Raw genomic sequence first — 72,089 nt, 5'->3', positions numbered from 1 at the left:
GAATAGTCTAAGTTTCAGAGCATCATCAGTAAAGTTCTGAATTTTGACAGTGGTGCAGATCTCAAGGAACTCATCTAAATATTTGTATGGGTCTTCATTGTTAAGTCCATAAAAAAAAGGAAAGCATTTGGATGACACTAGACTTAATCTCAAACTGTACAGCAGCAGTGGTATCAGGTAGTCGAATACAAGATGGAGAGGTATAAATGGAAGGAGTGAAGTACTCCTTTAACAGCTTGGGTTGTTCTTCAGCCATCTCGACAGGTGGAGCAGATCCTATGGTTCTATAGGTACGGATTTCGGCTCGAGGAGCCCTAATAGAACGCTTTATTTTAGAATCAAAAGGTATTAATTCAGGAGATCTGGAACGACACCCTAGCATATACTAAAACTTTTCTAATCAGTCAAGTGCAGTCAAGCCTGCATTAAAAGAAAAACACATCAATTCCTTATGTTTGCCCTAAGATCACTAGACAGCTCCTAACTGGTTTGAAGAGTGCACCTAAGCCTCCAATCCGGTCTAATGAACTGAGTTGACTAGGTAAGCTCCCAGGTAAGTGGGGGGGTCACGATGCGTTGCAAAGGTCCCACTTAAAAACCACTTGCCTCAAACAGATGAACTGTCTTCCTTGGGACAAAGCTTGCCCAGACATCAACTAAGCCACAGAGCAAAATTGGTGCAACTTTCGGTGATCTTCATCCTATTGAGCTCGAATGTCCCTAGGGGCCAACGTCTAATTGATTTTAATTAAAATAATAGCTATGTAAGAATTGATTCACCTAATTTGGGCAAGAATCTGGTGATGAAATCCAGTTCTTATCTTGTTGGGGTGATTGCCCTTACTATGTGCGGACTAATTGGTGTATGTGTATCAATCATGCATTCACACTTTTGTTGAAATCAAAATCAAACAATCACCACAAAATTTTAGGCTAATTGAAAAATCAATTTAAATAAGAAAGGTTTAGATGTTACCAAAAAAAATTTTCCTAGCAATTTTTTTTATTTTTATGTAAGCCTCTACAGCATTCCTTTTTCAGCAGTTCCCTTTTTGATCATCCCAGACTTCTTCTTCGATTCCTGATCAAATAATACTAAAAGAAAAACCAAAAATTAGTAAGAGAGAAAAAGAAGATAAGTAAAGTAACAAAAATAGAAAATATTTTTATTTTATTTTAGATATATATATTTTTTTGAAATTTTTTTTAATAAAAAGAAAAACAACTATGCTAGCAATCTCCGGCAACGGCGCCAAAAATTGATAGTCAACTTTAAAGACCACGCAATAGCACGTATCTGGTAGGATAGTGATTACGAGTATCGATCCACAGGAATTGGAGTACAGTTGCTTTTCTTTTCATAAAAGTATTTGAAAAAGGAAATTTATGAAGACTATTAAACTAAGCAATTTAATAAGAAATGCAATTAAAATGATATTAGTTTGGGGGAACCTAGGGCAAGGAATTCACCACTAACATCGGAACAAGGGTTATTTGTATTTTAATTCGTTCTTGGATTAACATGCAAATTGGCTACAAGCCCTATAAGCAATCAAATAAAATTTCACAAAAGTAATTTAGGCATAATCCATCTTTAGTTTGCATGAAATGTCTACCCTAATCTAAGGTGGCAGCACATCGCATCTTCCTTAAGCATGAACTATGTTATTTTTACTTCAATGATCATGAAGAGCAGTTGTATAAACTTCATATTTAAAATCACAGAAATTAAACATGAAATAAAAGAAGATATTCATTAAAAACAATAAGTTCATACAACTTCAAGAATAAAAAAAATATAAAATCCGTGTCCCTTTGTTAGGATTGCATCCAGCCCTGGAGAGGAAATCAGCCTTGCATGAAGAATCGAAGAGTGGCACTGCAGGGGGACTTCATGATGATTGGCTTTCCCTCCTTCCTCCCGTCAGCTCACTCTCCCTCCTCAAGTAGCATTTTATTTTTTTTATTTTTTTTTCTTCCCGTGGAAGTTCTTCCCACTATACCCAAAAAAAACTCTCTTTCCTTTTACTTCTGTGGGAACTCCCCTGAGAAGAGATGCCTCAGACTTCTTCGGATCAGAAAAGAGCTGACTCCTCCAGGAGAATAACTCTTCCTTTTTATAGCCTCCTGACTTCTGTTATCCTCGCCCGAATATAATGACAAGATAAATGCAGAGGAATCGCTTCTGTTCCGTGGACGTGATCGAAATGGGGAGAAGATCCGATCCGGACGTGAAAGTCGGAGTCCACCGATGCCAGAGATGAGACTCTCGGCTTTGTTCTGTTCTTGGGAAGCATGGCTCGAAGGCATGTGGAAGATTCATCCCGATCGCATCCCGGAATGGTTGCAGCTGGTTCAGATTCGTGGGTTGAAAGGGATGAAATTGCTTGATCTTTTGGATGCAGGTGATGGCGAGGACGTGGATGTTGAGAAGATCTTGGAGGAGGAGGATTACGGAGAAGATGGGAGGAAGTTGGATACGGTGGATTTATCAGGCTCTGTTCCGAAACAGGAAGAAAGGATGAATCGAATGGATCCTAAACGGGATGAAGGGGAGATGAGCCAGACGTGTGGGAAGATAAGTTGGGCGATGATCCTTGGATCGCGGATGCTGGGAAGAACTGGGAGTTGATCCCTTGAACCGCGGATGATTCGGGAGGATATGGCGCATGAAACAGGGGAGCTGGAACGTATGGATGAAGGAAGTTTGGAAGAGATGAAGCTGGGACGGCTGGCAGCTGGGAAGAAATCTGGGAAATTCAGAAGCAGGGGAGAAAGTTTGATCCGAAGATCATGGGATCTAGCTTCGGAATGAACACCTAAACCTTATCCTAGGGATGATAGGATCAATCCGGAATGAGAAGAAGCTCGGGAATGGCTGGGTTCGGCTGGTAACAGCGGATTTAGAGCTGTGAGCGGCTTGAATGCTCATCCTTGGAGCTCAGGGATGTTTCCGTTGGCTGGACGGGATCCGTGGATGTGGAGATCGTGGGATCCATGGATGCCTAGGCTTTATCCCGTGGGTGATGGAGGGTTATCACAAACGGACGTGAATATGGCTTACGGGATGAAGATGAATTGGAGGAGATGGGATGCTGTTTTGAGAAGATGAGAGGATAACTCCATTCTGCCCGTGGATGATGGAGTTAATCCGGAGTAGAGAATCATGGGAGGCAATCGAGAATGGAGGAGCGATGCAAGATGCTGCGTTTGAGAGGATCTCGGAGTTGGATCACGGAAGAAGGGGGGTCTGGATGCGGAAGGAGCTAGGAAAGATATAGATGGGCTTGTTTGGTAGAAAGACGTGGGAAGGATGATGTGGATGCGAGATGAAGCTGTTTAGGATGTGATTAGAGAAGATAAACTTGGGAAAGAATGGGAATAGGAACAGGGGAAGACTAGCATGGAAGGCTTGTTTTTCGGATGGGAGGTCGGTCACGGTTGGTTGGGTTAATCCAAGAGGTTATGATGTGTGGGACGAATTACGTGGAATGTGACGCAGGGAAGTTTTGTGGAGGGAGTTGGGATGAATCTGAGAGGGTCTTGATGTGCGGGGTGCGTGCGATTTGGGTTCAGAAATTATCCCAAATGAGTTCGACTTGACCTGCAAACATTAGACTTAATCAGTAAATAAATAAGTAAGACATGAATTACCTTTAATAATTTATTAAAATGCAATGATGAAGGTAACACAATTTTTTAGTTAAATTTACAAAATATGTGAATTAAAATAATGATAAGTGCTATGATTAAGATATTAATTTATGCATTATTTAGCACTTATCAATGGCGGCCAAGTTAAGGAAATGACGAATAATTGGACTAGGGCTAGAGTTAGGCCGCAGTGATGATGGATGCAAGAAAGATGTAAGGAAGATAGCTCGGTTTTGATTGAAAGAGTCTCACCTTCGCTCAAGAACTCGGAGTTGGCATGAAAAAGGAGGAGTCTCATCTTTTCAGCTTCTACCGATGAAGAACCTCGGCATCTCACCAAGAGTTTCCAAGACATCTCACCTAAGAAGATGGAACCTTTGGAGTCTCACCAATGGAGGAAGAAGAAGCCTCACGCCTCCCAATCTCAAAAGCAGTTGAAAACCAAATAAATTCTCTTAGTCTTCAACATCCACCCTTTAAATAGATAGAGCATTGGAACAAAATAGGAAACTCATTACAAAACTCAAACTCAGATTTAAGCTCATGACTAAGTTCAATTACTAGGGACTTAATAGGACTCCTAACCAAAGTAGGATTTGACCAAGTCAAAAGACTCCACATGCTAAGAAAAATCTTTGAGATTCTTCACCCTTAAAGAAGTAATCTCCAAGGGCTTCATGCCAAGAAAACATGCCTTCTAAGACTCCTAACCTTTGGATGATCTTCATGCGTTGGATGATTCATGTCTTCAAAGGATTTCACGACGTCAAGGCTTCATGCTAAATTTCCTTCACGTGATGAGACTCCTTCTTCAAGTAGAACTCCTCAAAAGGGTGCCAAATCATGGAGATGAGGATTCCTAAAATTTAGCAAGATGAGGATCCCTAAAAATCAGCAAGGGTTGATCATCACACATGTATATTTCCTAGTGAATGGAGGAGTTCTTCTTGCGCCAAGGCTTCTCTTCAAAATTTTTTCATGCTATCTAATTTTCTTCCTTCACGTGGAGAAGTCCTCTTCATGGACTCTTCACACCTCCTAATCTCTAGCCAATGATTGCCACATGGCACACAATTACAGGGACTCAATCTTAAACACATGGACTCAATCCTCTCATACAAGGACTTAATCACACAACTCCTAAATTAAATCAAGACCCTTCAACTGTTGGGAACCCGCCCATGCCGCTGATATTTCAAATTTTTCAGATGGCAGCGGAATCGGCATGCACGAGTTCGACGTTCATCTCATGAACGTTGTTTCGAGACCTTTCGTAATTAGGTAAGAATTAAATCCTTTTAAAACTAATAGAAAGATCAAATCTTCACCTTGCGCGGGTAGATGATCACCGCGAATCTGAATTCGTGGTTTTAGGAAGAGGGTTCGCTTGAAGCCGTTCAAACGTCCGGCCTCTACGGGTATCCACACGAAGCAGAGGACCGATCAAAGCTTTCTCGTCTCCCCGGGGTGCTAGCTCCCTTGCAGAGACTTCCTTTGATGGCTGATCTCCTCTCTTTCTTTCAACTCTTGAAAGTGCTTGAGAGGAGGAAGAAGAAGAAGGGACTCAAGGAAGAAGAACACAGCTTCTGCAGCCTTCTTTCTTTTCCCTGCGTTGGAAGAAGGATTGGAGAAAGAGGATGACGCCAACGCTTGGACTTTGCTCTCCCTTTGCTTGCGGCTGAACCAAGAGAGGAGGGGGCTGGTGGCGGCAGCAAGAGGAGGAAGAGAGCTCATTGCTAGGGCGCCGGCCTCATGCCTCCTTATAAAGCCATCTAGGGCTCCTACAATCTAGGAGCCCTAGACATATTGCCTAAGAGGGAAGGGGGGCGCCGGCCCTTCTCTTCATGCCGCACTCAAGGAGAGGAGGAGGGGCGTGAACCCTCCTTCTTGTGATGCCCTAATCCTCTTCCAAAGAGGATTGGGTGCCTCTCTTATGGTTTAATCCCAATCCAATTAGGATTAGCCAAATTGGGTTCAATCTATGCTAGTCCTAATCCAATTAGGATTTGAATGAACCATGACTCAATTGAACTCTTCAATCCTAATCCAATTAGGAGTCATGTTGATTCATTAGATTAATAATTAATTTAGACTTAAGGAATCCTAATCTAATTAGGATGTATTTAATTTTAGTCCTAATCCAATTAGGACTCTATTTGAATCCGAAGTCCTAATCCAATTAGGATTTCTAGGAATCCTACTCCAAGTAGGAATCCAATTTTAATTCAAAATTCCTAATCTCATTAGGATTGTAGGAATCCTATTCCAAGTAGGAATTCCAGTCCTACTCCAACTAGGATTCCCAGCCCTAATCCAATTAGGACTCTAGGAATCCCTCCCGAAGTAGGATTTGTGTTTAAGTCTAATTAATTAATTCCCTTTGTTTCTTCTTCAACTTCTTATCAATCAAATTGATTTCTTGTGATTCCTAATCACGATTTCAACCATCGGATCGGTCAATACTTCTAGTGTGTGTGACCCCATAGGTTCTATTCTGACTGGTAGTGAGATATATTGTGATCTCTATCACTATATCATTGAAAACTCCTTTCAATGGGTTGGAACGATTCCAACTCAACTCATTAGGGTTTATCGATCATCAAGATAATCCCTATGAGTCCCACCATCCACCAGTGACACCTAGCAGCATGTAGTGGCTACCCAGCAGAATGGAATGATGAACCTCTAGGTGCAGTTAATATGTGATATAGTCCTACTATCGTGGATCCCTACAGGACGGAGGTCATGGACAACTCGTCAAACCCCATCGTCTGTCATATGTCAAGATTTATTCGTCTCGAGTTCGATAGTGAGAAACTCTTTCTCCACTGTGTATACTGCCCCGGCCGAGGTCTTACGAACTCAGTCTTATAAATCACATAGGATCTCTCCTTATCTATCAAGGTCGATAGATTCCATATAGGTGCATACCCTACTCCTACAGTGAACTTACTGCAGCCAATCTACACTGCATGGACCCATATGGCTAGGGACCATGTATGTGTGCAGTCAAACTACAATAACCCCACTGTGAGCAGCCGAAGCACCGCAGGTCAAAGGACCAGTCACACTACTGCAACATCAAGCAAGTCACTGACGAGTGGATAGACATCCAAGTGACTTCTTGTATTGGTCACGCTCAGTACCCTTGTTCTCTAACAAGCACCTGCACTATCACTTCAGTGTCCCTACACTGTGGACTCAAGTCTCGTCCATCCAGAAGGAGAGTGATCTGTGCACTGATCGGATCGATCACCGTCCTCGTGATGATCCTTTGATCAGGAGCATTTAGAAATTAATCACCAATGATACATGGCTCAAATTCTCAACTCTTGAGAATATGTATCATCATCTTATTAATTTCTTGGACGATTCATAGACACATAAACAATATGAATGAAAAGATGCCTTTTATTTATTCAATAATAAATAGTCAAGTACAAAATTATGTCCCTAGAATCAACAATGTGTCAGCCAAATTGGCTTCTAGGGCATACATCTAACAATCTCCCACTTGCACTAAAGCCAATTGGTCATATATCTTAGGCCCATCTTCTCAAGGTGGGCTTCAGTCTTTTGCTGACTCAGCTGCTTAGTGAAAGGGTCTGCCACGTTATCCGCGGAGTCTACTCTCTGCACCTCTACATATTTCTTCTCCACATAGTCGCGTATGAGGTGAAAGCGCCGCTCTATATGCTTAGACTTCTGATGAGACCTTGGCTCCTTAGCAAGGGCTATGGCGCCATTGTTATCGCAGTAGAGTGTTATGGCATCTGATGTCATCACATCCAGCTCTGCAATGAATTTCTTGAACCAGAAGCCTTCCTTAGCAGCTTCAGAGGCGGCGATGTATTCGGCTTCCATAGTCGAATCAGCAATGATCGGTTGTTTAGAACTCTTCCAATTCACCGTACCACCATTGCACAAGAACACGTATCCAGATGTTGACTTCCTGTCATCGACATCAGTCATGAAGTCTGAATCTGTGTACCCTTCTACCTTTAACTCTGATGATCCTCCAAAAACCAAGAATAAATCTTTAGTTCTTCTCAAGTACTTAAGAATATTCTTCACAGCTGTCCAGTGTTCTTCACCTGGATTCGACTGATATCTGCTTGTGACACTCACAGCAAGAGCTATATCAGGTCGTGTACATAGCATGGCATACATGAGGCTTCCTATTGCCGATGCATAAGGAATCTTGCTCATGCGTTGAATCTCCTCAGGTGTGTTGGGGCACATCTTCTTGGAGAGATGAATTCCATGCCTTAGGGGTAAGAGACCCCTCTTGGAGTTTTCCATGCTGAACCTCTTCAGCACCTCCTCTATGTACATTTTCTGTGACAGGCCAAGCATCCTTTTAGATCTATCTCTATAGACCTTTATTCCCAAGATATAGGATGCTTCCCCAAGGTCTTTCATGGAGAATTCTTTTGACAACCAGACCTTGACCGAGGTTAGCATGGGAATATCATTCCCAATCAGGAGAATGTCATCTACGTACAGTACGAGAAAAGCGACAGCACTCCCACTAACCTTTTTATAAACACATGGTTCCTCCTCGTTTTTGATGAAATCAAACGTTTTGATTGTATCATCGAAACGAGTGTTCCAACTCCGAGAGGCTTGCTTTAGTCCATAGATGGACCTTTGCAGCTTGCAGACCTTGTGATCTCTATCACTGGAAGTGAAACCCAAAGGCTGTTCCATATAGATATCTTCATCAAGATATCCATTCAGGAAAGCAGTTTTCACATCCATCTGCCAGATTTCATAATCATGAAATGCTGCAATGGCAAGCAATGTTCGGATGGATTTTAGCATGGCTACAGGTGAAAAGGTCTCCTGATAGTCAATGCCTTCGCGCTGACTATACCCTTTCGCCACAAGCCTTGCCTTATAGGTCTCTACCTCTCCATCCGAACCTATCTTCCTTTTGTAGATCCATTTGCATCCAATAGGTACAATACCTTCTGGTGGATCTACTAAGGTCCAGACTTGGTTGGAATGCATGGAGTCTATCTCTGACTTCATAGCTTCCAGCCATTTCTCGGAATCGATATCAGATATCGCCTCGTTGTAGGTTTTGGGATCCTGTATGTGATCCCTATCTCCCACTAGGAATATTTCCTCAGTATCCTCTTCAAGTATACCTAAGTATCTATCGGGAGGATGGGAGACTCTACTAGATCTACGAGGTGGTTGAGGGACATCGTGTACTGGTTCCTTATGAATGGGTTCTATAGGATCCATGACTCGTTGCTTTTCAGAGACTTTCTCTTCAAGCTCAATTTTCCTCCCACTGCCTCTATCAAGGATAAACTGATTTTCCAAGAAGATGGCATGACGGCTCACAAACACATTGTGATCCTCTGAGACGTAAAAATTGTATCCTAATGACTCTTTAGGATATCCTATAAAACGAGCACTTATGGTCCTAGCCTCTAACTTGTCCGCCTGTAGTCGCTTGACGTGGGCCGGACATCCCCAAATCTTGAGATGACCCAGACTTGGTTTCTTACCATGCCATATCTCATACGGTGTGGTAGGAACGGATTTAGAGGGAACTCTATTCAATAAATAAATCGCTGTGAGTAAGGCATCTCCCCAAAGGAACATAGGTAAATCAGTGAAGCTCATCATGGACCTGACCATATCCAATAGGGTCCGATTTCTCCTCTCTGACACCCCGTTGAGTTGAGGTGTACCCGGAGGTGTCCATTGTGAGACTATGCCGTTTTCTTTGAGATAGTCCCGGAATTCCCCACTAAGGTATTCTCCTCCCCGATCTGATCGAAGAGCCTTAAGAGGTTTTCCAGTTTGTTTTTCTACTTCATTCTTGAACAACTCAATTCAAATACAAAATGGAAATTAAAGACAAAAATATGGGGTTTCGTCACAAGTAGGCGAAAAATGAAAGGTTCATGAAGGGTTTTCGACTCGAAAGAGTCTGGTTGAAGATGAAAGACGTAGTCTCATCTTCTGCAGTGAAAGAACTCTCGGCTAATTCAATGACATAGAATCTTTTTTCCGCTAGGCACTCCTTGCATCTTCTGTTGAAGTTTCATCTTATGGGAAGGATGAGAGAGCTCTTTGAACTTTTCAAAGGATTCAGACTTGTGTCTCATAAGATACACATACCCATACCGTGAATAATCATCGGTAAAGGTAATGAAGTAAGAATAACGTCCCCTGGCTAGCACATCGAATGGGCCACATACATCTGTATGTACTAGGGTAAGTATTTCAGTGGTCCTCTCCCCATGTCCTACAAAGGGTAGTCTAGCCATCTTTCCTTGAAGACAGGACTCACAAACTGGATATGACTCGGAAGTCAATGAGCCTAAGAGCCCATCTTTATCCATTTTGTTCATTCTATCTTCTCCAATATGGCCAAGTCTGAGGTGCCACAAATATCTTTGGTTTATCTCATCTCTGGATCTTTTGGATCCTTTGGCACTCACATCTTGCTCGGTAACATTCACAGATACATCCATATGTAAATGGTAGAGACTGTCAATCATAAAACCACGTGCGACTATTTTATTTCTTAAATAAATAGAACAGCAGTCTTTGTCAAATGTAAAAACATGACCTTCCTGTGCTAGACATGAAACAGAAATCAAATTTCTGCTAGCAACAGGTACATAATAACAGTCTCTAAGTATTAAACTAAATCCAGACGATAGTCGCAGATGGTAGGTGCCCACAGCCACAGCAGCAACTTTTGCCCCGTTGCCAACCCGAAGGGTTACCGCACCTTCCGCCAGCCTTCTACTTTCCTTTAGACCCTGCTGGTAGTGCACAAATGAGCACTAGAACCAGAATCTATAACCCAACTAGAAGTAGAAGAAACCGTTAGATTAGTTTCAATAATGAGCAAGTCTATACCTTCTGTAGGTGTGTCACCTTTCTTGTTCTTTAGGCTCTCGAGGTATGAAGGACAGTTTCTCTTCCAGTGGCCTTCGACATTGCAGTGGAAACATTTTCCTTTGCCGTTAGCCTTTTTCTTTTGAACTTCCTTCTTTGGCTTCTTGTCTTTCTTCTGCTTCTTTGCAGGCTTCTTTTTCTTCCAAGTAGACTTTCTCTTGGAACCAGAAGTCAACTCAGCAGCGAGGACATTGCCCCTTGAACCTTTCAAGGCTCCCTCAGCAGTTATCAACATGTTGATTAGTTCAGTCTTAGTGCATTCAATCTTATTCATGTGGTAGTTTACTATAAACTGACCAAATGAATCAGGAAGTGACTGTAGGATCAAATCCACTTGCAATTCCTTGTGCATGTCCATACCGAGCTTCTCAAGCTCCTCTAGGTCCTTGATCATGGTCAGACCGTGATCATGGACAGACTGCCCTTCGCGCATCTTCGCTTTGAAAAGCCTCTTGGACACTTCAAAACGAGCTGTGCGACTCTGCTCACCATACAACTCTTGTAGGTGTGCCAGTATGTCCCTAGCAGTCTTTATATTTTCATGCTGGCATTGGAGTTCATTAGACATAGATGCCGTCATATAGCATTTTACTCTAATGTCATCGTCCAACCACTTTTTATGCATCTCACGCTGAACATCAGTGGGACGTGCTGGTAATGTGGGGATATCTGAATCGAGTATATAGCCTATCTTCTCACAGTCCAAAACTATTTTGAGATTTCTAAGCCAGTCCTTGTAATTGGTTCCGGTCAGTCGGTTGGTCTCAAGAATACGGGTCAAAGGGTTTGAAGCTGACATTGTATCTGCAGAGAGTAAAGATTCTAGTTAGACTCTTGTACTTGATCCTAATCTGTCCTAAGGTCTTTTAGAACAAATATGACTCCCACTATTTTCTCGAATTCCTCACACTCTCCTGGTAGGAAAACGGAAATCCCACACGACTAGGGTTTCTAGTGGGTACTGCGGTCCCACCAATTCACATGCCACCTCACCTAACAGTTATTGGTGACACATAGATGGATGAGTGTACAACTCTTGTACAATGCTTCTCAAGCATGTTGCAGTGCAACTTGGTCTCTAAGTCATGAAGACCTCACCTAACAGTTATTGGTCCCATGTCTTAGTTAAGTCAGACCCACCGAATAACCGTAGGAATAAAGTCGTCATTGGGTCCTCACCTAACAGTTATTGGTGCCCAACCCCACCTTTACCCTACAACATCTCATGTCTATAGAGAGGTCCAGCCCCCCAATGCAACTTGACCACTGTATCCAGCCGAGACAAGTCAACATCAGAAAGGCCTTAGCAGCTCTACTACAGTGGAAGACCTATTGACTTAATATTGGTTAATCAGGTCTTAGTGTTTGCAACTTGAGCCTTTCATAAGAGGTAATCGAACAATTGGCCAGGTAAGCAGGTGGGAGGCTCTCCTTACTCAGAGAGTAAGGTCCTAGTTAAGTAACCACCTTTCATGCTTTCCTAGACACCAATTAGATCAATTAATCTAATATGACTTGCTCATGTCGGTTCACTCTCGACTTGATTGAGGAGGTTTTAATTTAGGTCTCAATTGGGTTTGCTACATCACATGTAGACCTATCTACCCGACTCTCATTCACATCACATGCAAACGGCGCATTGCAGGCAGTTATAATCGCGGCATCAAATTAAAGCTAAACTTTAACTAGGTGATGATCATGGATTCTAATTAGGTCGTATTACAAGCACATGCACATCAATCGATCAAGTGGTCTTCAACTCTTGAATTGGATCCAAGCTTCCTTGATTCGATCCTTGATCAACTCTTGATCCCATCGCCATCAACCGCTTAGACCCCTGTTCATCTCATGCATCGTCTTCGACTTGATCGTTGATGTACATTACATCACAGAAATACAACCAGATGTAAAATAAAAATAAAAATAATTTACATCTCCTTTTAGGGGGCACGCAGGCCTCTCAAAACATCAAATAAGATGCATGCAAGCATCTGAAAAATTACATGACATCGCAGATCACATCGCAGGTCATTACATTTGATACCAAAAGGGGTTGAATCCTATGATCATCACCGTATGCTACAATTATAATTTTCAGATCTGAAACTTAACTGATTATATCATGACATAGGTCGCTGATCATGCTAATCATGATTCTAAACTTTGTAATCCCATTAACAATGCAATTAGAATCATCTTTTTATCACATAAAAATCAGCATGTAAAAATTCAGCACCCCTGAAAAATCTGCATGCAGAATTTTTCAGCATGCATGATCAATCAATTTTCAGATCTAATAAGCCTTTAAATATTTAATTCTTACCTTAATCTACGAAGCCTAGGCTCTGATACCACTGTTGGGAACCCGCCCATGCCGCTGATATTTCAAAATTTTTCAGATGGCAGCGGAATCGGTATGCACGAGTTCGACGTTCATCTCATGAACGTTGTTTCGAGACCTTTCGTAATTAGGTAAGAATTAAATCCTTTTAAAACTAATAGGAAGATCAAATCTTCACCTTGCGCGGGTAGATGATCACCGCGAATCTGAATTCGTGGTTTTAGGAAGAGGGTTCGCTTGAAGCCGTTCAAACGTCCGGCCTCTACGGGTATCCACACGAAGCAGAGGACCGATCAAAGCTTTCTCGTCTCCCCGGGGTGCTAGCTCCCTTGCAGAGACTTCCTTTGATGGCTGATCTCCTCTCTTTCTTTCAACTCTTGAAAGTGCTTGAGAGGAGGAAGAAGAAGAAGGGACTCAAGGAAGAAGAACACAGCTTCTGCAGCCTTCTTTCTTTTCCCTGCGTTGGAAGAAGGATTGGAGGAAGAGGATGACGCCAACGCTTGGACTTTGCTCTCCCTTTGCTTGCGGCTGAACCAAGAGAGGAGGGGGCTGGTGGCGGCAGCAAGAGGAGGAAGAGAGCTCATTGCTAGGGCGCCGGCCTCATGCCTCCTTATAAAGCCATCTAGGGCTCCTACAATCTAGGAGCCCTAGACATATTGCTTAAGAGGGAAGGGGGGCGCCGGCCCTTCTCTTCATGCCGCACTCAAGGAGAGGAGGAGGGGCGTGAACCCTCCTTCTTGTGATGCCCTAATCCTCTTCCAAAGAGGATTGGGTGCCTCTCTTATGGTTTAATCCCAATCCAATTAGGATTAGCCAAATTGGGTTCAATCTATGCTAGTCCTAATCCAATTAGGATTTGAATGAACCATGACTCAATTGAACTCTTCAATCCTAATCCAATTAGGAGTCATGTTGATTCATTAGATTAATAATTAATTTAGACTTAAGGAATCCTAATCTAATTAGGATGTATTTAATTTTAGTCCTAATCCAATTAGGACTCTATTTGAATCCGAAGTCCTAATCCAATTAGGATTTCTAGGAATCCTACTCCAAGTAGGAATCCAATTTTAATTCAAAATTCCTAATCTCATTAGGATTGTAGGAATCCTATTCCAAGTAGGAATTCCAGTCCTACTCCAACTAGGATTCCCAGCCCTAATCCAATTAGGACTCTAGGAATCCCTCCCGAAGTAGGATTTGTGTTTAAGTCTAATTAATTAATTTCCTTTGTTTCTTCTTCAACTTCTTATCAATCAAATTGATTTCTTGTGATTCCTAATCACGATTTCAACCATCGGATCGGTCAATACTTCTAGTGTGTGTGACCCCATAGGTTCTATTCTGACTGGTAGTGAGATATATTGTGATCTCTATCACTATATCATTGAAAACTCCTTTCAATGGGTTGGAACGATTCCAACTCAACTCATTAGGGTTTATCGATCATCAAGATAATCCCTATGAGTCCCACCATCCCCCAGTGACACCTAGCAGCATGTAGTGGCTACCCAGCAGAATGGAATGATGAACCTCTAGGTGCAGTTAACATGTGATATAGTCCTACTATCGTGGATCCCTACAGGACGGAGGTCATGGACAACTCGTCAAACCCCATCGTCTGTCATATGTCAAGATTTATTCGTCTCGAGTTCGATAGTGAGAAACTCTTTCTCCACTGTGTATACTGCCCCGGCCGAGGTCTTACGAACTCAGTCTTATAAATCACATAGGATCTCTCCTTATCTATCAAGGTCGATAGATTCCATATAGGTGCATACCCTACTCCTACAGTGAACTTACTGCAGCCAATCTACACTGCATGGACCCATATGGCTAGGGACCATGTATGTGTGCAGTCAAACTACAATAACCCCACTGTGAGCAGCCGAAGCACCGCAGGTCAAAGGACCAGTCACACTACTGCAACATCAAGCAAGTCACTGACGAGTGGATAGACATCCAAGTGACTTCTTGTATTGGTCACGCTCAGTACCCTTGTTCTCTAACAAGCACCTGCACTATCACTTCAGTGTCCCTACACTGTGGACTCAAGTCTCGTCCATCCAGAAGGAGAGTGATCTGTGCACTGATCGGATCGATCACCGTCCTTGTGATGATCCTTTGATCAGGAGCATTTAGAAATTAATCACCAATGATACATGGCTCAAATTCTCAACTCTTGAGAATATGTATCATCATCTTATTAATTTCTTGGACGATTCATAGACACATAAACAATATGAATGAAAAGATGCCTTTTATTTATTCAATAATAAATAGTCAAGTACAAAATTATGTCCCTAGAATCAACAATGTGTCAGCCAAATTGGCTTCTAGGGCATACATCTAACATCAACGCCTTGGACTCAATTAAATTTAGGCTTTGGGACAACTAAACGCAACGTAACTTGACCCAATCCTTACATGGACTCAATTTAGTAAATACAATTTAGCAAATTACAAGCCCAAAATAAGAACTCAAATAAATCCAAAATAAAAGGACTCAATGTGACCTAATAGACCAAAATAAAATAGACTTAATCCAATGTAATTTAGTACTGGAAATCATGAACCCAATGTGTTTCGGGCACATCCAAGCAAGGATCCAAACTCGACGTACGTCTATCATGACTTGGGCTCGTGCTCCTGCATCAATCCTCCCTGCTGAGAAAGAACTCGACTCTATCGAGTTGGGGATGAATTGATGAGTCCTAGCTCAAGTGAATTTGGTCGGCTGCACAGGCACGGGTTGCTTGGCACAGGATGCATGACATGGTTGGCCACTGGGCACTCTGATGTGGGTGCACATACTCGGCTAGTGCGCACGAGGCTGATGCATGCCAAGGTCTGGTCCGCAGTTGAAGAGGGCGCCCGCTGTGCTATTGGGACGAGACCAATTGCATACTCCTCTAAATTTTTTGGTGCAGAATCTATTTCAACAATGTTGCCTTTGCTGCAAATTATTTCAGCAGTAATTTCCTCATTGCTATCAACCTCATCAACATCAGTTTTGTTGTAGATATCAAGCATGAATGTTTGGCCGACCTCTCGCTGCTCGGGCTCGTCGCTGCTGCCCTCTAAAATTTTATCTTCCACGTTGGCTTCCTCCTTGTCCTCAGTCTCACCGAGTCTAGGGGGAACTTCAGAGGAAGAAGAAGAGATCTCAGCTGTAGGGACATCATCAGACGACGCTTCTAAATTTTCAGGACAAGCGCCAAAATCTTCTTTGAAATTATACTAATCTTTGGTGGGACAAATGTTAGCGAGGTGCCCTCGGCCACCACACTTGGAGCAATCGAGTTTGCCTCTACTTTATGGCTTGGGACTCATTATTTTTTCACTGAATTTTGTTATTCCTCGCTCCAGATATGTACCCCTATTTCTAGAAATTTTAGATCTTATGGATGGAGAAATACCTCAAGGAGAAAAGGTGCCTTTGTTGCTGCGTTTTGAAGGTCGTCTCCCAACTTATGGTTTGACATGGTTACGACATCGTAGTTCTGCCTCCACAACATCCATCTTCCATACTAGGGCAGCCATTTGATTTTGAACTTCATCCATCAGATCATCTTGCTACAGTTCGATATTGTAGGGATAGTATTGATCATCATAGTAGGGATCATCGTAGTAGGGATCATCATAGTAGAGATCACTATAGTAGGGATCATCATAGTAGGGATCATAATAGTAGGGACGGCTTCTTCTTGTACTCATGTGGATCGATTTGCTCTAATACTAATTGACACGGACGGGGATGGGCGCTGCTGAATTTTATGGATGATGGCAGAAACTTTCTCCTTTTTGTTTTTCTCAAGGGGCAGTTAGGGTTTTGATTGATGGAAGGATGAAGAAAGAAGAAGATGATAATGATGAAGAGATTGGCTTCTATGGATGGCAGCCAAGTTAAGAAAATAGCAAATAATTGGACTAGGGCTAGAGTTAGGGCATGGTGATGATGGATGTAAGAAAGATGTAAGAAAGATAACTAGGTCTTAATTGAAAGAGTCTCACCTTCACTCAAGAACCCGGGGTTGGCATGAAGAAGGAGAAGAAGGAGAAGGAGTCTCACCTTTCCAGCTTCTGCCGATGAAGAAACTCAGCGTCTCACCAAGGGTTTCTAAAGCATCTCACCTAGGAAGATGGAACCTTTGGAGTCTCACCAAAGGAGGAAGAAAAAGCCTTACACCTTTGAATCTTAAGAGCAATTGAAAACTAAATAAATTCTCTCTTATTCTTCAACGTCCACCCTTTAAATAGATAGAGCATTGGAACAAAATAGGGAACTCATTACGTGACTCAAACTCAGATTTAGGCTCATAATTAAATTCAAATACTAGGAACTCAATAGGACTCCTAACCAAAGTAGGATTTGACCAAGTCAAAAGACTCCACAGGCCAAGAAAAATCTTCAAAGAATCTTCACCCCTAAAGAAGTAATCTCCAAGGGCTTCATGCCAAGGAAACATGCCCTCTAAGACTCCCAATGCAACCGTTGGATGATCTTCATGCATTGGATGATTCATATCTTCAAGAAATTTCACGTCAAGGCTTCATGCTGAATTTTCTTCACGTGATGAGAGTCCTTCAAGTAGAACTCCTCAAAGGGGTGCCAAATCATAGAGATGAGGATCCCTAAAAATCAGCAAGATGAGAATCTCTAAAAATCAACAAGGGTTGATCATCATACATGCATATTTCCTAGTGAAAGGAGGAGTCCTTCTTCATGCCATCTGATTTCCTTCCTTCACGTGGAGAAGTCCTTCTCTTCATGGACTCTTGACACCTCCTAATCTCTAACCAATTCAATTATAAGGACTCAATCTTAAACACATAGACTCAATACTCTCACATAAGGACTTAATCACATAATTTCTAAATTAAATCAAGATCCTTCAATGCCTTGGATTCAATTAAATTTAGGCGTTGGGATAACTAAACACAATGTAACTTGACCTAATCCTTTCATGGACTCAATTCAGCAAATTACAAGCCCAAAACAAGAACTCAAATAAATCCAAAATAAAAAGACTCAATGTAACTTAATAGACCAAAATAAAATAGACTCAATCCAATGTCATTTAGTGCTGGAAATCATAAACACAATGTGTTTTGGATACACCCAAGCAAGGATCCAAACTTAACGTATGTCCATCATAACTTAGGCTCATTCTCCTGCATCAAAAAAGGTTCTTGCTACCGCGACATAATTTTTATATCTATTCAGGGATAAATAAGATATATAATGCTTCTTTTTTTTTTTGCTAAAGCAAATGAATCATACACGATGGGTACGGATACACTCAAGAAAGTTAACACATCCCATAGTGCTTCGGGTAAGTCCTCCTCCCCCAACCAAAGGGTCTCCCAAGAATGGTTAGCCATATAAGAGGCTATCCAATCTGCTACCCCGTTGGCCTTACGATGCACATGCTTAGCCTGGATGGCCATCCCCCCATGCACCATGGTCCGAATGTTCCTGAGCAACGGTGGCTATCGCCCACAGCCCCCACGCTCCTCTAGATCCAACCGATGACTATCGTCAAATTGCCCTCTAGTACTACAGCACATGTAAGCAAAGAGCATCGGATATAACTCAAGCCAGACCAGGCTGCCTTCAACTCCTCCTTCGAAACCGAGATGTTGAAGATCTGGTAGCCCCCAGCCGCAGTCACTCTAGAGTTCTACCCTAATGCTTCTTTTGGCATTTGAGATATTTCATAAAATAGATCTTTATCGATCCACATTGATAATTTATGACTAGTTAGGGATATAATAAATCCAACATTGATTCCATAGGACATGTCAAATTGGAGTAATACAGTCATAGTGGCAAGGATGGATACCTTCTATGTATGTAAAAATAAGCAATGCTCGCTGTTGAATGATTCATTTCAATGGATTACCTGAATCCAAAACTTAATAGGTACATTCTAGAAAAATAGTTCATGAATGCTTGTTAATGAAGTTGAATGTACCAAATATTTTGGCTAGTCGATATCAATGTAGGCTTGATTGGTAGTTAATAGACCTATGAAAGACCCAAATTATATAGATTAGCTATCATAGGTGCAATGAAGACAAATGTTTTTATGCATTGTTTTTTAAATTCTCCTCCTTTATTGCAACAAATTAATGTATGATCAAATGTTGTAGTTCATGATTTTTTTTTTTGTGTTGACTTTTTTACTTTATGTTTGAATACTTAATTTAAATAGATATGTAGCATGAACTAGTATATGATATTTTCTTGTCCCTAAAAATGTAAAAGATGACCCATTCTTCGTAAGTATTTTGAATAACCAATAATCCTTTTCTAATATGCTAGTCTTCTGGTGCATATAATTTTTTCATTTTAAAAAGTAAAAGGCAGAAATGACAAGAAAATTGTACATGTTCAGAGGGGAAAATAATAATTCAGAAAACAAGATAGGGTTTGTGTGCAATGTCATATACACAAGAACTCTCAAAAGGGAAGCATGCAACTTGATGGCATGCTTATTTTGGGTAAAAATGTGATAGGCTTGGATTTGGTCATCTCTAATCTCTTATGGGTAGATTGAAATTGGATATTATCTTTCATTTTTGCTAGCTATATGGATGTAAGATATGCTGGGGAATAAAAAGCCTTTCTTAATAGTACATTCATAACTCTTGTAATTTAGTTCTGTAGAATTAATGCATGTCTCCAAACTGTGATGTCATAGGTTTTAGATACTAAAAAGTGTGATTCCATTCATGTTATGTCAAACAAAATATAATAAAATATATAAACAAAGATGATTCAAACTTGAATTTTGACCTCTTGCAATGAGATCGATCTAAAAAAAGAGATATGTAACTCAATCAATGGCTCAACTAATCAATATGTTTCTATTGAACAAATGTAGTAACAAATAATCTACCATAGTAATTGGAATCAGATCTAAGATGATTCCAAATATATAGAAAACTTCGATCATTTTATTTTTTGAGGGGATAACAAGAAGGTAATATCTATCTATATATACTTAACAATTTGAATTATCCATGAATTTCAATGACCAAGAATTGGCAATTGATGTGGATAGAAACCATGAAGTACCTAGATTCTCAGAGAATAGTATTTATTTTTTTGTTTTTCACTCAATTCATTTTAAATAAGCCGTATATTATTCAAACGAATCAAATAGCACTTGGTTTCTAGTTAAAGCAGTCAGCAAAAAATTGAAATAACTAGTTATAGAAAATATGAATGAGCCAGATTACATATCATAAGAGACCAGTTTGATAAGCTATTCCATTGTGCCTAAACTAGTCATGTGCTTAAGCCTAGAAATTCCCACCACTAGTGAAGTTTGTGGACTCTAATGGTATTGATGTCATGAATTTTTATAACAACCTGGAAGGATGGTAACCATGAGAAGCGGACCTTCGAGGGAAGGATTCTAAGGAGCTGCAAGATTGAAAGTCATGGGACTAAGATTCGAATTGAAATAACAAACTATAATTTAAAAAATATTTTTTGGAAGTCCTATCAATGTTAGAGATGCGATCATGATCTATGTATGGGAAGAGCACACCCTGCTTGAAATTTCTCACGTCAACAGTTTGTTATAATTTAGGATATAAGAAATGGAAAGTCCATCAAAGATAAATTGAAGTCTGATACATAATGTTTCGATTTGAAAAAATCTTTTAACTAATCCTAATCTAAATTCCACTCTTGAATGCTCAAAGGAGAGTAGAATCCTTCTCCCAGTAGATGTTCTAATTGAATTAGAATAGTCTCGATAATTCTTGGGCTCATGACCCACTAAAGGAGAAAACAAAGAAGAAAGAAATAAATGCTACTTCATCTTCTATAAACAAAGAGTGAAGGAGCTATTGGTATCTCTCTTCAGGACTCCTCTCCTGTTGATATTGAAGCACTACTAGAACTCTCCAAGGGTGCGCATAGCCTTGTTCTCTTCCTTGCTCGCTTCTCCTTTCTCCTCACCTCTTTGTTCACCGTTAAATTAATGCCATCTTTCATGTATAGTTTGTGTAGGTCTTTATGGCTATGAACCATCTATCTAGGTAATTGATGTGATTATTTTCTACTTAATTTGTTCAAACATCAGATCATAAGACCCATGATCTCTTGAGATAATCTATTGCATGTAGTTGAAACATAGATTGAGCTTATGCTCTACATTCGACATGTGGATGCTGAAATAAATGATGAAATATTAATATGCTCGACTATCGTTAAATTTTATTATTTCATATTTAATTGATATTAATGACGTCGCTATTAAAGTGCTCACCTATCATTAAAGTTCATTGCTTAATTTACAATAAAAATTTAAATATTGAATCCATCTATTTATTATAATTTCTTATATTATAATATTGCATAAAAATAGGATTGTAAACAACTGGACTCATCACATGCCAATTGCATCATCTTACAAAATGCTATCCAAATGGCCATCGTGGATGGTGGACAAAAATTCTTGGAGAAGGATAAGAGTGTGATTTTGGTTGATAGTAATCATTTTCTAGAGGCAGAGATGAATGTAGCTTTGTCATAATTGAGATCCCTAGTATTGTGAAAAGAAGTTCAGTAGACCGATACATATAGGTACTGATCAAGCATCGCATGGTCCCAAACTTGATTGGAGACGGGAGTTTGATGAACTAAAGGATGAAGACTTTATATCTAGAAGCCCAATACTTATATTGCGAGACCATGAGATGGAGGGCACTTCAGTCTAGGGAGCTACTTTTTCTTTTGAAACAAGTATAATAGGTTGGAGGTGTTGAATGCTTGGAAAGCAGGACCTTCTAATGTGGAGGATATGGGAAATAGACTTATTAAACCGCAGAGAGTTGCATAGAAAGGAAAAACTTCAGTTGAGTAGCAAATGGTGAAAGAGACTTTCAACTAATCAAGAAAGATCGGACTTAGGATCTTAGTATCGAGAGAAGGCACCTCATCTGAGTTTGGCAATTACTTAGAGGGCAGGAGAAGATCATTGACTTATGACTTGGCAATCTAGAAGAATGCTAAAGCATCGGACACATCAAAAGAAAATACCACAGCCCAACAGTTGCAGCCTTCCTAGGGTGGAATGGAGGCAAAGAACCGTTAAGACATTAGGCAATCATCCGGGCTGATGGTGTAAGATTCACTAAAAGCACTACTTTCCCTCCCACTACTACAACGCTTAATTATGATGAAGATATAGAAAAGGTGTGGCGGAAAAGATTGAGAATGATGGAGAAAAGTAAATGGAAGGGAAAGTACAGATGACTAGGGAGGAAGCTTAACACCCTTAAGGTTTTAGCAGTTCAGCCACCAAGGCTGATGTACTTGAAAGTTCAAGAACAAAGGATAGTGGCTATGAGATCTTGTTTGGCTCAATGCTGAATAAGGTAGAGGTGAACATGCTACTCACTCTACCAGATATTTTTAAAGCAAAGGTCGGCTAACCGATGAGCATGCAAAGTGATGTCAAGGAACTGAGAGAGTACTTAGTACTCTTGGAGAACGTAGAAAGTCGAGATGGAGAGGCTTCCACTCAACATGTTAGAAGGATGTTACCAATGACCATCAATGTAAGGACACTAACTGTATTCCGAAGATCGACAAGGGAGATGGAAAAGCACATCAAACCCTTATACATCAACGTTCATATGTTTAGTAGGCCAGTACAGTTAGTGTTGCTGGATAATGGAGTTGCTATCAACATCAAGCTAGCTTCTATAAAGAGAGAGCTCGGTAAAGGAAAATAAGATTTGCTGTAAACAGATGTACTAGTGACGAACTTAATGGGCGACTCATGCAAGCCCAAGGGGTTATTGCTAGTTCACCTACAGTTGGGGACACGTTTCTTTGACTACTTTCTCCATAGTTGAGATTGTCTCTATAGACATTGTATTAATAGAGATAGACTAGATTCATGCGAACTACTATATGTTGTTGTCCTTGCATTAGCTGTTAGTCTTTTGGAATTTGGATGCAAAGGAGGGCAAGGATGAAGTAGAGGTGATAACAGCCAAAAATATGTCCTTGCTAGTAAATACTAATGTAGCTAACATATGGCTCTATGATCTTGACCTTAGCCCGATCAGATTCTTGGTCGAGGACAAGTTTGGGAGACTATCTTACATCCACAAATTTGGTGAAGACCATCTCTTCAAGTTGTCTTGTATTTTAAAGACATCACAGTCGATAAGCATAGCAACACCATCTATTGAAGAAAGAACCAATGGATGAAGCATCATAAGAGGTTAAGGCTGTGTAACAAACCTTTGTGAGAACAGTGGCCTAAATAGAGTTAGAATGTGTTTGAACTTTGGCGTGTATGGCTGAATACATTCATAAGGAAGACTAAGATAAAAAACAAATTGAGGAACATGGCCATGCTCTATTGAAATTAGAAGATACGAAGGCCTAGGTGCAAGATCCCTTAGTAGAAATTAATCTGGGTGCAGACTGTTATTCACGACCAACATTTGTCAATAGGCTATCAAATCTAGACGATAAGAAGAAAGTGGTAGATCTACTTAAGAGGTACTAGGACTATTTTGCATGGGATTATATGAAGATTCCAGGTTTGACCTGAAAGATAGTGGAGCATATGCTACCGATTAAGGAAGGGTTCAATCCTTTCAAAAAACCCAAAAAGAGGATGTTGAATGAAGTGACTTTAAAAGTCAAGGAAAAGGTTAAGAGATTATTTAAGTCTAGTTTCATAAGAACAACCTGATATATTGAGTAGTTGGCAAATATTGTACTAGTCATTAAGAGAAATAGAAAGTTGCAGGTGTGCATTGATTTTTGAGATTTGAATAAGATCATTTTGAAGGATGAGTATGTGATGTCGATTTCAGATATATTGATTAGTGCAGATAGTCGGTAGAAAGTCTTATTATGGATGACCACTCAGTTAAAATCAGATATTCATGATCGAGGAAGATGTGACTACATTTCAGTTCCCAAGATCAATTAGGATCTTTGAGTGGGTAGTAATGCCATTTGGCCTCAAAAAATGCAGAGCCACGAATCAACGGGTGATGAATGCACACTTTTAGGTCATGCTACGATGATTTATAGAAATCTTTATTAATGACGTGGTGCTGAAATCTACATTAATGACATGGTGGTGAAATCAAATAATCTACCCAAGCATTTGGTGTGCTTGGAGAACTCATTTTAGCGAATAAGGCATCATCAATTGAAATGAATCCAGTAAATTTATACTTTTGGGGCTGTTGCTAGTAACTGCCTAAATTTTCTAGAACATTAAGATTAGAGTGATTAGTTAGGTCCAGCCATCACGTAATAAGAAGCAATTGCAAAGGTTACTTGTGCAACACAATTTTTCTACCGAGGTTCATATCCATTTTTGCTAGAAAGATTTGGTCTTTTCCGCCTCTATTGAAGCTTTAGAGCGAAGGTGAGTTCTAATAGGCCAATGAGCATTAGTGTGCATTCGAGAAGATAAAGAACTATCATGCCAAACCTCCTGACCTTTTGCCTCTTAGAGTGAGAGTTCCATTGAAGTTATATATTTCCATGATCAAGAATTTTATCGGGAGATTACTTGCTTAGGATGATGAAGTTGGGTATGAACAGGCCATATATTACTTGAGGTGGACATTAATAGAGACTAAATGTTATTACATGCCAGTCGAGAGGCTGTGTTTAGCATTGTACGATACTTGTAGAAAATTAAGATATTAAATGCTACAAATTCCTATCCAAGTAATTTGCACTACAAGTGTGATCAAATATATGCTGATTAGGCCAACATAGAAGTTTCAGTAGATGAATGATTGCCTTGTAGGAGTTTTCTTAGTATGTTCCCGAGAGGGAGGTATAGAGGGTCATGTTAGAAACCCGCCCATGCCGCTGATATTTCAAAAAATTCAGATGGCAGCGGAATTGGCATAAGCGGGATCGACGTTCATCGCATGAACATTGTTTCAAGAACCGTTCGTAGAAAGATAAGGATTAAAAACTTTTAATCTAATTAGAAGATCAGATCTTCACCTTGTGCGGGTAGATGATCACCGCAAACTGATGATCGTGGTTTTTGGATGAAGGTTCGCTTGAAGCCGTTCAAGTGCCCGGTCTCTACGGGTATCCACACGAAGCAGGAATCGATCCAAGCTTTCTATCTCCCCGGGGTGCTAGCTCCCTTGCAGAGATAACCTTTGATGGCTGATCACCTCCCTTTCAATCAACCTTTGAATGCTGGAGGGAGGAGGAAGAAGATGAAGGGATCAAGGGAGAAGATCCAAAAGGCTAGATGCAGCCTTTGCTTTCCCTTGCGTTGGATCCCAAACGAAGGAGGAAGAAGAGGACCGCCAAGAGATCTTTCTTGCTTCCTTGCTTGCGGCTGAAGACCAAGGAGGAAGAGGAGGAGGCCACGGCTTGGAGGAAGAGGGATTCACTTATTAGGGCGCCGGCCCCCATGCCTCCTTTATAAAGTCATCTAGGGCTCCTACAATTTAGGAGCCCTAGACTAGTTTCCTAAGAGGGGGCGCCGGCCCCCTCTCTCCAAGGAGGATTAGGTGTCCTTCTCATGGTTTAGTCCTAATCTAATTAGGATTAACCAAGGGTGAACCAATTTGGGTTTAATCTAGGTAAGTTCTAATCCAATTAGAACTTAATGAACCATGACTCAATTGAACCCTTCAATCCTAATCCAATTAGGAGTCTTGTTGATTCATTAAATTAATAATTAATTAGAACTTAAGAAATCCTAATCCAATTAGGACTTATTTAATTTTGGTCCTAATCCAATTAGGACTCTAAATTTGAATCCGAAGTCCTAATCCGATTAGGACTCTAGGAATCCTATTCCAAGTAGGAATCCAATTTTAATTCAAAACTCCTAATCTAATTAGGATTGTAGGAATCCTATTCCAAGTAGAAATTCCAGTCCTACTCCAATTAGGATTCCCAGTCCTAATCCAATTAGGACTCCAGAAATCCTACTCGAAGTAGGATTTGTGTTTAAGTCCAATTAATTAATTCCCTTTGTTCCTTCTTCAACTGAATATCAATCGAATTGATTACTTGTGATTCCTAATCACGATTCAACCATTGGATCGGTTAATACTTCTAGTGTGTGTGACCTCATAGGTTCTATTCTGACTGGTAGTGAGATATATTGTGATCTCTTATCACAATATCATTGAAAACTCTTTTCAATGGATTGGAACGATTCCAACTCTACTCATTAGGGTTAATCGATCATCGAGATAATCCCTGTGAGTCCCACCATCCCCCAGTGACACCTAGCAGCATGTAGTGGCTACCCAGCAGAATAGAATGATGAACCTCTAAGTGCAGTTATCATGTGATACAGTCCTACTATCGTGGATCCCTACAGGACGGAGGTCATGGACAACTCGTCAAACCCCATCGCCTGTCATATGTCAAGATTTATTCGACTTAAGTTCGAGAGCGGAGAACTCTTTCTCCACTGTGCAATCTGCCCCGGCCGAGATCTTACGAACTCAGTCTTATAAATCACATAGGATCTCTCCTTATCTATCAAGGTCGATAGATTTCTTATAGGTGCATACCCTACTCCTACAATGAACCTACTGCAGCCAATCTACACTGCATGGACCCATATGGCTAGAGACCATGTATATGTGCAGTCAAACTACAATAACCTCACTGTGAGTAGCCGAAGCATCGCAGGTCAAAGGACCAGTCACACTACTGCAACATCAAGCAAGTCACTGACGAGTGGATAGACATCCAAGTGACTTCTTGTATTGGTCACGCTCAGTACCCTTGTTCTCTAACAAGCACCTGCACTATTACTTCAGTGTCCCTACACCGTGGACTCGAGTCTCGTCCATCCATAAGGAAAATAATGTGTGCACTGATCTCATCGGATTGATCACCGTCCTCGTGATGATCCATCGATCAGGAGCGTTTAGAAATTAATCACTAATGATACATGGCTCAAATTCTCAACTCTTGACAATATGCATCATCATCTTATTAATTCCTTGGACGATTCATAGACACAATAATAATATGAATGAAAAAGATGCCTTTCATTTATTCAATAATGATAAAGTCAAGTACAAATTATGTCCTAGAATTAATAATGTGTCAGCCAAAATTGGCTTCTAGGGCATACATCTAACAGGTCAAGCTTTAGCTAATGTTCTAGCCAATTACCCATGTGTAGCCATTGATGAGAAGATTATGCAGCACGTGTAGATTGGGGCTTAGAGGCTTTCATTTGATGGCTCAAAAATCAAGGAAGCTACAAGAGCAGTGATTATCATTAACAAAGGATAGCCTTCTCCTTCCAATTGATATTTTTCTGTTCAAATAATTAGGCTAAGTATGTAGCTTTGATAATTAGCATAGAAATACTGCTCAACATTGGAGTCACCATGGTGAAAATTGAGGATGATTCCCAAGTCATGATCAAGTTGGAGAGTACAAATACAATAGCGAAGCACTTGTACAATATCACATGAAGGCCTTGTGGCTAATGAAGAGCTTTGTTGAAATAACTTTGAAGTTCATTCCTTAGGCCGAGAGTCAAGAGGCCATTGAATTAGCATAGATAACTTTCAGAGTGAAGATTCTCAAAAACATCTATGTTAAATTCATTATAGTCAAGAAGAGACTTGTATCGTCCGTATTCGAGAGGCAGGCCAGTATACAATATGAAGTGTGTGCCTTTAATGTTGGTCAGAATGACTTGAGGTAACCTATAGTTCAATAAATCCTCTAGCCAAGATCAGGAGGAAGATAGAGCTGAAATTCATAAATTATATTTCGATGGGTGATAAGCTATACAAGGGGCAACTAGATTGATTGAAGTCCATGAAGGTATTTGTGGAACCCATCAAGCAAGATAGAAGATGCTATGGCTAATTATCAGAACGGATATTATGGACAGAAGATGTTGGAAGATTGCATAATATATGCTAAGGAGTGCCAAGTGTGTCAATGGTATGGATTGCTGCAGAGGGTCCTGGTGCCAGAGTTACATCCTATCATCAAACCATAGCTATTTAGAGATTAGGCCATAGACCTGAATGGTCAAATCCATCCACCATCATCAGCAAGCTATGAGTTCATTATCGTCGTTATAGACTACTTTATAAAGTGAGTGGAAGTGGTGCCTATGGTGTTAGTTAATTAGACTATTGTTATTGACTGCATTAGGCATCAAATAATTCACAAATTCAGCCTTCTATAGATTATCACGTCTGATTAAGAAATTTTTCCCTTGGTCAAGATGTCCTGGCATTTGTAGAGGAGATTGATTTCCATTATATCCACTCAACACCATACTACACCTAGTGTAATGGTCATACTAAGTCAACCGTTAAAATATTGATAGCTAATATTTATAAGTTTGTTGGTGAAAAACTGAGAGTATGGTATGAAGTTTTTTCTAGAGTACTATGGGGTACAAGACTTTTAAGAGCTCGGCCACTGGAGCAACTTCTATTTTCTTGACTTATAGTTATGATGCAGTGCTGCCTAAGGTGATAACTATAGATTGCACAGGATAGCTCATCAGTCCAAATTGACTAGCCAAGATTATATTCAAGCCATGATGGCCATGTTAGGAGAGTTAGATGAAATGTGGCTAGCGATATCAAACCATTGCATGCTCAGAAATGTAAAGTTGTTCGGTCTTATGATAAGAAAGTTTGGCCAAAGTCTTCGGATGTTGGAGATTTAGTGTGGAGACAAATTCTTCCTATCAGGTTGAGATTCAAGATTTGGAAAATAGTCCCCAAATTGGGAAGGACTTATACTATTGATCAAGTACAACATAGATGAGTATTTATGGCGAAGAATATTAATGGTGAAATTTGTGGCCGAGCTATTAATGGAAAGTATTTAAAGAAATATTATCATACACTATGGGTGGCATACAAGAAAGCACAAAGTTTAAAAAGTTATGCTATTTTATTACTTTCAATAATATAATTATACAAAGAAGAATATAAGGCCAATTGGACTAATACTCTCAAGGTGTTCGCTTCACTCATAACCTAAGCCAATAAATTCTTCATCGTCAGGGACCTGTTGGAGTTTTAGAATGATTTGATGTTCAGCCCACCACACTTAATCATCGATTGCAGTAGAGATAGAATGAGTATAGTGGGCTTAAGGCTTAAATGCGAATGCAATAGGAGTGGAAATGAGAAAGAGTCTGCTTGAGCTAGCCCAAAAATGATGAGAGCACTATATTAGTCGAATGCTATTTGAAAAGATATTAACTTGCCAATTTGGAAGCCCAAATCAAATAGCAATAAGGTTATGTTGGTATTCTAATTTGGAAATGCAACCCATTTGTGATAATATTCTAAATTCTGATGCTATTTTGACTTAGCAAACTAATCAAAAATTGGTTGATAAAAACAAATAGGCTACTTTGGCTAATACTCAGTCTCACTCTCCATGGTAATTGAAAAAAGTTTAGGAGGGGCATGAGTATAGTCAGGAAAAAGATGAGCGATGAGCACCAAAGAGAAGAATGAAGAGCCTATGTACATAGGAGAAGTGTGACTTGCTAGGAGATAAAGCATAATCCTTATTAATATACAGGATAAATCTAGATCTCTATGGATGTAGAAGATCTTTTAAGCAATGTGCAGTCCAATCCAATATATAGAGCATTCAATGAAGGAAGATGTGTGGTGGAAGCATAAGGCTTAGAAGAATGAAAAAGGATGTAAGCAGATTATCAAAGATAGAAGTGATGCTATGGTAAAAGGGCAGCAATTGGCCAGCAAATCGAGACCATAATAGTAAAATTTCTATTCTATAGGTACCGAGGGATGATGAGCGATATCCTGTTAGCCTCTTGATCATTAGTTGATGCGATATGAGGGGTATTATTTATACCATATCTTAATAACCTAGCTGGAGGCTGTGAGCAAGTGCCACATGGACCAAATTAGATAGAGTCAAAGAAGATGAAAGTTATGTGATCCTTACTGGACTGATAAGGCTTGACTAATAAATCTCATGAAGTGTAGAGGCACAGGATAAAGAGGCAAAATTCGACCATGATATTAGTAAGTAGGCTGAAGGGAGTTGGATCATGATCTAGTTTGTTATATCATATGCGAGAACATGGAAGAGAATCTCTAGAACCATCGGGGATCATGGCAATGTGGGTATTTACAAGGATTAATGGTTATATTGTATTTATTACATTATGTACAAATAAGTGTAATTGTACTCTAAGGAGGAATCATTCGACGTCCAACATATTAATGAATTCTATTTTATCTTAGTTTTACTTTATCCTGTATTCCACTTTCTAGTAGGACTCTACCTTAGGGGTAGCATTTACTTAGGTTTTTTCTATTGCAACTTGGGATACAATTTATTCCAATCCATCTTCGTCGAAGGATGATGTGACAGTGGTAGGATTTCTTGAATATCAAAGCACCCAGACTTATGCCACTTTTGTATCCTTCCTTCAATTATCATCTTTTCAGCTACTCTAACATTGGTGTCCCGCTCATACACCTATCTATCTCTTGTCATTGGACTTATCACCCTTTTTATCAGCCAACAAGTTTTTTGGCATGCCATTGACATTTTAAGAAAGTACAAACAGATTGATTATAATTTGTTAAATTGCTATTGTGCATTTTAAGAATAATTTGAAAAGGAGAAAAAAATCATATCCTATGCATTGTGAGGGTCATATTCTAGTAATGTTGAAATTTTGATAGGTAATAATGATGCTTGATCATTGAACTTTTAAATAGAGAGCATCCATTTAAAGACAAAATAACGTAAATAAACTAGTTAGACGAAAACTTGATTACATTATGAAGAAGGTTTGCAGAAATCAATGTTCACAAAAAAATGCTCTTTAATACAATCACAAGAGGAATTAGCATAATATGACCAGGAGGAGAGTGAGCAGATGTGATATGTTATGTATGACAAAAGAGTGAATGTAGATGGAAAGGGGTCAATGGGATCCGAAGGTCCTCTTGTGTCATGTGGTTCCCAACAAAAATAGGGGAACTAGCACAATCATGGGGGTCATTGGATCTAATCCGCGTCCCTAGATACAACCATTCTTTATCTTCTTGTATTAGGGACCTACAATTAATTGAAGATTCAGTAAGAGCAACTTCAGAGTTTGCAATTGTGCACAGGATTTCCTACTCATGCATACTCACTATTTTGCCATTGATTCATGTACATGTCAACTTGCCATCCATCTTAGTTACGCAAGTCCATAGATGAGCGACAAACAAATATAAATACATTTTTTGCAAATTAGTTTATAAAGTATTTTATATTTTTATATTAATTGTACCTTTTTGTATTTACATAAAGTCCTTATAAAGTGCACTATTTGCATGAATTGGTCCTTCTACTAATTTTTGTTTATCAAATCCGAGCTAAGGTTGACCAAGATTATGAAATGATAAAAATGCCATTGGCCTGATATCATCTAGTTAACCTAAGCGACATAAGTAATAAGTAACAATATTTCAGGGTTTAAAAAATAAGAAAATTACGTAAATACCCTCTCATGTTTGGCCCAGTTTCACTCTATACTCTTTGATTTTAAAAAGATGCAAACTCATCCTTAAAGTTTTGTAAGTGGTCCAAAGTGGCCTTAATTACCATCCATCTCTATTTATCTAGGCTCATGGGATTCTATCATGTGACGGTCATATAACATTTTAGGATCGAATTACCCTTATATTGGCGGATTCCCCATGGGTCTTATTTATTTGGCACCAAGAAAGGGGAAGCTAGCGTTTTGCTTGGGCAAACATAACTCTTCTACATAGAATCAAGCCATTCAAGAACAATGCTCAATTCTTCTTCAAGCCACATATCAGATACCTCCTCTTTGGTCCGGTTCTACCATTGTTGAAGAAGGCTCCCTTCATGGATGATGGAAAACCTAGGTCATTACTTCTATGGATGTTCATTATATGAGGTAAGCTGATTCCCCCATTGAGCTTCCATGGATGCTGCCACTTCTGTGCTTTCAGTTAAGTTTGAAGCTCATTCAGTTCTTGCTATTATAGGTTAATGGGAGGTGTGCATACTTCACACGATACAATCCTCCCTCTCCTACACATGAAAAGGAGATTATTGATAAGCTTCTCCAACATAACAAGAATCTTGAGATTGAGCTCCGGCTCTGCAAAACTAATAGGAAATGTCTCACCTATGTGTGTTGGTGTCATGGTTGATGGCTGAGGGTTTCTTAGCTTTCAGCTAATATCATGCTATAGAAGAAGATAGTTTGGGAAGTTCTTCGTAATGGTTAGAGGGTTAGGAAGTTCTTTGTAGTCGATTAGAGGAATAGGAAGTTCTCTATAATAGGCTAGAGGGGTAGGAAGTTCTCTATAATGGGTTGGCACTGTCTTGCATTTCAAAAAAAGAAAAAACTAAAGTTTGTGGGTAAATTAAAGTTTGCGGTTGCATCATTTACCTACCCTCAAGTTTATACTAGTTCACTTACACCTCCTGAATCAATAAGTTCCTGGTATACCACTACATATTTTTTTTGCAACCTGTACAACTATAGACTGAAACTTGATAAAGTCTAGAGTAACATATCGAAGCAATTAAATTGTTCATTTACAAAGGAAATTGAAGCATATATATTTTGCAAAGCTCCTATTAAGTAAAATGTGTCCAGTCTCCAAAGAAATTACCAAATTCATCTCTATTACAAGGAAGTCGATGGACCTCATGTATTGTTAATCATGTAATGAAATGCAGTTTGGCTAAAATAAAGTTTGTAAGCGTCACTACAAGAAAATGGGGTTTTACCGAGCCTTTTTTGCCGACGCTTTTTACAAGCGTCGGCAATTTTCGGTCCAGCCTCAACATATGCCGACGCTTTCTAAAAGCGTCGGCAATAGAGGACGCTACTTAGCGTCGTGGTAGATTGTGGCCTAAGACGACGCGTATACGCGTCGTCAGAACTCAAATTCACAACAAAAGCCAAGCGGGTCGTTCCTCTTCTCCTTCCTCCTCTCCGCCGATGAACCGTACATATTAATAATGTGTGGGTGCGGGTTGTCGTCGGCAGCGAGAGAACTTCCCACTCACTCTCCGAAGAGGAGCGCTTCGGGAATGCAGGAAATGGCGCCATAGCAAGGAAACACCAATTTTTCCTTGGCTGGAAAGCAAGAAAAAGGACAAGGAGACACCATGGCCCCTCTCTCGTCTCTTACCATGCCGATGCTTCTATCCCTTCCCTCCTTTAAATCTCCCCGCCTTCGAGTTCGGAGATGCTCCAAGAACCCTAGTTCTCGGCTTCTTTTCGGGTTTCTTGTCTTCTCCAGGTTCTTGCCGATTCCCTCGCTGAAAGAACGGACTAGTGCATTCGCCGGAGGCATAGAAACCCTGGGGATCGAGGGATTTCTTGGAGAAAATGATTTGATTTCGAGACATTTTGTGGTTGTTGAGGTATATGATTCTTTCATGAAACCTAGCTTGTGTTTCTATGTAGAGATCTTTCGGCAAACAGTGCTTCTTGTTAATATCTCTTAGGCTTCTTGGATATGCTCTAGAAATATTAGCTCTCCGGATCCCCTAAAATCTTGCACATCTGTTGTGTCTGATGGTAGATTTGCTGGAGCTTAGTTCTTGCTGCGGAAACCCCCCGGAATTGAGACGTTTTGTGGAGGAAACGCTGTAGTTATTAAGGTACGACAAACCCTTGTTTGAGGTTATTGCTTGGTTGTCTTTGTGAAATTGCAGTCGTTGGTATGTGCTGCTTGTGAGGCCGCAATCAGAGCGGAAAAGATATGCATTTTATTCTAGGAAAAGATATGCTTGTGAAATTGCTTGGTCCTCTGTTCTCTATTCCTCCGTTGATTTCTCTGCTTCTCTTTTGTGTTTTCTGTTAGGTTTTTCTCTTTTATTTGCTTTCCCTTCTCACTTCTTTGAGCTTTGATGAAGCTGGTAGCTTGTGTAGATGGGGCATCCGTGTGAGGATGGTTTAGTAAGAGATCCCTTTTGGGGTTGTTGACTTCTATTATCTTGTCATTTAATGTTTTTCCCAGTGGATTTGTAGTGATAGAAATGGGTTTTCTTAGTCTGCTTTGGGTTTGTTGTGAGTTTTAGGACAAGAAGGAAGGGCAGGTTGCAGAGGAAGCTGGGACCAATGAATCGATGTCCATGGTGATGCTAGGAGGGAAGAAGACGATGTGGTGGTGGAGATCTATGCAGAGTTCAAGCCGGTAGATCACCCGCTCGAGCCTCCGGACAAGGACCCACCTGCGAAATGGCCAATGCCTGATTCTTCCCTTCTGAATGCAAGTGGCTAACGTGTCCTAATAGAGACCTTTTTCTGGCTATGTGTGACTGTATTTATCTATAAAATTCCCTGATTAATGGTATGATGACATGTTGTTTGCCCGTATGCATGAGATATTGGAATTTTTAATTTTTTTAATAGACTTGGATTATGGCGACTTCAAATGATACTAGGACTCGTATATGTTCATCTAGAAGTGATAAATATGAGACTGGCAAATAAATTTCTCCATATTTAATAGAATATAAAGGTACTCAAACAGGAAAGTCTTTGCCTTGGGCTTTTCTTAATTAGGGGACCTAAAATTTGAATGGAGTCTAGAATTATGATGATGTGGGACCGTTGAGGTTAGGATTTACTTGGAATCATTTTTCTTGCTTGGAATTTAGGTGTGTCCTGCACATTAGGGGGGAAAAATTAATACTACATCGACTTGTTAGTTTCAGTGGCCCTGGTCTAGGTTGAGTCCTGTTAGTTAAGAAACTGGCAAGCTGGTAATAGATTGCTACAGCTTGCAATTAAGCTTGGATCGGTATTATATTGTGATTTCAGTCTAAAATCATAAGAAGGCATGCGAACATGGATGATGATGAGATGTTACAATTTTTCATATCAACTATCCTCAGAATTTCAAGTAGTTTTGCTATTTTTATTCATCTTTTTTGGAGTTTGAGAGAGAGATTTTGGACTTAAGGGTGCAATTATCTAGGGAGGAAGACAATGATGTTCTCTAGTTCACTATTCCATGTATTCCTTTGCTCGGTGGTATCAAAGCTATACTTGGTGCATTGTGGACCCCAACTAGGAATACCATTTTGATGAAAGAACTTTAAACCAGCAAAATGTTTCTTTAATAGATAAGATGTGGGCATCTAAGTGAAGTTCCTATTTGGTCATGATTCTGGACCTTCTTGACAGGACCAACATCCTTTGCACCAATAATTGAAACAGCCATCGGCATTGTAGATAATAGTGGTGGCCAATATCATGTTCTTCTTATAATAGCAGATGGACAGGTCAGCTATTTAAGATGCTTCTCTTTTCAATTTTTCGTTGTTATTTTTTCTATTCGTAGATTTTTATTTTTTCCTATTCGTTTTTATAAAGCAACAATTGACCTTCAACTTTTGGGGTATTAGGATGATGTTTTTTGATTCATGATTCTGATTAAACAATGTTTCTGCTGTTCAAGTTATTTCCTTTTTGTTCCCCAGTAAACGAAGAGGAACACCAGAAATGACTGCTCTCCCTCCACCAATTAAAAGTTATGGTTCAGCATATTCAAATCCAAAATACTCACACTCAAGCAGCTCGGAGCAAGGTGCTGGAGTTCATAAAAATGCGTCAGCCATTCCATCAGAGAGTTCTCTAGAAGAGAAACAAGTAAATAAATTAATTTACATATATGGTTTTTCCTTTTTTTTTTTGCAGATTCCTGAGACTTCAAAAGCTCATAGAGATGATAATGATAGAGCTGAATCCCGTCCTTGATACCTTCGAGACTTGTATATGTTTCTTATTTTGCAAAGTATATTGTAATTCTAAGATATGACAATTTAAATATTTCGAATGATTTGAATGTTTGTATCAATGTAAATGTAATACAGGTTCATATTGTTATAATGTGTTTTTATAATTTACATTCGTATTTTTATTTTTTTAAAAAAAATAGCAATCCCGACGCTTTAAAGCGTTGGTAAATAAAAGTTGTGGCACGCCTACGCCGACGTTTTAAAGCGTCCCGACATTTTAAGGCGAAAATCCAGAACTAGGCATGCTTTGGACTTTCCCGACGCTTTAAAGCGTCAGCGAATGTTTTTGCCGACGCTTTTATTAGCGTCAGGAAAGCCCTGTTTTTGCCGACGCTTTCTCTTAGCGTCGGCAAAAACTTTTGCCACTCCGATATCGCTGACGCTTTTGCGACGCTTCTGTTTGCGTCGCGGGAACTTTAGCCGATCTTAGAAGCGTCGGTAAAGATTATAAAAAGCGTCGGGAAAGATGAGTTTTAGTGCAGTGCGTGTTACTTACACCCCCTCAAGTTTTCTAACAATTCCACATACATCTCCTTTAGTTCAAAAAATGTCAATGAGTTTCTATGTACCATTGGTTATTTTCCGCTGCAACTTGTATAACTACGTACTGAAACCTGATAAAGATGAAACGACATATCAAAACATTAATTCCAATGCCCGTTAGAAAAAGTTTCAGGTATATAAACAAAAATTTAACTAAATTACAACTAGATTAAATGGATTACAACACTCCAAACTCAGTTACAACCCAATTCAGCTAAGTTAGTGTAAACTCAGTTACACTCCAATTCAGTTACAACCCAACAAGATTCAAAGTTTCAGTACATCCAAGATTTTTTAAATTGCCAATTTCAGTACGTCCAAGTTTCAAATTATATAAAATAAAAGCTAGCATCAACATTGTACAGAAAGTGTGAATCAAAACAAGAGGTATTGACAAAAGTAGCAAGCAAAGTATCAACCTATGTATCATCTGTGATACATGTCCATTTACATTCCAAAAAAACTTTCAAGGGACTGTACAAATTTCAATACAATAGGTACAGTGACCCTACTTTCATCTTGCTGAGAGGTGGTTGAAGCAAGCTGCTAGCTTCCATCTCCTTAAGAGGGAGTTGGAGTTCATGCATTGGGGAGGGGGGGGGGGGGGGTGTTGGGGGGACTTGGTGTAACCAGAAAGCTCAAATACAAATGAATTAAGTACCACATAACAAATGGGTTTGATGAAAATGAATAAGTATAAGTTTTGGAAGCAAAGCTAACAAAAACAGATAGATTATGCATCAATTCCCATGATGACCTTGACCATCTCTAATATCTTTATCCCTTTGCAAGGGTTTTAGCCCAAGCTCAAATAATTATCCGTGGACTAGATAGTAGAACTAGGTGCAGTTACTGCAACCCAGCTCCTCGGCCTTGCTCTTTATCTTAGTAAGGCTTATCTCATCAGGATCATAGTCGTCAAAGTGTTTTAATTACATGGCCCTCACTTTAGCGCATGTGGTGTAGGAACTTAATAGAACTACCATGGTGCTTCTTTATTGTGAACAATTCCATCCCTATATTACTAAACTTCAGAGGACAAGTCTGCACTTCTTAAAATTGAGGGGTATAGGGTAAAATTGGGCCAAACTTGAGGTGTGTTTAAGTAATTTTATCTAAAAAAGTAACTATAAAACTATAGGGATTAATACACAAGTACAAAAAATTTTGGAAATTAACTCCAAAACTCTGTACTTTATTGCGCAACTTGTTAATATTGAACTTATCTAAAACATATATACTTGTTTCTCCTTATCTATGTACGGACCATCAATACATAAAAAATAAGGCAGTAAGCTATTTATCAATGATCAAGAAAGTAGTAAGGATGGACATCTAACAAGTAGGTATTGTTGCAAGAAATAAGTGGACAAGTGTGAGACAACACCTAGTGTCTTGCAGCGTCAACAAGCTAGATGTCTATTGAATATGTTAATGAGGAATGTCTAATTACGTAATGTAAGGTTACTTTGATATAGATAATAGGAATATGAGGGTTATTGCTGTCCAACAAGCTGACTTTTATCATTAAGGGAAAGATGGAGTTCACTTATGATGATCTTCTTCCTGAAATTTGGTATCTCAATAAGATTTATGATTTAGTAAGTTTCCAAAATGTTCTTTGGGTCCAAAACAATTGCAGCGCAAACTAGGAATCGAAGCTTATGATAATCTTTTTCTCAACTGTTTGATGCCAATATGCCTAGTCAAAATCTATTTACTATTTTCAGTATGTGTTGATTGGATTGTATCTCCTAATCCATGAAAAATTCAATGGCGCAAGCAAGTTTGATATAGAAATCGAGATATAGCATCCAAACTAGTTTTGGTTATTATTAGTTTTCTATTTTTGAGAAAAAGGGACTTCTGAAACTAGAAGTAGAATTCAGCTTAGATATGAAGAGAATTTTTCACTAGAATAATGATATTCAAAGGATATGAACTTAATATTGTTAGAAGAATATAAATAAAAAGTTCCATTATCATTTAGTTAACCTAACACGAGAGATGTAGAAGCAAAAAGATGTCAAGGATTAAAATATATATATGGAATTAGGAGGAATTTATATCCTAAAATAGAAGAATTCAAGGATTAATATGCATTTTCTTCTTCTTTTATTATCTTTTTTTTGTCTCGGGAGTTCACCAATAGTTTTAGTACTTACGTACATGGGTAACAGATTAAATATGAAATAGGCATAACTACAGAAATCAAAAATAATTTTTTAATTAATAATTAGAAAGTAGGGCTTGCGAAGGTGCTTTCTAAACTTTTTCAAGAATTTCTGCTTAAATCAATGGTCTAAATATCTCTAATCACTGCCGGCTATAGCCAGTGGAAAGCCCAAGTATCGGCAAATGCCATAATTTAGGCAAATGCCTAAAGAATCAGATTTTACATAAATATCCTTTCAAAATTGATATTTGTATGTATACCATCGTAAAACACTTGTTTTTGCTATTCTACCCTTTTTTATTTTTATTTTTGCATACATACCCATGCTATCTAACGGCGTTAAAAATTAACAATTTTAAATCAAAATGACTAAAATACCCTTAATAGATAGACATGTAAATAGATTGCGATGACAGGGACATTAACGTAATTTCATAATTTTATTTTATTTTTAATTAATATAAATATGATTTTTTCTTAACACCGTTAGAACAACCGTTATATTAGGGGTATTTGTACAATAACAGAGTTTTACGAGGATATACATATAAATATCAATTTTAAAATAATATTAATACAAAATTTAATATTTAAAAGGGCTATGATTTCCAACTATAACCCTAAATAATCAATGGCTATGATTAATCATATTTCTGAGGGGAAAAAAGAAAAAAAAGCACCATAGCATTCCCCTTAAAAAATTAGGCATGAAATTACAGTTAATCCGGGGACAATTTCTCTTTCTATTTATTTGGAATGTCAGGTGTCATAGGTGCTCCAGCAAAGTCCCTCATCTTCAGCTCCGGCGTCTTCTACATTCTTTGGTTTTCGGTGGATACCCGTCTTTAGCTACTTAACCCTTCTCCTTGTCTTCTCCTTCGCTTTCTCGTCTTCCTCTTCATCTTTTTCCTCATCTCCTCCACCACAATGAGAGGAGCCAAGGTTAATGCCTCAGAGGAGAGTTGGTTGTCTGACCCCTTGCATTCAGAACCACTCATACACATACTTGATTTCCACTGACTCAAGATGGTTCTCAAACATCTTCACTACAGGAAAAGTAGGTTTTACCGACGCTTTTTTGCCGACGTTTTTTACAAGCGTCGGCAATTTTTGGTCTAGCGTCAAACTTTGCCGACCCTTATTAGCGTCGGCAAAAGACGACGCTAATAAGCGTCGGTGTAGTCGCCAGCCTAAGACGACGCTAAAAAGCGTCGTCGGAAGCCAACATTTCCCCACCATCCTACATCCCAACAAGCCCTCTCTCTTTCCGTTTTCCCGGCCACCGCCCTCCACCCTCAACCCATTCCAGAGATCGAAGAGAAAATCTACTTCAGTACTCTGATCGCTTTGTAACCCCCTCCCCATTCCTCGTCCATTCCTCCCTAATCCCCTCCAGATTCAAGAAGCAGAAGGGCTCCGGCGATGATGTTTTCGCCCGCCTCTTCGCCGCCTCCTTGGATCCCGACTTCGCCCCCCTCTCTCTCGAACCACGGATCCTCAAGTCCCACCTCATCGCCGGCGAGACCCTCTGCGGCCTCTTCCTCCTGCGCTCCTCCCCGACCCTCGCCGGCTACGACTACGTGGTCGTCGCCACAGCACTGGGTTCTCGAGGGGAAGCTCAAAATACAGAGGGGTGACCCTTCACAAGTGTGGCCGCTGGGAGGCCCGCATGGGGCAATTCCTTGGAAAGAAGTGAGTAATTCTTTCTCTTCGCTTTGTTTTGTAGTTCGTTCTGTTTCCTCCTTGAAATCAGAATGAGATTTTACTCTTGCATGTGATTCCTTGTCTGTAATCTATCTGCGTCTTGATGCTTTGAGATCCACGGTTTTATCTGTTTGGTGAAAGCACCTTAAGCTGCAGACTAGATATGTTAAACTGCCCTGGTTCTTTGACAAATAATAAAGATCGTGGAAACCCCGCCTTTACCTATTGAGAATGCCATGCTTGGGTGCAGGTACATATATCTTGGGCTATTCGACAGCGAAATAGAAGCTGCAAGGTCCTATTGAACATGGATTTTCTCATTGCTGACAATGAATCTCTTAGTCTTACTATTAACTTCAACGGGGTTCAATTCCAACGTGAATCTCCCTTTTTCCTCTTTTTTTTGCTTTTCAATATCAGGGCTTATGACAAGGCTGCTATAAAATGTAATGGAAGGGATCCTGTTACAAATTTTGAGCCCAGTACCTATGAAGGAGAATTGCTTACTAAGACTGCTGATGGTGAAGGTATCCATCTGCAAATTGCAATCTATTTGAATACGAGGTTTCTATATTTGTTTGTGAAGTTTAATTGATCAGTCATGATGAATATTTTTGACATTAGCCACTGGTCATGATGTTGATCTGAACTTGAGGATTTCCCAACCTGCTGCCCGTAGTCCAAAGAGGGATCAAGATTCAACGGCCATCCAATTCCACTTTGGCTCACGTTCTGATGCCAAGAAAACAGTGGTAGTTGTTTTGCGACAATCAAATTTTCTTTATTATTTAGCTATTTCTTCTCACGCTTTGCTCCCTTCCCTAAAACTTACATACCTTATTTACCATATTGTTGATGAAGATGCTCTTGCATCACTTTCTGCATTCAGTTTTTCTCCACTGACACCGTCATCTTGCTATGATATTTTTATTTTTAAATCTCCAGAAGATTAAGAGACCCAGGAATTTGCAACCCGTGTCCGATTACCCCTTTGTGCCCTGCCCCTAGCATTATTTGTCGGATACCTACAAATGATTTGCTTTTGATTTATAAGAGCTAACAGAACAATTTAATGCTAGAATACTGTTTGATAATGTGCGATACTGATATCTGGACGTCTTTATTTTCTGCTATAGATTGATATCCCTTCTTCCCAATTGGCTGGTCTGCCGCATCGTTTCCAGACTGCTCGGTGCCCAACTATCTTTCCCACTGTTGAGGTAATGTTTTACAATTTGCTACTGTCTTTTTGCAATTTCTCCATATGCAATTTTCAACAAGATTAGCATGATTTTTCTTTAAATTATGGAAATTAGCTACTGTCGTTTCCAGAGTATGCTATACATGGGAGTATTTCCCTTAAGTCAGATGTCTTTAGTTTTGGTGTATTAGTTTTGGAAATCGTCAGCGGAAGAAGGAACAATAGTTTCTATGACCCTGGAAATGTGATGAATCTTCTAAGCTACGTAAGTAACTACAAAATTCACATTTACATTTTCTACTATGATTAAGTCTAGAGATGACTACGCCATATTCTAACAGACCTTTACCAGGCATGGCAATGTTGGACCAATGAGACAGCACTGAAATTAGTTGATCCAAGTATGGCTGAAAATTATTCAAGCCACAAAATCTTGAGATGCATCAACATTGGGCTGTTATGCGTACAGGAAAATCCAAGTGACAGTTCAAACATGTTATCAGTTTTTTTGATGCTCAACAGGTACAAAATGAAACTCCAAACTCCCTCACAGCCTGCATTTTTTTATGCAAATGCCATGACCGAGTCATATGGATTTGTTGAAGATGCCGGTCCATCTAAAGGTAAACATCAGCAGTCTACAAGTACATCGACTCTATTCTCTTCAAATGAGGCGTCAATTACCGAACTAAACCCTCGATAGGGGGAGAAACAACTGTACTAATAAATGCTTGTACTCCATCAGCCTGCCTTTTAAATCTAGATGGCTGGTTGTTTCTGTAATTTTGGACGTATATACCGACTTCACAAATTACATAGAGATAGTTTAATATGTTTGATGTGTAAGCAAGGTAATCAAAAATACCTTATTATATATGATGAGACAGTAATTGTACAATATATTCTTTTTCTTTCCCTATGTTAACTAGATATTTACATCAGAAAGAAAAACTTTAACCAGATATTGGCCTTCATTATTCCTAAAGAGTCCTATATACATCTCAAATCATAAGTTCGAAGGGGCATCTTTCAAAGTTATGATTATTACATATTTTGCTATTTTTCAGGGGGCAAGGCATGAAAAGCTTACTCAGAAACTTAGAATTATTATTATGCTACTTCGGAAGGAAGTTATTGAAATGGCCTAGCTGCCAAATAGATATCCACTTGCTATGAAAATAATTGCATTTTAATTTCTGCATAACAGCAATTTGTTACATTAATCTCATCATATAAGCTTGTCTTTCAAATTATAGGAAAGGAACAATTTACAGAAGCTTCTGTGTCAAGATCTTTGTGAACGGATATGCAATGTTCTCTTTTGATGTTATCTTTAACATCACCACATCGCCACAGTTCACAATGTCGTGTATGAGATGAAATCTCCTCTCTATCTTTAGCATGATCACGTCGCCCCTTTACCTAGTATAAACACAAATCCAGATTTAGATTTTCTATCATCAAAGTCTGATTGAAAATCTGGAATCAGTATAACCTCTGACAGCTAGTGGATCCTCACCTCCAAATACTAGAAAATAGTGTTTAGTTCTTTTTAGATACTTGAGGATATACTTTACTGTTGTCCAATGTTCAGGGCCTGGATCAGACTGATATCTACTACGCAGGGTCTCGTATATAACATTGCATACATGAGGCTCCCAATTGCTGAGGCCTAGGGACAACTCCTCATCTTATCTCTCTCCTCGAGTCTTAGGACTCATTTTCTTTGAGAGATGAATGCCATGCCTGCAGTTAAGCTGTTGAATTTGACTTCTTGACTTCTTGCATGTTGAATTTGACCAGTATCCTGTCAATGTAGTTAAGCTGTGAAAGTCCCAAAAACCTCTTCTTTCAGTCTCTAAACAATTTGATCCTGAAAATGTAAGATGCTTCCTATTGAAAAATAGTTCGACAACTATATTTTCACAAATGACATCGCCCCAACGTCATTTCCTATGAGTAGAATATTGTTTATATAGAGGACTAGAAATATAACAGTACTCCCACTAATCTTCTTGTAAACAGAAGGCTCATCCATATTTTGTGAGAAACCAAATTCTTTGATTGGCTCATCAAATCGGATGTTTCAGCAACATGATGCTTGTTTTAGTCCATAGATTCCTCAAAGTCACTTCCCCTTCATTTAGTCTTTAGGTTTCCTTAGACCCCTACAACAATTTGCAAATGTGTGATGTAGTGCCAGAATCCACACATCAGGAATTAATTGGACCATCCAATAAATTAATTTCAATGATGAGCATACCTTCAGAAGGTTTCTTGTTCTTTAGAAAAACAAGATAAGTGCGGCCATTTTTTTTTCCCAGTGTCCCGGCTTCCACAATGAAAACAATTCCCTTTTGGATTCTTCTCTATATTGCCCTTGTCCTATTCCTTAGTCTCCCTGGCTGGAGGACCAACTTGAGACTTCTGAGACCACTTCCTCTTGTTGTTGAACCTCCTGCCCTTAGGATGAAATGGCTTGGTTCCAGAGGAGGATACTAATTTAGCAAATAACATAAGAAAACCTTTCTCTTTCTTAATCAGATCCTCTGCTGCTTGCAACATGTTGAGCAGCTCAGACAGAGTCGAACTCATCTTGTTCATATTGTAATTAAGTATGAACTGGTTATAATTTTCAGATAGAGATGAAAGGATTGCATCTACCTTGGTCTCACCATCTATATTTGCACCCAAAGTCTCTAGTTCGTCGATGTAAGAAATCATCTTCAGGACATGATCCCGAACTGCAGTACCTTCCACCATTTTGGTGGTTGTTAGCAATTTCATTGTTTGCTGGCATGTAGACCTGCTCTACTCTTCGAACATTTTTTTAGAGATGCATAAGCATATCTCTTGCTGTAGGTATACTCTCGCATTGCTTCTGCAACACATTGGTCATAGAGGCCAATATGTAGCATCTAGCAAGCTCATTTCATCATACCACGTATCAAAAGCAATCCTTTGCTCTTTAGTGGCACTGTCTATAGCAAGCTGTGGTTGGTCTCCCTTTAGGACATGGACAATCTTTTTAGCAGTGAGAACAATCATTAGGTTCCTCTTCCAATCAATAAAATTTAGCCTAGTCAAACAGTTATCATCTAAAATTCTGGATAAAGGATTACAATTGATAATGATTAATCCGCAAAAGCATTCACATATATGTTTTCCATTAGTCTCAAGTTTTGAAAACTAATGGTACCTCCCAGTAAGACAAAGTAATTAAGCAAACATAATAATCACATTTAGAGATAAATCAGAATATAACAATTATATTCACTAAGTGGGTATCAAAAAATTTTCTCCTATGTACAACAATAATTCCATTTTGGTAATTATGGTACAACTTGTAAAAGCGAATAGATACTATTCATCATGATCACATAGCATGTCATATATCTTATATGCGAATTTCTATGACTCTTGATTTTCTTTTGGCCACCAAATCAAACACAATCCTCTGCTATTTTAGCATGGGTTTATTTGGTCAAGTGTTGACCATTGTCTAAATGACATGCATCTTTAGTGAGATTGTGCTACTATTTTAATAACACTCCCACTACTAATGCACACATATTTATTTTTCCAAAAAGTGAACCAGAACCCCAAAAATTAATAATGACATTAATTATTTTAGTTTCAACCAAGATTAATTAAAAGTGTTCCAATCTACCAACAATGGAGGGCCATAGGTGTTATGAAATAATCCTATTTAGCACTTATATTTTTTGAATTAAATAATAATTATTTAATTAAATAATATTTTTTGAAAAATATTATCATAATAATAAATGATCAGACTGGGTCAAACCCAATTATCTTGTCAAATTTGCATGCATAGATTATAGGTATATTAGTCATACTATTGGGGGCTTAATTTAAACAAACACGCTGGGTCGCCGCGACACCATGAGGCGCGCGGCGGGACTGTGGAATGTAAGACAGCAAATGGGTCGGGTTGACCCGTGACCCGACCCGATCCGACCCGACCCGCGTAGACCCGATCCGATCCGAATTTTACGACCCGTGGATCTGGGTCGGGTTTTAAAATTGGACCCGAATTATTTTCTGGGTCGGGGCTAGGTTTACCGAACGGACCCAATCTGATCCGAATGAACCCGAAGAGAGAGAGAGAGAGAGAGAGAGAGAGAGAGAGTTTTTTTGTGTATGTGTGTGTGCGCGCGCGCGCGGGTCGTGGTACTATTGGTCGTTTGTAAGTGAATTTATGGCGGGTTTTCAAGGCAGGCAGGAAGGAGATATGGGTTTCTTAGGAGCTTGTTAGCTTGCTCCCATGGCCTTATTATTCTCTAAAGGATGGGAAATGCCAGCCAATGAGGAGGGAAAGCTTTGTACCCAAAAAAAAAAAAAAGGAGAGGGTTCAAGCGTGGAAGGATAGCAACAAGCATAGGTTCACAGAATCTAAAGGAACGTCAGCCCGTCAGGATTCTCTCTCGATCTATTACACTGTTGATACGTCTGGTGTCTCGGTAGCTGGCTTTTTTTTTTTTTCCTTCCGGTTTTTGGTTTTTGTTTCTTTTAACTTTTGAAGGGAGAAAGTGAGGGAACACTGAACTGAATATGGGTCATGTGCCAGTATTCTGCAATGGAATTGGATTTTGGAAGAAGGTCTGGGATTTTTTTTGAGCTCGTGAGAGGGGGGCTGGGAGACACCAAGTTCCGTCCAATCAGTCATATAGATAAAAAATAGTGTGATATGAAGTTTGGCTTGTAGACCGACTTAGTTAGTAAGTCATGGGTCATCTGTTCTGACTGGAGGTCAATTGCATGTCTTTCAAGTCATGGGTCACCCAGCGCCTCATAATTATGATATGACTAAATTAGATTTGCCCAAATTCTTTTCCAAAAGCACAGAAAAAGTGGGCCCGACTCGAACCCGAACCCGACCCAACTCGATTCTGGACCTGACCGAACCCGACTCGGACCCGACCTGATCTTCAACCGGATCAGGTCTGGATCCAAAATTAGGACCCGAACAAAAAACCGAGTCGGAACGGGTTCACTCAGGACCCGACCCGATCCGACCTATTTGCACCCCTAGTGGAATAGCCGAGCTTGGCCATAGATTGGCTGAGCCCCTGGGGTCGCCACGACGCCCTATGGCCTGCGACCGGCTGTGGGGTGGCTCGGGGCACCCCCGGCCCACAGCAGCAGCGGCGTCCGCCCGCTGTGGCGTCATGGGGCGGCTGCTTCTGCCAGCGGCCGATCTCATGGGGTGGCTCCGTCCACCCATGGTGGTGGCGGGAGAGCCGCCTCGGCCTCCCTCCGTCGCCATCATACAGTGTAGAGATGCTTGTCGGCGTTGAGGAAGACTTCTCTGCTTCCTCCCCTTCTTCTTTTTCTTTGTTTCCCTCTTCCTCAATGAATAAATTTTGAAGAGGATTTCAAAACGGGAAGAAGGAAGAAGATGAAGTTTGCGGGAAAAGAAAACCAGGAGATCTTTTCCTTTTTTTATTTTAATCCAAAAATTAATATTCAATTACATTGCTCCGTAAATCTAAAATAAAATAAAATCTATTATTTGATTATCAATGGAAGACCTGTGTTCTTAGACAAACCTAGGCTCTGATACCGGTTGAAGGATAATTTTTCTGAAAATTCGGGATCCTTTCTCTGCAGCGGAAGAAAATCAACCGAAGCGTGATAGAAATAATGATAAGAAAAAAATTCTGCAAAACATCAAACAGAGTGATAGAAATACAGATCTCACCACTAACAACCCAAGCCTATTGCTTCCCAAGAGATCCATGCTCACTGCCTCTCTCTGGATTTTTGTGGCTCTCGCAACTTTTGCATGACTTCTTTCTTATCATATGATTCTGATGGCCAACCCTTTCTATTTATAGTCACCACATAAAATCCTAGACAATGATATGCGTGGGATCACTGAAAAATAATTTTTCACAAAACCCCTTATATTCTTTTAATTCTAAATTTTGGGCTCCTACAAATCGCAAAAATATCCATCAATACTTTGCAATTGACCCCCGAGAACAAGAGATTAATTTTGGTGAAATCTCTTTTGCTTACAATTTTTGTTTATGTATCCTTCCACCATACTATATTCCATATAAGCCAATAGGATCGAAAAAATATCACTGATTAAATTCCTGGCTTATATAATTCTTAATTCTTATTCTATAAATTTAGTTGGACCTCAAAAACTATTTCTAAAAGAATTTCACAAATAAATATTTTATTTATAATAATAAAATATAATAGAAATAATTTTTATAAATCTCACTGGTCAGTTTTTCTTTTGGTCCAACCTCTCATACAGACATACTGAATATACTACCTCAAATTGAGGCCATTGGATTCCATATTGAGCATTTATACAATTTTATTTGGTGCAATCAAGATCCAACTTTGTCTGTATATTTGATTTTGAGAATGCCATCAACAATTGACTCAGTCAAGCACAAGAACACATCAAATATATCTGCATAGATCTCTTAAGTCAAAGAACATATAAACTAATTGTGCTAAATAATCTTCTCAACATCAGTGATCACTTCCAGTAGGTATTCATATTTGGATCCCGTTCGTGCATGTACTCTTACAGTGTACCCACTTATCTGCTTAAGGTCTCTATCTCAATAACGAAGCCTATCATCTTATTTATATAATGGCACAATGAGTGTAGGCCTAAAATATGTAACTCAGCCTAGAACAGTATTAGTTAACAAGGAACGGAAAGACCACCACTCTGCGTCTATAATTCATTAATCATCGGTGTGGTCCTTCTACAATGTTACTTAACATATATATCATGTGATATCTCATGTCACAATAAAATACCCAATAAATAAATAAACATATATATGAAAAAGAGACATAAATAATTCAATAATTATTAAACTTGTTTTACAAATTGGTTTCTGAGGGCATATATATATATATATATATATATATATATATCTAACATATACATGAACTGATATATTTGTTTTGCTGATGGTCTTACAGAATGGTCCCCGAGGAGCTCTGGTTGCAACTGAAAGCGCCAAAGTTCACAATTGGAAACTCATCAAAGGACCAGATGCACCTTGGAGTCGACAGATAAAAAATACATACTATTCTAGAAGGAAGTTTGGATTCAGATTAAGGAGATCTTTTGCGAAGGATTCACCAATGTGGAGGGATATCGGCAGGTATCTAAATGCATTTTACAATAGCACCTTATTTAAATTCTGCAACGGTGATACTATTAGAATTTGGGAGGATATATGGATTGATCCTATTTCATTTGCTTCTATATTCACTGATCTATTGGGTAGAGTTGTGCAGACTAATGTTTCTGTTGCTTGAATGTGAAGCTAGAGAAGACCAAGATGGAGCATCAAACTTCATGGGCCCCTCTCTTATCTTGAACCTCTATGGTAGACGCGCTCCTTCAAATATCGGAACCTATTAGACCGTTGAGGGTAGCAGATGTACCGGTATGGAAACTTACAAACAGCAGCAACTTTGTCGTAAGTTCCCTTTACAAATTTATTACCCGAGGAGATATTCTATGGCCCTTCCACAAATCTACTAGGAAAGTAGCAACACCAAAAGAAGTCAAAGTGTTCATGTGGTTGGCATTAAAGAATAAATTAAGCAAAAAGGATGGAGTGCATCGGCCGGTTGCTCTCTCTGTGGGGCTAACTGAAACCATCTCTCACCTCAGTACAGTGTCTCTTTGCAAGAAACTTTTGGTTCCCCTTGGAAAGTCAGCTTAACATAAAGGGCCGGCCAAGAGATATGTGTAAGAAAATATAAAATATATATAAAAAATCTACCTCATTCTATTAGCTTGAGCTTTTAGAATAAGTGATGATTTTAATATGGTATTAGAGCAGAAGTCCTGAGTTCGAACTCAGTCTCCGCACTCTTTAACCGTGGTGATTTCAATAATATTTAAGATTATCAGACAACTTGGAGGAGCAAGAGAATCAAAGGCGAGCTGAGAAAGGGATAGGATCAGCTTTCAATGCCAATTTCTTGGCACATATGGCTCGAAAGGAATCCCATATATTTAATTCTTCCCAAGAATTCTTCAATTAACACTGTTCCCCGCAAGGCTCTGCTAGCATTCAGCAATTGGAGGATCATATGTAGTACAGCGTCTCGGCCTGTTGCTGCCAAAACAAACCTCCTAGCAGCCATGACATTAATTTGGTGTTCAGCTCCCTCTGCCAATGCTATTCTTGTTTGCCCATATATTTTTCTTGTTTCCTCCATGCTCTATAATTTATATTGCTGTAAACACTCTCTGATAATAAAGCTAGGAGAAGCATTTCGCTTCCTCCATTTTCCTTTTATAAAAAAGAAAAAGATCATTTAGTATAAATTGCTCCCATGAGATAAAAGTAAAGATACTTTTAATCAAGTAATATTATGACAAAATGCAAGCAAGAATTTTTTTATATATTATTCTTTATATTTTTCATGCGACTTCACATCCTGATGTCATGAAAATTTTTGTATAAATGATAATCTTTAATATTATTTTAAATACTTAGAAGGGTTATGGGTCTCCCTCTGCCACCTGTACAAATAAACGTGTTAGTCCGGTGATAATAACTTTTGCGGTGAAGATGCCACGAAACCAGATACCACTAACCCACCCATCGCACAAATTGGTCCAAATTTGACCGTTGGCCTGCCAGATTTTTTTGATCTATCGATCCTACCCAGGATCGGATTAGGAACCTACTAATCCTCCTAATCCTAATCCTACTCGGATTCGAATCAGGACAATTGGACCGCAGGTTTAATTAAACCCGGCTATATATGTACATATTTCCAGGCAGTTTCGAAGCTTCTGTTGGTTGACGGAGAACAGAAGTCAATGAGTCAAGAAAGAGAGAGAAGAGAGACAAGAGAAGAGAGACGAGAGCTCAAGGAGAGCAAGATCAAGAAGAGAGAGATAGATAGCCATGGCGATATCCAAGAGCCTCATTCTGGGGAATACGGTCGTCCATTTGGAAGCTCGTGGAGTACTCGCTCCACGAGAACAACCCCAAGTTGTCATCCGGATTCGCTTCATCGGCTTCGACAGTTCGGCCAACACGCTCTCCATCCTCCAGGCGGCTATCCATCGCTTCCATCTCGGCCAGATCCCGTTACCCAGAGCTCTTCCAACGATGGTCTCCACCGTGGTAGCCCGCATCCATGGCGTCCACGCGACAGTCCGGCGGCTCTGTAACGACCTGCTGCTCAGTTTCTCCTCCCTAGTTTCAGCGCAGATGATGGCTGGATCGGCGCTCGAGCTCCTCATCCAAATCGGCCTGCTACTCGGACCCGGTGCGTCGAATCAAGACGTCGAACTCATGCATGACTGGATGCTGGAGAATCCTCCGGAGGAAGAGGAGGAGATGGGTGGGGCTGTGTATGATCATTATCTCTACGAGGGCGTCGATGTCAGCCATGGTGGATTTGGCGGTGTGCCGGCGAGCAGGTCTTTCATTGAGGGGCTGCAGCGTTCGCCGTATGGTCGAGGAGACGGCGTTCGGGAGGAGCAGTGTGTGATATGCTTGGAGAAGTTTGATGCCCGGGCGGAGGTGAGCAAGACGCCGTGCTCCCACGCCTTCCACAGCCGGTGCATCATCCAGTGGCTGGAGATGAGCAACCTCTGCTCTATTTGCAGATCCCAGATGCCCGCGGCCTGCTCCCACTGATGGGACCAGCCTAGTTCATATGTCTGTTTTGTATCTGCTTTCTTGTTTTGTTTGATTTCTTATCTTTGTAATTGTATCGATCACTATGCAAATGCATGCTACAGTGATTAAATCTTTAATTAATCAGTGAAGAGTTCTCTTGCTTTCTTTCAGTTTACTGAGTAATCCTCTGTTGTCTTGGGGTTCAATTGAGCACAACGTAATGCATAGGGTAGTTGCTCTGCACTTGCTGAAAAGAAGATGGGGAAACTTTGGGAAACTACGAGGAAAGAGGTCCTATGATTGATAGTTGATGTAGATAGCTTCATTAACAGTAGTTCAATAGGTTCTTGCAAGCAGGAGTATGACGAATAATTCACTGAAACAAGACTGCGTCTGAAACCAAAACTAGCTGAACCAGAGATAGTACTCTGATTCAGAGTGGCTTGGATGAGCTCTGGCTCACGTACTGACCATGGGTCAAAATTTTCGCTGAAAAAGAAATAGAAATGAACTTCCTTGACTAATATGGTCGGACGAAACGTGAGTTTAGTATTCTCTTTCAATGAAAAACTTGTTTCCCGAAATATTTTACTGAGATGTATCATCAAAATACAAAATACAAAATATTAGAAATTATTTAAGCATACTAAGAAACACAACCAGACCCATGCATACGCTCATACACACTGTAGAAACCCAACAGGAATTACTACATTTTGAGGATTCATGAAACGAACTCTATATAGTTGGGACAAAGGTTGAGGTTATATGCTTGTTCATCAACAGGGAACTAATTATAAGCAATTTTGGGTACATAATGTCTCTGCATATATATAGTGTCCTTCATCCGCTCCTAGTACTTCTGCCACCCTGATTTTCTTTCAAATCAATCTAACTGTTGATGCCTGAAGTTGAATCTTCTAGTGCCCACTTCTATACTGTCTGGCCTCTATAATTACAATGTCCATAACAGTTCTTCAACTAGCTTAAAACCTGGTTAAATTTTTTCCTGAAAATTGTTAAAACTTCTTTCAGATTTCAGTAATTGCATGTCCTGCCACCCTATATACACGAAAAATTGAACTGGTGAATGAGAAAACTTTAAATTACAGATGGCCTGTTGCCATAAATATAGAATTATCTGCTGAAAGGAAGTGAGATATGAAACATACAGATGGCTAAACACCTAGACGTTAGCAGTGACAAATATAAAGATATCTGCCGTGAACTATAATCTGCCATTCTGTATTCAGCTATAAAGTATAGATGGAGGATATGCTGACCACTTCAGTCATTGGATACATAAAACTCCAGCTAGTTTTTGATATACAACATCTTCAGGATATGGAACTGAAGTATTTATACCAAACTTTATGGGATTGTATTTACTTTATAACAGATCTCCGGACAGTTAAACTGCACCAACCGCTTGAAAGATGACATAAAGGATGGCTTAGCCACCCCCCTGCAATCCCAAAAGTATCTTCATGGGGCACAATCTGCGTGGTTGGCCTTAGAGTCATCCTCCCCCTGGGCCATGGGGACTGCCTCAAACTCGCGCACCAAGCCACCCCGCTGGTCGTCCTCTTCACATGCACCGGAGACGACTTGCTTCACAGCCGCCATGACCCATTGCACTACCATTAGGTGATCCACAATCACCCTGCCGACAGTTCCTTTGCCCGCTGCACGGTCACCACTGCCTCCTGCTTTCATAGCTACCTCCTGGGGAGCTCGGACCGACTGGGCCCCTGCCGTAGCCTCCCGTGGCGTTAGCAGCTTGGCTAGACTCCCCTCCAAGTGGGACACAGGGCAACCCCATTGCTCATGGCTCCTAGCCTAGCTGGTCTCTCCATGTAACTCAGTCCCGCTCGGGGTAACTCCCAGCTACTCTCCCAATGCTTGGGTCGGAGAGCCGAACTGAAAAACCCCGTCTAGGCCCCTCCCTAGGCCCTCGTGTGTTCCGCACAACCCTTGCTCACTCAGCATGCCCGACATGAGGAGGTCCTGGCCATTGGGCTGGGAGGTCCCCACCCCCGAGTCCAACCCCAGGCCGGGTGGGTTGTATCGGAAAGGCCCAACTGGCGCCCCCACGGGCCTGACCGGGGTCGGCCTGCAAAGGGGCCCACTAGCCATCCGCTCCCCCTAGCCCGCCATGGCCTGGGCTTGCAGGTCTGATGCAACCTGGGCCGGTGGGCCCAGGCCGTGCAGCCCGACCTGCACGGCCTGGGCCCGCAGGCCCGACACGTCCTGGGCCTGCTGGCCATGCACGTCCTGGGCACCCTCTACGCCCAAGCCAGCATCAACTGGATTGCGCGCGCAGCGCCCAGCCCTCCGAGGAGCGCCTTGGGTCGGCGCCTAGTGGGCCCGCTGCCCCGCGTCAGGCTTGCGCGGGTCAGCTGGGCCCTAATCCCTGCGCCCCCTGATAGGCCAAGGCTCGCCTTACCAGGCCAGACTTCATTGTTCGGCCCCGTACTGAGGCCCACGAGCGGCTCAGGGTTCCTAGGCTACTTGTTGGATTGGGCATGGGCCACGCCCGCCCCACTAGGCCCTAAGTCAGCCCACAGGGTGACTAGGCTAGCTCCTGGCCCACCTCTGGTGCTGGGCCCAAGAGCCACCAAGTCAGCCAGGCCCCCGAGTGGCTCGTCGGCCGAGTCAACTCGGAGGCATCCAAGGGGGATTCCGGGGTTCAACCCGCCCCATTCACCGGCCAACGGGTCTTCCGGTGGCGACCGACGGTGCGTGACCTTCGCCGGCTTTTGCCAGCCGTCGAGATATGGCGGGGACACTGGCGAGGTTGGGGGTGCCACTAGAGAGGGAAGCTGAGTCGAAGACGACTCGAACACGGGTTCAGGCCCGATCATCTTCCTCGGTCGCGGCGGACCGGTTCTCTTTAGGGAGCCTGAGCCGCGTCGCCACCATCCAAAGGCCATAGATTGGCCCTTGAGCCTCCTCCCCGGCATCGGGAGGCAGCATTTTGGGCCTGGCACCTAGGTCCACCGCTACCGAGGGAAACGCCTCTTCTGCCCGTTCGAACGTCGGAAACCGACAGACGGCCTCCAGATGGCCGATCCGCCCGCACCGTTGGCATAAATCTGGCAAATTCTCGAAGACAAAGGGCTGTCATCTTACCTTCGGCTTTTCCTAAATCAAAACCCATAGTAAAAGGGGTTTGGTGGCGTCGATCGCTACCTTCTCTCAGGCAAACCCCATCGCCCGCTGTTGCTCGGTTACCCCATCCACCGCGATCGGCCGGCCCGTCCGGACCGCGATGTGGAGGATGATCAAGGCCGACCAATATTCCGGCGAAAGGCGGGGTAACCGGAGCCACACCACTGTCGTTTTGACGGCATCCTCTCCGAGCTCGAAGTCCGAGATCCATAGTTCCATGGCGAGAAGCTGCCCCGCCACCACCCACTGGCCCACACTGAGGGTCCGGTCCCGGTCCTCCGTCGACAGGAACCTCAAGGCGAGGTGGTCATCCATTAGTGGGACAGCCACCACCTCCGACAGCTTAACCCGGGCAGCCACGTCCTTGGCCACCCAATCCGCCGAAACCCGATGGCTAAGGCTGCGCACCATTGCTGCCAGCCCATCCCATTCCTGGCGTGCCGCCACAATCGGTTCCTCCGGCAATGACAATACAGCCAAAAAGCGGCGGCTCAGCCGCTCCACCTTCGCAGCGGTGGGCCAGTGAGTCACCCACGGCCTCGGCCTTGTTCAAGAGCCAGAGTTCTCCCCACGCCCTACGTTCACCTAACCTTCGTCTCTCGCCGTTCCCTCCACCGTCCTCCCCATAGGTTGCTTCCCCTTCCGATCCATGGAGGATGGTGCTGCCTCCTATGCCGGACCAGCCAATGGAGGTGACCGCCTCTTTCAGCCCACCGATGCACAGTAAGTGCTTGGATTCACCCCTGCAAGGAAAAAACCAGTTAGTGGTTGAGTCGAGAGCTTTCCTGAATCGCCGAGCATGCTGCTCGCCCTCCACAGGTGCACAGCGACGCTTGCTCGCCCCTCGGAAGCTTCAGGCCGGACCAGCCATTGTGCATTGGACAGCGATGACCTCGCCAAGCACTTTGCCGACGAGAAACTAGCCGTTAGACACAGCAATAAAGCCTTTCTCTCTCCTCGAAAGATGTTTCTCTCTCCTAAGTGCTTCTCTAGAAGAAACTAGCGGTTTTTCCATTAGGGTGAATCCTTTTTTCATGCGAAAGATACATACAGCTACTTAATATTACATATATTAATTCTCTAAATTGAGGATAATTTAATCTTTTTCTTCTCTCCAATAATGATTTCAAGACCTAGATACACAACTGTGCTACATTGCAATAAAAAAATAAAATATGGCGTCTAATTGAAATTTAAAAAATTTAGGGTCGAAGTATTTTTGGTCCAAATTTGAAAGAGTGTCTTTATAATTTTTTTAAAAGAAAATATATAAAAGAACTAGAATTGGAGTGTGTGAGGCCCAGCCCTACTGGCTGATCTACTACCAACATGAGGCTAGTCCACAAGCTCGCTCTAGCACTGACTACCGAACAAGGTAGAGCCTTGCTTGAACACAAAGAAGGAGGCAGACTCCGACTCCGCCTCCTCCTCAGGCTTCAATGAGGAGAGGGAGAACGCCGCCCCCTATAAATTCCCACTCCCACCCTCTTGAGGCACCACTGCCTTGATCACCATCACCAAAAAGGGAGAACAAAAAGTAATCCTTTTGTCATTGTCGTGTCCAAGTCGTCGCTAGAGTTGGCATCATCACCACCAACCTCCCCGGTACTCTCTCTCCTCATGTCCCTACCTCATGTAATCACTATTGGTCAGATTCAATCGAGGAATCGTCGAGATCAACCCAGAACCCAATTCCCCTATTTTGATGACCGCTGCCGCCTCTAATGCATTGAAGATCAGATTCTGCTGATCCTCCAACCCAGCCGCCCTTGATAGCCTGCAAGCAGGCCCAGGCTTCAAACGACATTGAAATCCCTCTTGAATCCCCTCTTTTGCTGATCTTCTTCCTTCTTTTGTTTTCCCTTCCATCACCAGCCTCCACTATCTCCTAGCCATCATCGCCGACTATCATCAATCTTCCAACCATCACACACTAGCTCCACCATTGGACCACCATTCTTCTTCTTACTTGTTCCTAGAAGAGGCTCCCAAAGAAATGCTTGCTTTCGTGCCTCCTCCTCTCTCTCTCTTTCTGTCTCTTTTCCTCTCTTGCTCTCTCTGCATAGTTCAGTAGACCCTATAGAGGGCCCGTTTCACTCTCTCTCTCCCTCGTTCCATGGTCGACCCAATAGAGGGTCTTGAACTAGTTTTTTGTGAACCCCATCATGTTGGCCTCCATCTTATCTTCGTTGGGCATCAATGAACTCCATCATTAATGACCCCTATCATACCACCTTTTTCCTGATCGGATTCTTACTTCATTATTACGACCAATTGAGTCACCAACATTTGACTCATCCAAGATCATCCAACATTTTTCTTGAAAAAGTTCTCTTGAGTAAAAGAGCATTTACACAATATATGTAGACTCAGGTTTTTCCGGTGGAACAGTAATCTGCCATCAAAACCTGATATACGTTGATGAGACATCCCTCATTCAAATGCCAAGAGGTAATCAGGACAAAAAAGTTTTTAACAGTTTCTGGATGCAACTAATGTAGATTAAGAACTGTATAAATTGTTAGTTCATCCAGAGTTATGGTACTGGATACACTATAAATACCTCAGGCTCTGTCTCACGGATGTTTCATGAGATACGCGATGATAATGACAACGAAACTTAATTAACATGTTTTATTTCTCAAATGCCAACAGTTTATTCTCAACAGCAAATACAACACTGTCAGTCTTAATAGCACCGGAATCTATATCTAAACAGCCATCATTAGGTTTCAGCAACTGCAAGAGGGCCAAGAAGAATTCTTTCTAACTGCAAAAGAAGTCAAAGAAAAGCAGACAGAATATTAAGTTGTGCATGTCGATTGAGGAGCTTAAAACAAGGCATAGTTCAATCCACATTTTTTAAACACTACAATTAAATAAATGATGATTACAGGCTCCAAGAGCCTGCACTTTTTATCCAGACCTGAACTACAAAAGAATTTGGTGTGTTTATAGGCCCACAAAAAAAAATGGAGCTGTAGCAATATTGTCATTTGGAAATACAGCATAAATATTGTAATACAACGACACTAGCGCACAAGAAGGTTGAACATAATACACCATGTGCCATGCGCAAGTTGAAAGATAACTGATTTTGTGGAAATTTTCTTAGTATTTTATTACTTAAACTGAAATACAGAATGTGGCAAAAACAAGATGACTGCAAATATCATCTAACAGGCAGCAATATATGGATCCCTATATGGATAATTATTTAGCTATAGAGATGACCAGCTTTTGGCAATGTGGTTTGATATTCTACATAAGAAAATTTTGCCTGATGATAAAAAAGAAATAATATACAAATTGAAGAAATAGTTAGAATGAGCAACCAAATACCGAGGTCATACCCTGTACATAGGCTAAAAATGGAATGCAAACTACTCTGAAGGGATCCCTCGTGGAATAAGGCACCCTAATGGAACCAACTCTGCAGATAAACGTGAAACCTGGTGCTGTACAAGCTCTACAGCTTTATGTAAGAAGATCTCCACACCAATACCCTTTTGAAAAATTTACTGAAAATCTCAGGCTCACATCACTAGTAATAATGACTTTTAAGTCCCTCACCTGATGCTGAGGCCTCATTCTTGCTTACAATAATGAGCATTGTGCCACCTCACAGATGATAACCTCCGTAATGAGATTGTCATCTCCTGATTCATTAATAAACTTCAACACACTTTCTGCATATTGACTCATAAGGATCCCAAACATAGAAAAGAAGTTTGCCAGGAGGTTGGCAATAAACAAATGGAACAGAGCGACTTTCACTCTTATGGGAAGAAATCTTGTATTTTCTTTCAACAGATCTCTTATCAGATCTCTACACTACAAAATCATAATCATGAATCCTGATCACCCAACATTCAAAAGACAATCCAATGTTCTCACCAATAACCTACCAAAAAGCACATCAGAAACTACTTGTTTTAGACTGCTCCTCTATTCTTGCCACCATTAAAAAGCACTCACCACTAGTTACCGTTGGCCCAAGTGTGGTGCATCCAAAGCAAAGAATATAAGGAACTAATCTGAAAAACCTGTAGGAGTCGACTCATGCAGATCTGAAGTCGACTCATGCAGATCTAGAGTCGACTCGAGCAGTGCAGGAGTCGACTCCAGAAAATCAGGCAGAAAAGCGTCTCTCTAGAAAGCCTGAAAGAGTCGACTCGAGCAATGCAGGAGTCGACTCGAGCAGTGCGGAAGTCGACTCCAGTGCGGGGCCGGTGTTACAGAAAGAGCGGAAGTCGACTCGAGCTATGCTAGAGTCGACTCCAGGTCGTGCCCGTTTTTAAGTAGGGACGAAAATTGGTCTCCTACTTGCTTGAGACTTAGATAATTTGGGTCTTAAAAGGGGCTAACCATTATTGGGCTAGGTTTAGGCTCAAAGGGAGAGAGAGCATGCAAGTCTTGGGTGTACATAGATTTGGGTTGAGTGCTTTCTCATGTGGTTTAGCCTAAGAGAGTTTTTGGATTTGGGTTATGATTGACCATGTATATATACACTCTTGTAATTCATGTATGATGACAGAGGACTGAATGAAATCATTGGAAACTCTTTCTTCCTGAAACCCTAATCTTCTTACTCTCTTCCTCTCAAGCTTGCATTCATCCTGAAACCCTAGTGCCACCTCCATTGAATAATACGATCGATCCACGCCTTTTGCAGTATAGGGGATGCCCTAGGTGTTGTGCTTTGAGGCGCTCCTACAATCGGTATCAGAGCTTGATGGATCCCTACAATTGGTATCAGAGCCATTGGTTGGTGATTTGGTAAAGGAGATCAAAATCTGTGGGTAAACTTTCAAAACAGAATTTCCGCATTCATTGATTTCTGTTTTGTGGTATGGCTTCTAGCAATCTTAAGGCAGATTTTGAGAAGTTTGATGGCAAGGGAAACTTCATCCTATGACAGCAAAGGGTGAAAGATTTGCTGGTACAGCAAAGGATCTATAAGGTCTTGGTTAGGAAAAGACCGGAAAAGATTAGTGCTGAGGATTGGGAGGAGTTAGAGGAGATAGCGTTTAGCACCATTAGAATGTGCTTGGCTGATCCGGTGTTACCTGAGATTTGCTCAGAGACCACGGCCAAAGGGCTATGGGAGAGGTTAAAAAACACTTACATGGGCAAGAGCATAACAAATAAACTGTGGTTGAAGAAAGAGTTGTATAGTCTGCAGATGCCGGAAGGAGAGGATATGATTTCTCATATTCAGAAGTTTAATCAAGTTGCTCGGAAGTCATGAGCCTTGATGTGAAGATTGAGAAACAGGATAGGACCCTTCTACTGCTGTGTTCTCTCCCAGGATAATATGATGGGCTGATCACTATTTTGGTGTATGGGAAAGAAACTCTAAATTACGAAAAGATGATCGGTGTTCTGCAGTCTAATGAGCAAAGAGAGAAGATTTGCAAGAGAAGTTCTAACTCAGAGGTTCTTACTTTGAATGAGAGGCAAGGGAGACCCAAAAAAAGAGTTAGAGACAAGTCCAGTGGCAGATCTAAGTCTCAGGGAAAGCAGAAAGCATGGAAGTACTTCAAGTGTCATCAGATTGGTCACATGAAGCGAAATTGTCCTTTGCTGAAATCTGAGAAAGGAAAGAATTCTTCCAAGGAAGGTTCGGCCAGTCATGGTGGTGCTCTTTCATTTGAAGACAGTGGAGATGACATACTGGTAGTGTCAGATGGAACCATGAAGAATAACAGCCAATGGACTCTGGATTCAGCCTGTTCACATCACTACACTTCGCATCGGGAGTAGTTTAGAAAACCGAAGGAGGAAGTGTGAGCCTTGGTGATAATCATCCTTGCAAGGTTACTGGTGTAGGTACCATAAAGGTGAAGATGTATGATGGGGTCATTAGAATATTGACCAATGTCAAGCATGTCCCGGAGTAGAAGAAAATCTGATTTCATTGGGCTACCAGGAGAAGCATGGGTGTGCTTTTGGAAGCCAATCGGGCAACGGCTGTTTGAGGATCGCCAAGGAGGCTTTGGTGATGATGAAAGGGAGAAGATTGAACAATAATCTCCATGAGATGGAAGGCTCAGTAGTGACAGATAGTGCAGAGGTATTGGCGGCAGCACAGGAGAAACAGTTGGCTTACAAACTGTGGCACTATCAGATGGGGCACATGAGCGACCGGGGGTTCACGGAACTCAGCAAGAGGTCTGATTCCAATTGTTGAAAAGGAGAAGAATGATATTTGTGAGCCCTGCATATATGGAAAACAGCATAAGATAAAGTTTGCCAACAGTTTCAAGCGGAGTGAAAGCATTCTGGAGCTAGTTCACTCGGATGTATGGGGACCGGCACCTGTTTCGGCCAGAGGTGGAACCAGATTCTTTTTGACATTTATTGATGACTTCTCTAGGAAGGTATGGGTCTATCTGATAAGAAAAAAATCAAAGATGTTTGCCCGGTTCAAAGCTTGAAGAGCTGAAGTTGAAAAGAAAACAAGAAAGCCAGTGAAGTGCCTGAGGTCTGACAATGGAAGGAAGTACACTAGCAACGAATTCGGAAGGTACTGTGAGGATAATGGGATCAAACGCCATTTCACAATGAAGATAACTCCCCAACAGAACGGTGTAGCCGAAAGGATGAACCGAACATTGACAGAGAAGGCAAGAAGTCTGAGGCTGCAGGCATCACTTTCCAAGTCCTTTTGGGGTGATACGATAACTTTTTCATGTTTTCTTGTTAATAGGTCCCCTAACAGAAAACTTGATGGAGGCATTCCAAAGAAGATCTGAAGTGGGAAGAAGGTGGAGCTTGATTACCTGAAGGTGTTTGGTTGCCCGGCCTATGCACTTGTAGAGGCAACCGAAAGAAGCAAGTTGGACCCGAAATCGCTGAAGATGGTCTTCATCAGATATCCACATGAGGTCAAAGGTTACTTGCTGTGGGATCCCCATTTTCAGAAGTGTACCATCAGTAGAAATGTGATCTTTGATGAGGAGAGCATTCTGAAGAAGTCAGGATTTGCAGATGAGGCTGAAAAGGCTAAACAGGACAGCAGTGGGCAGCATTCGCTAGCAAGTGATGTGCCTTCAAGTTCTACCTCCAAACGTGTTCCTTTTGAGGTAGAGTTTAGTAGGCATGTTCCCGCACATGTGGAGGACCAGCTAGGAGGGCCATCAGTCCAAGAAGAGATGCAGGTAGAGCCACAGAGTTCTGGTTTGAGAGACCTTGTCAGGGGAGTTGCACCGCACAAGCCGAAGCGCATCAGCTACAAACCTGTTCGGTATGACATTGATGAGACTATCTCCTATGCTCTCATTACTGCTAATGGAGATCCAGAGACATTTGAGGAGGCCATGGAGAGTTCAGATCGGGAATCATGGATGCAAGCCATGATGGACGAGATGGAGTCACTAGAAAAGAACAAGACATGGCAGCTAGTGGATCTACCTAGAGATGGTGGGCCATTGGTTCAAAATGGGTGTTCACAAGGAAGGAGATACCTTCAGAGCAAGGTGGAGTCAGATACAAGGCGAGGCTTGTTGCAAAGGGGTACTCACAGAGAGAGGGAGTGGACTACACAGAGGTATTCTCTCTGGTAGTACGGCATGCTTCAATTCGAGTGTTGCTGTCTTTGATAGCACAGTATGATATGGAATTGGAGCAAATGGATGTGAAGGCGTTCTTACATTAGAGCCTAGAGGAGAGGATATACATGCAGCAACCAACTGGTTTCAGGCAGCCAGAGTTGGAGAAAAAGCTGTGTCTACTCAAGAGAGCAGTCACCCCGACAGTGGTACAAAAGGTATGATACTTTTGTCTTGAGCCCTGATTTTTCCAAATGTGAACATGATAGCCATGTCTATATGAAGAATGTGGATGAGGAGGATACTTTATATCTACTTTTGTATGTGGATGATATGCTTATTGCCAGCAGGAGTGTCGATACAGTGAATGGGCTAAAATCTGCATTATCTGCAGAATTTGAGATAAAGGATTTGGATCCATTCAAGAAGATTCTTGGGATAGAAATTTGCAGAGATAGAAATAAGGATATTCTCCACTTGTCTTTGAGAGGATACATTCAGAAAGTCATGATGAGGTTTGGGATGGATAAAGCCAAACCGGTTGGAACACCGCTTGCAAGCCACATGCCTCTTTTGAAGCTGCAGTGCACCCAAATAGATGAAGAGAAAGAGTACATAGAGAGAGTTCCTTATGCTAGTACCGTGGGCAGCGTCATGTATGCTATGGTGTGTGGTAGGCCCGATATAGCACATACAGTGAGCTAGGTGAGTAGGTACATGGCAAACCCAAGGAAGGAGCACCAGCAGGCACTGAAGTGAATTTTTTGGTTTCTTCAAGAAACTCGAAGGCTTGGTCTGACTTTTGGGCAGCAAGATGGACTTGGGAGGAACTCAAATATCTCAAGTGAGTTTTCAAGTCCGTTAGAAGGGTTTGTTGATGCTAACTTTGTAGGTGATCTAGATACAAGAAGGTCTACTACAGGTTATATTTTCTGCATGTATAGTGGACCGGTTTCTTGGAGATCAACCCTTCAACCTATCACGGCCTTGTCCACCACAGAGGATGAGTATAAAGGAATTACAGAGGCTGCCAAGGAGGCTCTTTGGTTGAAGAGACTCATTCAGGAGATAGGGGTGAAGCAAAGTATAGTGGTGTTGCACAGTAATAGTCAGAGTGCTCTACAGTTGGTTCAGAATCCAGTCTATCATGCTCGCACAAAGCATATAGACTTAAGGTACCACAGAGTCAAAGAAATAGCGGAGGATGATGAGGTGATACTAGTGAAAGTTCATATAAAAAAGAACCAGTCGGATGCACTAACAAAGACTCTTCCGCAGGATAGGTTTCTCTTATGTGTGGAGCTGATGGGGTTAATGGACCAAGTGGAGCTTGCAGAATCTTTGGAGCACCAAGGTAGAGATTATTGGCACAAGTGTGGTGCATCCAAAGCAAGAAATGCAAGGAACTAATATGAAAAACCTGTAGCAGTCGACTCATGCAGATATGGAATCGACTCCTACAGAGCTAGAGGGAGTCGACTCCAGAAAATCAGGCAAAAAAGCGTCTCTCTGGAAAGCCTGAGAGAGCCGACTCGAGCAGTGCGGAAGTCGACTCCAGGTCAGGGCCGGTGTTACAGGAAGAGCGGGAGTCAACTCGAGCTGTGCCGGAGTCGACTCCAGGTCGTGCCAGTTTTTCAGTATGGACGAAAATTGGTCTCCTACTTGCTTGAGACTCAGGTAATTTGGGTCTTAAAGGGGCTAACCATTATTGGGCTAGGTTTAGGCTCAAAGAAAAAGAGAGCATGCAAGTCATGGGCATACATGGGCTTGGGTTGAGTGCTTTCTCATGTGATTTAGCCTAAGAGTTTTTGGGTTTGAGTCATGATTGACCATGTATATATACATTTTGGTAATTCGTGTATGATGATAGAGGACTGAATGAAATCATTGAAAACTTTTTCTTTTTGAAACCCTAATCTTCTTCCTCTCTTCCTCTCACGCTTGCATTCATCCTGAAACCCTAGTGCCACCTCCATCGAATAATACGATCGATCCACGCCTCTTGCAGTATAGAGAACGCCCTAGGTGCTGTGGTTTAAGGCGCTCCTCCTACAATCGGTATCAAAGCTTGCTCGATCCCTACAGTTACCAAAAAAAAAAGCACTCACCACTCACATACTTTAAGGCAACTAAAGTTAGACAAAAGAATCATGGATTATGCACCTCGCAATCCCAGAAAGAGTCAGCATTACTCTTACATACAAGGTTAGCCGTATCGGTACCGTACCCCAAATAGGCACCATCATATTATAGCACCAGTACCCCAGTACTGTAACCGATTCGGTGTATCAAGTATCGGTACGCCTCCCGTACCACATATCGGTTCAGTATCAATATGCATCGGTACGGATCGGTACAGCAAACTTTGCTGCCATAATTATGCATCATGGGTCCATGATATTGTTGAAGAACGTCTTAATCCTTCTATCAACAGAGTTCAAGTCATTGTTGTTAACTCATTTGTTCTGAAGTTGTCTAGACCAGTACAATTCCACTAGTGATGTTCTTTAAATTGTAGAAGGGAAGAAGATTACCTATCTTACCTATGTTACTACTTAAAAGTAGTCTCAAGCAACAATAATTATGATTCAGGTAGTACAAATACAATCAACAATCCATTCAGTGGGTGAAAACCCAGTACTTTTTAGTGCGTATGACGAACTCCAAATTAACCTTGAAAAGGCCTTTTAGGTTCAACGCAACTGAACCCCAAATTCCTTCCTATGTTCCCTAAGTAGACACATGGACCACAAGAAATATTAGTTAGAAACAATGAACACAAAGACCCAAGTACAGATTATCAATCTAGAATTTAGCATTCATTAATAAAAACTTATCATTCTAATGGGCATCAAGATCTACTGATAGCTTAAAAGGCAAGGAATAACATCCAGAACAATATAGCATACAGAACAACATAGCATACATATGATTCATTATATTATTAGAATCTCAAGCAGAGAGGAGATTGGTTTTGTGGCAATGAACTTGAACAGGGGAAAAGCTAGAAGATTTAAACCAAGAGAAGTTTGTGATAAAGAAGATTAAAAAACTTCTACTGTAGGAGGATATAGTGCTGGAAAACGATATATACAATCAAATCTATAAGCTAAGGAAACGACTTATTTTCAGTTCGGTTACATTAGTCTGCATGATATAATGTAGCAGAACAATGTATTCGTTTGTGTATACTAACTCATACTTTAAAAGTTAAAAGGAGAAGATAAATTGTTAGATGATAACATCAGTTGCATCAAACAAATAATGGGCAAGTATATTCTATAATAAATAAAAATAATAATAATATCAAGGAAATATATGAAGCCATAAGGGCAAGCCTACAACTGACCCAAAACAGTTAAGAAGATGCAACCACAAAAAATTCATGGGGAGAGGTGAGGGAGGAAGATCAGGACTGGATTACCCAGTACTTTCAATAACCTCACTTACTCTTACCCTTAGCATACCTACTTGGGTATATAGAGTATGCATAAAAAATATATAAGAAGCAAAAGATGGTAATTAAAAAGGGGTGTAATTTGTGCTCAATGAACCTAGGACTAGGATATGAAAACTACATAAGATGATATATTGTATTACTTTTAAAAATAGGTCCCAAATGACCATATTTCAATTATTGAATATGTTGATCTTAACAAACTAGCAGGTTTCCAAGTTATCTTGACTAATGAGGTTACAGACATAGCCCCATCTACTATAATTTCAGAACTACCAATGAATAAGAAATAAAGTCCAAAGTAGAAGTTCCTATACTAGGAACTATATAAAAATCATCACTTGCCGTCCAAAAAAAAATTAGCTGTCATTTTAGCGGACAGTGCTCATGCAACGTTATAGTAACCTCATATTTTAGTTTTAAATAAAAGAAAATACTAGCACAGTTACTCCCTGTCGGTTAGAAGTTCTTCCTCCCCCAGGGAGCACCAGGCATTTCCCATTATGTAAAATGAAGAAAGCATCTTACCACCACTTGATTCCCATGTCATCAAAATATCTAGAGTTAAAATCCAACATTCATAGCACGAAACAGATTTACCATAATATTCAAAGTGTCAGCAGGACAACAGATATTCAGAAACAACATTGCAAACAAGGTCATAGTTACTTCTACAACCCCAAAAATAATTAATGAAAGTACCCTGAAAGGCCTTGCTATACTAAGAACCAAAAAACATAAATTAAGAAAAATCCTCATGACCCATTACCTGATTTCCTCTTTATATACAACTGGTTCTTCACAAGCAAAGTTGCAATCACTTGCACTTAGCAAATCCATTAAAAATTGGTATAAGTTACCTTAAAAGTTCTCATTTTATTGCCATCAGGTATGCATTATTCAAGTCTATTCCTGCTAATACATTTATTTACCTTTCTTTTTCTTGTCAAAATATTGGACATTTTCTTTTCATTCATATTATATATTATCTCCTTCTAATCAGTGCTAGTGAACAACAGGGAGAGAACCCACCTAACCTTACAAATACGAGCAATGAGTCATAATTCTTAAAGAAAATGTAAGAAGTGTAAGGACTGAAAAAGGATTGGTAACATCAGTAAGATATCCTTAAAAGAACGTGTAAGATGTTTAACTACTTCAACCTATTAGCCTCCCCACCATAAAAGAGATGTCTAACAAATATCAGTGATGAAGTGTAGTTCTTCCTGCAAAAACCACAAGCATCCAGGTTATGTAACCTCCAAAAGAAATTGGATTTCTTGTTGAAGATCTACATTAGAAATTTGATTAGGGCTGATCTAGATCTAGTTTTTATTCTGTATAACAGCAACAAGCAATGGAAATGTGAATGAAAAGATGTAGAAATGGATAGGATTAAGTAGTTTTAGAGATAAATATAGAGCACAATAACTGAACGAGAAAATGAAAGAAAAATGAAGGTCCATGCATCCATTATTTTCTTTTTCGAACAATGAAACTTCAATAGATTTTTCTAAGCAAAGTCCTTTGCTAGCCTTGCTGCCTAAATTGGAAGCTTTAAAAGAATCATTTAGCTTCTAATTCGAGCACACAGAAACTTAATTAGCTTCTAGTCCAAGCAAACCAGGGGCGGCCTACCTAATCCCTAAATCTAGGACAGAATTAGGGAACAAAACCCACTAATAATAATCAGATCAGATCACAACTGAATCTTAATTATGTCTGACACAAAAGCATAATGAAAAGAAACTCAAATTAAGATGATTTAGGAACAAGGTTTTAAATACTGGTGGGACAGCAGCATGTCCCACTATCCCTGGTATGGGGGTAGGGCATTATCGGAATGGGACAAGTTGGAAAATGGACCAGAACGAGATATCCAACATTCCAAGTAATGGGTCACAGAGCATCCTGCTCCACGAATAAATGTAGGCAGCCCCATCACACGGCATTTAAATCCTTGCTTGGGGTCAAGTTACGATAATCAAACTCTCTAACGAACCTTTGAAATAGCACATAGGGCCCCCCGCGACATTCAATGTGCTGCACCACCAAGAAAAGAACCCACTTGATTTTTTTCTTTTCTTCTTTTCTTCCATTCATAAAACAACATGATATGCCTCAACCAATCCACAATCATGATGTGCTATATATGAAGCATCATAGTCATAATTGGCATATGTAATAAAACTAGAAAATATTATGCACAACAACATTGTTCTATGAGAAAGATTTGTAATGGATGATTGACAGCAAAATATGCAGCAAAACACAGAGCGAAAGTCAAAGCAACAGTAACTATGTATTTGTACAACATTATCTCCTGCTATACAGTCGCAACTTCAGTTGAATCAATCATGGAACTGTCAAATGTCATGCAGTTTCTCTGTATGTCCACACCATGCTACAAGGGGTTCAATATTCCAACTCTTCTGTGCTTGCTAATGAATTTTTTTTAGTGGTTCCAACATGCCTACACACCCGCAACCTTTCAATCAATGAAAATCTCAAATCAAATCTGAGAACTTGGCACAGTATATCCAAGCAAACTTGATGTACCGAAGCCTATCAAGCAAAATCTCATTTATACCTATTAGTAAGGCAGTACCTGAAATATCTAGCAATTCCAATCCAACTAAATGTTAAGCATTCAATCAATGTTTGCTCATCCAAGAATTAGTGCCATAATTTGGCTCACGAACCCTGGATTGCATTTCTTCCTCCAATGCTGGTGCAAGCAACCCTCTTTTAAGCACTAAAGCTTCCCCATGATATGCATAGAAAAAGATGCCACAAGATCTTCTTGTTTGATCATGAGAGACACCTCTAGTGGCATATCATTGTGGGTTTAAGCCATATATGCGTTACAATCTTTTTTATCTGATCGAGGAATTTCACCATTAGTTTTGCATTTACTAGCATAGCAAGAACCAATGTTACTTGGATTCATGACAGGGTTGTCAAGTGTCCAAGAATTCAAAAGTACTGTTACCAGAATCTTCTAAAAATTGCATATGGAAGCTCACCTGTATCTTGTAGTATATGCAAATATACTGATGTATGCATATAAAGCCTAATTAACTAGACCTATGCTTCATAAAATTATAAAATTTGATAGAATGGTGGCTAATTATTATGTTAAAATGTCAAAATTTTATATAGAAGTGCCAAAAGTAGACATGTGATGATAATCTTATAACAATTTGACGATATGAAGTGTTAAGGAGTGTCATGAAGCGTCCCAAGTGTCCAAGTTTCTAGCATGTCAAAAATCCAAAAATTGGAGATTGGACTCACAAGAAATGGGAATAGGAAAGAGAAGCCAATGAACTACTAGAAAACCATTTTACCATGGAGTCCCTGGTACCAAAAATCAACCCTTTGCTGCTGGCATGCCAAGTGGCATGAGGAGATTATAAGACACCAATCCCCCAGTGTCGCATGGCAAGCAAAAAGTTTACAGGATTGTTTTGGAAACAATATAGGGCCTTTAGCATTTGTCTTTAATATTTCACTACGCATTAGTCAAAATTTTATTGGCTTGTATAATTAGGGGAAGATTTTCCCTAATAGGATCAAGGAGATCAAATGCAATTATATAAAGGGTACTGATATTCCAAATTGGAAGAAATATGTACATCATTTTTCATTAAACAATCCATCAACAAATTTCACCATTTCCCCTAAAAAACAATGATGAGGTGTACTGTTGCATCAAGAAACCATGAGAAATTAATTGCAGAAAAGACAACACTAAATTCTTGCATAACATATTTCTTTTACAAGATATATCTGGTCAGAATAAGATTAATGTTTGTGGTCTAGCAACATTGCTTGTACTGTTGTTTGCCTTTGAATATTTTCTTCAATTACCTAAACCATTGCAATGGGTTAAATTAACAACATTCTCCAGTTCACATGCACAACCTTTAAGTTCCACATGCAGGAAATGTACTCATAAACATGCAAGGCAACCTACTAATCTACTATCATTACAGTAGAACTATTAACTAGGAATTCTTTCATTGGAACTCAACCTCTAGGCAATACCATACCAGACAATCATATAAAACATCACATAGTTCATCCATATCAAAATGCAATACAAGCTAATTTATGAGTGTAGTTGATGTAAAATGCCGCACCTTCCTAACTGGATGGCAGCTTTGTGCAATGGAATCCATCTTGAACAAGTTTGTTGATTGCATTCCTGAGCCTTATGTAGTCATCCTCCACATTATACACCTGATGAGAAATTCTCACATACCCAGTCACGGCACTGCTCCCACTTTCACCATCCTTTGGAGACCGATGATATACAGGAACCTCAACATGGAATCGATCTCTCAAGAGACTCCTAAACTTCAGAGCATCCTTCTCACTTGAAATCCCCAAACATCCAGGCAGACCAACCATGATCATGCTTGCGCACATATCTGGTGGCGACCCAAGACAAGTGCGCCATGACTCAGCCAGCATCTTCCCCATCTCCACAACCTTATCGTGATTCCGCTTGCGAATGCCTTCAATCCCTCCTTCAAACCTATCAATGAAATCCATCACCGATGACACTACAAGCTGGGCACTGTAATCCCGGGTACCAATCCATCCGCTCTCGATGGGGAGACCATTCCCATACTCATGTGAGACCACTGGGTGGTGCAAATTGGTTGAAGCCCTACTCTTCTTGGAGTACAAGAACGCAACCGAAGGGGGGCAAAAGAACCACTTGTGGAGGTTGCTGGTGTAGAAGTCAGCCCCAATGTCCTTCACGTCGACCTCAATGCTCCCAATTGCATGCGCCGCATCCACAAACACCTTGTCTACGCCCTCCTCACGGCAAATCTTGGTCAATTCTTTGACAGGGATCACGACGCTCGGCATGGAAGTAATGTGGTCGATCACGGCCAGCCGGACCTTCCGGCCATTGGATTTCCCAAGCTCCAACGCCTTGCAGAATTCTTGAACGATCTCCTCGTTGGAGGTCACCGGGAAGGGGAGGGGGACCTCGATGACATGGCCGCCGGCGCGGGTGACGTAGGCCTGGATGGACTTCTTGACGGCACCAAAGGCGTAGTGGAGCATGACGACGGCGTCGCCCTTGTTGAAGTGGCCCTCGGAGAAGGCCCAGGAGACGTGCTGGAGGACGATGGCGGCAGCGGTGGTGGCGTTGTCGACGAGGGAGACCTCGTCGATGTCGTCGGCGTTGATGAAGTCTTTGATGAGCACGCGAGAGCGGAGGAGGGAGGGCTGGAGGCGGTTAAAGTAGAAGTCGTCGGGCTGGCGGAGGAAGAGGCGCTGCCACCGGAGCTGGGCGGCGAGAACGGAGGCCGGGCAGCTGCCGAAGCTGCCGTTGTTGATGCGGGCTACGGCGGGGTCGTGGTGGGAGAACTCGTCGCGGATCTCAGAGGCGGAGATGGGTGGAGAAGGCCGCGGCCGCTTCGGGAGGGGCCCGTTGGTGTCGTCGCCGTCGTGGCGGCCGTTCTCAGCGTGGCCGTCTCCGTGGGGATCCATCGGGACGAGGGGATGGGAGGGGTGTTTAGGGTATCGGCGGGGAGGAATTATCCATGGAAGAAACTAGGGTTAGGGTAACGGTTATGATGGCAGGGGGAGGCTTATGATGCCGGTGACGGGATTCCGCCAACGAATTCCGGCTGCTGGTTCGTAAGTTAGCTATTCAGACGGCGAAAGGGTGGTGGAGTGAACTATGGCTAGATTTGATACATGGTATTATTATTTAATATTTATTTTTTTTAATAAATCGGATAAGTTATACCGTTTATAATATAAGTATAAATAAACTACTAAGAAGCTAGCCAGCTGCTATATTAACCTTCTCATAAACATGTGTGATCCAAAGGCAATACATTCCCTTAATATTTATTTTTACTATTACATATTATTTTGCCATTTGGTATATAAAACGTCACGGCTTCAAAAAATTATTATATGGATTAGATTAAGTGAATATGGTGGATGACAAGCACCCCACATTTGATTTTAAATTATTTAAATAAAAAATATAATGTGGCGATTGACCATTGGATTGGTCCACGGGACGTTGTCTATCTAATAATTAGACCACAGTTACAATATTTTCTATTTTTTCTCGTGGAAAGTTCTTTAAAAGTTGCGGGCTAATGTTTATTTTTTTCGAGGTATAAAAGGGGCAGATTGTAACATTAGACAAAATGTCAGAATAAACAATTTAGCATCGAAGGTGGCAAGTGTTTCAATATTGAGGTTATTCTAATTGATATATCATATTTTTGATAACTCGTATATTCTTATTAAGATCATTGGTAAATTATAATATTTATCATAGTCATTATTTGCCAAACTTAAGACTTTGATAATAAAACATTATTTGTGTCGTAACACTTGCCGTCATGATATGACAATCATTATTTCCAAAGCAAGCCCTCGGTGGTTTCTTCGAATATAAATTATAGATCAAACATCTAAACTCTCCTAATCTTGATATCAGTGAGACAACGATTTGCAGTAATAGAAGACAAATAGACTGAGATGGGGTCTCTTTTTCTCAGGCCATAAGCAAGTCAACTGAAGGATATTTTGTACATAGAATAGGCCCTCACGAAAGCACAGCTAATTGAACCAAACTAAGTAACCTAGGTGGTTGATTCATCTCTGTACCTACTAAACGAGAGAAGAGAGAAAATCTGACCCTCTCCAAAATCCATAAAAATTAAAAATATATATATATAAAAGTCATTATTTTTGGAAGTCATGTTAAAAAAAAATGCACATATTTATATAAAAAAATTTCACACACATACAACACAAAAAAAGAAAATTGAATGGTACTATAATTAGATTTCTAGTGGCACAAAAATGTACAGAAA

General features: G+C 40.7%; 4 protein-coding genes and 1 long non-coding RNA gene across 21 annotated transcripts; 3 read left to right on the top strand and 2 right to left on the bottom strand.

Moving 5' to 3' along the window:
* Positions 1–32,856: 32,856 nt before the first annotated feature.
* Positions 32,857–35,957, top strand: LOC103722112. Its single transcript, XR_005508674.1, has 4 exons — positions 32,857–33,371; positions 33,533–33,611; positions 34,032–35,545; positions 35,656–35,957. It is a non-coding gene; the product is annotated as an uncharacterized LOC103722112 (long non-coding RNA).
* A 3,780-nt stretch (positions 35,958–39,737) lies between these two features.
* On the top strand, positions 39,738–42,280 carry LOC103722111 (APETALA2-like protein 1). 14 transcript variants are annotated; one of them, XM_039119481.1, is made up of 6 exons: positions 39,738–40,167; positions 40,430–40,706; positions 40,804–40,931; positions 41,316–41,399; positions 41,572–41,645; positions 41,903–42,280. In XM_039119481.1, the coding sequence occupies exons 1-5, from the start codon at positions 39,898–39,900 to the stop codon at positions 41,626–41,628; spliced, it is 816 nt and encodes a 271-aa protein (XP_038975409.1). In that variant the 5' UTR covers positions 39,738–39,897; the 3' UTR covers positions 41,629–41,645; positions 41,903–42,280. The 14 variants fall into 14 exon arrangements, 11 of the variants coding, with proteins under 11 accessions (XP_038975409.1, XP_038975407.1, XP_038975408.1 ...); XM_039119479.1 differs by having other exon boundaries at positions 41,733–42,280; XM_039119480.1 differs by having other exon boundaries at positions 41,722–42,280.
* A 1,485-nt stretch (positions 42,281–43,765) lies between these two features.
* Positions 43,766–44,143, bottom strand: LOC108511839. The gene has a single exon (XM_017846413.1). The coding sequence runs from the start codon at positions 44,141–44,143 to the stop codon at positions 43,766–43,768; it is 378 nt and encodes a 125-aa protein (XP_017701902.1).
* A 6,049-nt stretch (positions 44,144–50,192) lies between these two features.
* On the top strand, positions 50,193–51,212 carry LOC103722115 (probable E3 ubiquitin-protein ligase RHB1A). Its single transcript, XM_008812556.3, has one exon. The coding sequence runs from the start codon at positions 50,320–50,322 to the stop codon at positions 51,058–51,060; it is 741 nt and encodes a 246-aa protein (XP_008810778.1). The 5' UTR covers positions 50,193–50,319; the 3' UTR covers positions 51,061–51,212.
* Positions 51,213–51,598: 386 nt separating this feature from the next.
* On the bottom strand, positions 51,599–70,933 carry LOC103722110 (putative L-cysteine desulfhydrase 1). Of its 4 annotated transcripts, none has more exons than XM_026810410.2 (2): positions 69,369–70,933; positions 51,599–52,051 (listed from the first exon to the last, which is right to left on the bottom strand). In XM_026810410.2, exon 1 carries the CDS (start codon positions 70,735–70,737, stop codon positions 69,373–69,375), a length of 1,365 nt encoding a protein of 454 aa, XP_026666211.2. In that variant the 5' UTR covers positions 70,738–70,933; the 3' UTR covers positions 51,599–52,051; positions 69,369–69,372. The 4 variants fall into 4 exon arrangements, with proteins under 4 accessions (XP_026666211.2, XP_008810774.2, XP_026666213.2 ...); XM_008812552.4 differs by lacking the exon at positions 51,599–52,051 and adding an exon at positions 56,683–56,983 and having other exon boundaries at positions 69,369–70,932; XM_026810412.2 differs by lacking the exon at positions 51,599–52,051 and adding an exon at positions 63,683–64,496.
* Between the last annotated feature and the right edge of the window lie 1,156 nt (positions 70,934–72,089).

This window comes from Phoenix dactylifera, unplaced genomic scaffold (assembly GCF_009389715.1).
Source record: "Phoenix dactylifera cultivar Barhee BC4 unplaced genomic scaffold, palm_55x_up_171113_PBpolish2nd_filt_p 000559F, whole genome shotgun sequence".
NCBI classification, from domain to species: domain Eukaryota; kingdom Viridiplantae; phylum Streptophyta; class Magnoliopsida; order Arecales; family Arecaceae; genus Phoenix; species Phoenix dactylifera.
The sequence above is the reverse complement of the archived record's forward strand: the minus strand, read 5'-3'. Positions and strand labels throughout refer to the sequence as shown.

Bases quoted from the DNA above. Each gene is read 5' to 3' on its own strand.
- LOC103722111 (XM_039119477.1), top strand. From the start codon at position 39,898: ATGATGTTTTCGCCCGCCTCTTCGCCGCCTCCTTGGATCCCGACTTCG. The intron at 40,168-40,429 runs GTGAGTAATTCT...GCTTGGGTGCAG, and splicing joins GGGCAATTCCTTGGAAAGAA to GTACATATATCTTGGGCTAT. The intron at 40,707-40,803 runs GTATCCATCTGC...TTTTGACATTAG, and splicing joins TAAGACTGCTGATGGTGAAG to CCACTGGTCATGATGTTGAT.
- LOC103722115 (XM_008812556.3), top strand. From the start codon at position 50,320: ATGGCGATATCCAAGAGCCTCATTCTGGGGAATACGGTCGTCCATTTG.
- LOC103722110 (XM_026810410.2), bottom strand. From the start codon at position 70,737: ATGGATCCCCACGGAGACGGCCACGCTGAGAACGGCCGCCACGACGGC.
- LOC108511839 (XM_017846413.1), bottom strand. From the start codon at position 44,143: ATGGTGGAAGGTACTGCAGTTCGGGATCATGTCCTGAAGATGATTTCT.